Here is a 72089-nt window from a genome sequence, read left to right as displayed (position 1 = left end):
CTAAGCTTTTCACTTTGTATGATTTGAGTTGAGAAGGAGTTATTCCAGTTTCAGAAAGTTGAATTGAAACTTTGGATTCAATTCTGCAAGAACCTCAGAATCCAAACACATTGAGAATGCATGGCATTACATAAATTTTCTTTTATTTACACTTCTTCTCTACTTCTGCTTTCTTGGTTACAGTCTGATGGAAAAGCAGTGGAGAATTGTGGGGTTCAGCAACATCTTTTTCCATTTGGAAATTTCAGATACCAACCCATTCTATTAGCTCATCCAAAGCTTGACTTGTTCCTCCTCAGTGTTGCAAAGTTTTCAGTCTCCCAGTCTGTGAGGGGCCCACACTTCTGCCTTCTCAAGGTATGAAAGTTGCCATGGCCCACTAATCACTCTTGAAGTGAGTGTCATGGGGGTACTCTTGAAGGATATGTATTAATCTGAATTTAATCAACAATACTTTTAGTACCTATTGCTCTTCAAAAGCCTTATAGAAAAATATGATTTTATTTTATCCATTAACTTTATTTTGCTTTTTTAGTGGAAGTGAAGATTAATATATTTTATACTCTAACTAGAAGCAGAAGTCTTATCCTTGAGTTTTAATTAATCCTATAAAATATTATTAATATTATGAAAATAATTAACTTTATATCTTTAAAAATTTTCTTTAGAGACATATATTACTTCTATGTAGATCACATGTTATAATTCTTTGTCAGCATTGCTGCAGTTTATTCAAAGGGTTGATGTTAAGTCAGTTGATGACAGATATTATTATCCATAATTTTACAAGATTTTTATTAAAATTTTTAATAGATAACTGTTGCCAGTAGAGATAAAATAAATAGCTTAAATACTTGATGAGATCTCTAAAAGTGCTGTGAATCCATACTGTGGACCAGTCCTAACTATTGTTTTTCTATTACAGGAGCAATGACATTAATTGAAAAAAATTTTTTTCTACAAAATAATTTTTAAGGAATATGCATACTAGTAATCTCTGTATCCATCACTGGTAATTATAATAAGATGGCATTTCTTCCATGACTGTTTTACTCCTTAAGCGACTTACATATATTAGTAGTTAAACTTCATTTGTCACACAAAATGTTTTATTGACTTGTAATAAAAATTTGTTGGACTGTAGTCTGTCGTGTGGCTTTTTTTTGAAACTCATTAACATCCTATTGATTTTTTGGATTGTTGGTAACACAAGGGATAAATGCTTAAGGGGATGGATGCCCCATTCTCCATGGTGTGATTATTGCACGTTGTATGCCTGTATCCAGACATCTTATGTACACATAAATATATGCACCTACTACGTATTCATAAAAACTAAAAATTAAAAAAAATTAAAACAGTGTCTTTGCTCGATTGGAGAGAAGATATTATTTGAATTTTTATCATCACATTAATAACCTCTATCACACTTCATAAGATTAGTGTCCTCCAATATTACATGACTTATGAGCGTTACTACTTTTTATGTTATTTTTACACAAAATTGATGCTTTTTTCCTTCTAGTTAGAAGGCTTTTAAACATTCCAAATATTCCATGGTTTTTCTCTTCATGTCAGAACTAAGATATACCTTTCCCATATTTATCAACACGTCAGCAAAATATTTACTTAATCTTGACAACTGTTTTGATTCATTGAGAAAATGATTTAGAAGAGTACAAACTGTGCAAAATGATATAAAAATAATTTTAATTACTAAACTGAAGGTAAATGTTTAACCTTTACTATAAAGAAGTGTTTTCAAAATATATCTACACATTATACAGAATAATCTCAAAATATTGAAAACCAATACAGGTGTGTTGAGTCAGTGGCACAAATACTACTGGTTATTGACATATTTCCCAAAATAACAAATTATTGAAAGAGTTCAAGCAAAAATATATTTCCCCAGTACAGCCAGGAGTTGTATATCTGGACAATTTGGTGTATAATAAATGATTCAAAATAAAATTTGCTGATAACTAAAATGGACAGATAGTCTAGGATTAGGTAATCGTAGACAGTTTTTGGTCTATATGAATATTCCAGGAGACATTTAATTGTCATGTGGGATGCATGACAATTCATAAGCAAGACTTTCTCCAGTGTCATGGGGGCACTTAGAAGCCACATCCATACCCACTAAATGCACTGGCCCCTTTCAGTCACTGGGACATGAAAGAGTCAAGTGATTTTTCAAATTTTATTCTAGGGATAATATGACCACTTGGAGAATCAATAATTTCATAAAAATAAAAATCACAGAAGTAAAATATTTCAATGTAAAAAAAACTAGAAAGTGTTAACTAAGGGACGTACTGTTAGGTATGTTCTAGGACTAATATGATATTGAGGGAAACCAGTTCACTTTTCTCAGCTATGCTTCTACTACAGGTGGGTGGAACATCTACAAATATATCATACTAAAAAATTCATATCCAAGCTAGAAACTAGGAAAGTGTTGTCCTTATATCCTAAAAATGAAGGTGGAACTTAAATCTAGAAAAATAACCTAGAAAAATAAGCTGTAGCTTCCTATGCAGGAACACTCACACCAACACATACACAGTGACACACAGAGGCACACACAGGCAGACACACACAGTCATACACACAGACACACACGCAGACACACCCACAGGCACACACAAGCATACACACAAACACACACACAGACACACTGGCATGCACAGGCACACACACACACAGGCACACACACTGACACAGGCACACACAGGCATATACACAGACACACACATAGACACACAGGCATACACAGGCACACACAGGCATACACACAGACACACACAGACACACACTCACACAGGCATACACACAGACACACAGGCATACACACAGACACACATACACACAGGCACAGACAGGCACATGCAGAAAAACACATAGTAGGACACATGCATACACATGAGAATGCTCGGGCACACACACAGTCGTTATGGGTGGAAAGGGGGACAATGGATATTTATTAGAAAAGAAGATGGATGGAGAAGTAGGTAGTATATTTAAATTGATAATTTATGATGGGAAAATAGATGCCCAAAATTGAAGATAATTTTATCATACAAAATCTTGAGTAGAATCAGAAACAAGCTTATTAACACCTAGACACAGTATAGTGAATTTTCTTGGCATCAAATGCCACAGAATTTTCAATACCATCAGAGAGAAAATAAATATTCCCCAAATCATAAGATAATATATTACATCAGGCTCTCATTAGCAATGAGAGATGCCAGTAGACAGTATTTTTTATGTGTTGAAATTGGTAGAGGAGAATAATGATAAAACTAAAATTCTATATCCATATGAACCAGATTCATGACAAAAGGTGAAATAAAGGTACTTTAGAGAGAGACGGAATTTACTTTACACAGATCATTAATTTGGAAAAATCATAAATGCAAATATTATTCAAGAAACTTGAAACGGATCTCTTCAAATTGGGAAGAAATATGATGCAAGAAGCAAAGAAAGCATGAGAATGATTTTAGATTTAAGGACAAGATCAGGAGTTACTAAAAGATTTTAATTCTTTTTTTTTTTTAGAGTTGAAAGTGTTAATAAAATCCTTCTTATTAGCCATACAGAGCTGATTTTTCCAAGTATATAATGAGTTCTTCAAATATGTACTTTCAAGTCTGATTTTTTTCAGGGCAATTTTCTTCAGTTATAGTTTTTGCCTTTTGCTCCATTTCTTCAATGTGTCCTTCCACATGTATGTTAGGTCAGCAGAGATGTCTTGTACAGCTACTACTTTCTATCAAATTTTGATCGCTTGTGTTTTTATCTCTATTTTATTTCTCTTTTGGCACTATCCCTGGTGTTAATTCACTCTTGTGTTCCTTCTACTTTATTCTTTAAAAAAAAATTTATATTTATTTCATTAGCAACATTTCCTTAGTTCTGTCAACTCCTTTTTTCAAATTCTCCCTTTCTGTATTCCCTTATTTGTATTTGTGACTCCATTGCTGCTTTCAGAAAATGTATTGCTTTCATAAAATTCATTGCTTTCTAAATTTATTTTACCTCATTTTGAACTATTAGATTACAGATTGTATGTCCTCTGAGGCCATGTCTTTCTGGTACGGTATCATTTTGTAGGGCTGTTGTTACTCTGTTTACTCTTCATACCGTTTTTATAAAACCTTTATGGAATCTGACTGTAATATTTTCTATTGCCGATGTTTCAGTGATGTGGGTTTTTCTCTGTTCTTAGAGGGAGACTGGAACTTGATAACCTTCTAGACTCATCACTCTAGAACTCTCAAGTTCTGGAACTCCCACCTATTGTTATAATTGTTTTCAGAAATATGGCATCAAACTCTAAGATATTCAAACTCAGCTCTCTCTCCACCCTTTGTCTGAATCCTTTCTCTCTTTTGCTTTTCAGTGTTCCTGTCCTTCTTACCGTGGATCCTACTCAGAGAAACTTCCCCTCTGTGTGGGGCTTTTCCTTGGAGGGCTCTTTGGCTGATGAATTTAGAGAAGTCCTGGGACTCAGACTGCCCCAGCACTGATTATTTCTACAGCATCCTTCTCACACCTGCAAACGCAGCCTGCACCATTCACGGCCAGTTCTGTTGTCCTCTGCTATCCCTCTCTTTCAGTAGTAGAAATTTGTGTGTCGATGAATGTTATGTTCTCTGGTTTACAAGGACATTCAAAATTGCTTTACTTTCCCTCTCCATCTTTATTCACAGTTGTTAAAATGATCCTGGTGTGGTCTGAGGTTTGTGTCAACCCTCATGTGTTTTGAGAAACATAGGGCTACCTGGTCACCACATATTATTGTAGATATTGTTTATAGGCCATTGGGTATGATGTCCTGTAGATAGTAAAGATGGTTTTCCTAATATAATGTGTGTATGTGGGGGCAGGGTGTGGATCAGGAATGATTTTAAAACTACGCTGCTGCTGCTGCTGCCTTGTCCATCACCTCGCCTATTCATTTTTTACTAATTTTTTACAGATGTTTTCCTTGCCTTTATTTCCTTAAGGATTATTAAACTCATTTGTTTAGGGTACTTTTTTGTGTTTTGTGTCATTATTTCTGGTGTGATTTCTCCTGGTTTGGTTTTTGTACATAAATATAAATATATGCATATACATACAATGACAGATAAAATTTTAACATGCATATGTAACACAGGTATGATTTATATATATATATATATATATATATATATAATTTTGTTTAAAAAGTTTAGCTTGAAGTGTGAGTTTCATTTTTTTCTTTTGCTCATCCCTTCATTTCTGCAGGTTTTGCTGTTACCTCTACCCAAATTCTCAAGCTCCTGGATGAGGCTCCAGATGTTATGATGGCATCAGAGAGCTCTCAGCAGCCTGGGTTGGCCTGGTTTCCAATTTGGGGGCTGTCCATCTCATTTCGTTCTTACTACTGCCTTTCAGGGTAGCTGCTTCTCATGACAGGCTGTGCCGAACTGCAGCCATGGTCATGTTCAGCCCTCACTGAAAGGCAAGAGGATCTCCTCCAGCCTCCTCTGGTACACAGCATCCAGGTCTGGCACTCCTCCTCTTTTTTTTTTTCATAAATTATTCTCTCCCGAGAGCTGAGCTTTTATTTAATTCTCGTGTCAGTCCCACCGTCCCAGAGGCCTATTGTTACAGCCCCAGCCTTCTGCTCGAAACACCTGGTCATTTTTTTCTTCATAAGGTACATCAAGTTTTTGAACCCAGCTATATCTCATAGATAATTTATTGCTTATTAAAGAGTGAGGGTGAATGATAGGAATGGTCCGGGGGCATTCTTTCTGAGTGAAATCACTGAGCCATTTTTGTAAGGAAAAATATTTGGTGCTTTTTATAATTTTGTCACATCATTTTAGTTAAAACTAAATATGTTTTATTATACTATTTAGCAATCATTCACAGGATACCCAAAGATGAAAGGGAACAATAAATAATATTATGTGGGACCATGGGTGCCATCAAAGAACAAAAATCTTTTTTTTCTCAGACTTCTCAGGAATGAAGAAAATTCTCAATATGCAGAGTACAGACATTCAGAAATACCTTAAAAATATACCAAAACTAGGCCAGGCATGGTGGCTTATGCCTCTAATTCCAGCACTTTGGGAGGCTGAGGCAGGCAGATCACGAGGTCAAGAGTTCAAGACCAGCCTGACCAACATGGTGAAACACCGTTCTCTACTAAAAATACAAAAAATTAGCTGGGTGTGGTGGTGGGCACCTGTAATCCCAGCTACTCAAGAGGCTGAGAAAGGAGAATTGTTTGAACCGGGGAGGCAGAGGTTGCAGTGAGCCAAGATCGCGCCACTGCACTCCAACCTAGGCGACAGAGTGAGACTCCATCTCAAAAAAAGATATATATATATACACACATATATACATAAATATCATATATAGCCCCCACATAGATATCTATGTGTATCTATGATATATATGTGTGTGTATATATATATAGCATATCTACGTGTATCTATGATATATATGTGTATATATATATGCATATATCATATATATATATATATATATATATACACCAAAGCTTCCCAAGTACAAATGGACACCTAATACCCAGATACAAACTTTTCAGGCAAAAATCTATGGGGCAGTATCTGGATGAAATGCTTTGCCTTAAGGGACAATTCAAAGGTCTTTTCTTTTTAATCAAAGAAGTAAATAGGTATTTTCCCATTGAACAAAAGTAGCATTTACTACACCAAAAAAACCTCAAGTCCTTGATGGCTTTATATATTAAATGCAATTTAATTAGAATGGAGTTGCCCGAAGCAAGGTAGCCTGTTTCACCTGGTAAAATGTAGGTCAATTTGTATTCTGTGATGAAATTTAAGAGCGAACCAACACTTCTGAAAAAGATTTCCATTGAGGCAAACTTAAGAGAGGGCCACTGAGCCAGGGTAGCAATTACCAAGAGGCTCTTCTGGTCAGCAGGCGAAGGGCCACACCACGCAAGCTCTTCAGCCCAAGCACTCACACTTCTGCACTGAGGATCCCTATGCAGCCGATTCAGCCACTGTGCAACATTATCTAGTTTTTTATGTATTGTTGAAATGATCCAAGAAAATATTTACCCATCTGTAATTTTGATTGTCTATGTTCAAGTCAGTTTGCATTATATAATTCTAAAGAGATATCCATCTTGGTCAATTTAAATTTTTCATCTTAAATCACCTCCCCCAAAATTTAACAGTGCAATTATTAACAGTGCAATTGTTACCAGCGGTTCTAAGTCTTTACTTTTTCTTTACCAGCACTAACAAATTTGGTGGCTAGGACCCACGTATTATCAGTATAAAGTGGTGCAAGGTAGCAATGATTCACAAAGATGAATACTTTTTTTCTCCCATTATGAATTACTGATACACAACATACTGAGAGGAAAATGGAGAATACCATTAAAAACAGGTTACGTGTTTTATATGGAGATGTATGTGTTTCTGAAAATACGCTAAATTTATATACTTTAAACATTTTCTTACCCATTCCAAATATGTGAATCTATATATTTATACACAGTCCAGCATTTTTAAGTACTTAAAATGACAATCAATGGAGAGGTATTCCGATGGTGAATTATAATGTGTTCACAGAACTTAAGTTTTATAATTACATTATGAGATACTTTACAAAGATAGCCTAAAAGATTTAAAAGAAGGCTACGTAGGATTCATTCTGAAGCTACAGAACTTTGTTCCACTGCACATCTCCATTAATATTTAAGACATGTAAATTAGATATTTATTTACTTTCTCCTCTATACTGATATATAATTTTATTTTTTTGAGGTGGAGTCTTGCTCTGTTGCCCAGGCTGGAGTGCAGTGGCACGATCTTGGCTCACTGCTACCTCCACCTCCCCGGTTCAAGCAATTCTCCTGTCTTAGCCTCCTGAGTAGCTGGCTTTACAGGCATGCACCACCACACCCAGCTAATTTTTATATTTTTAGTAGAGATGGGATTTCGCCATCTTGGCCAGGCTGTTCTTGAACTCCTGACCTCGTGATCCACCCACTTCAGCCTCCCAAAGTGCTAGGATTACAAGCAGGAACAACTGGGCCCATCCTATACTGATATAGTTTAATAACAATTTCATGACTCTAAATTTGACTTGCCTTGCAAAACTCCTATGTGCATAGATACAGCAAAGTTGATAGGAAGCATTCAGGTAGTGTAATGATATCCCAGTAGATATTCAAAATAATTGGTGGAACAACATTAAGGACCAATGAATGTATCTGAGATCAAGGAGCAAATTATTTTTTAACGTTAGTTGTTAAAGAATAATGTTATCTATGTTTAAAGTACACCAAAATGACATAGTTTCATTAGAGACACTGTGAGATAATTGAAACTTAAGAGGGTGGTATCATTTTTTGAGAAAAAACATGTACTAAAATATAATGCTTCTTTTTTTACATGGAGCTCTGCCTGTCAGTCTTCAAAAATTGAAAAATTATATTGATCTATTTTAATCAGAAATGTTACAAACAATAATTATAGCTCAAATTTGAGAAATTCTTCCCTTCAATGGAACACTGTGAGAGAAAAAAAAATTTACTTCATAGAATGTTTTAAGGATAAATTTTAATGACATATTTAATTCCTACTGTACATTTAAAGATTATCTTGGCTATATCAGTTTCCCTCAGTCTATCAGAAGATAAATTATTCAAGTGGAGCATATTTATATATTTTAAAGATTCTGTGAACACTTGTACATCCAGTAATGTTATACTGGGTAAATCAGACAAACCCCTCCCCTGAGGATAAATAGTAAACTTGAGAAAATAAAAATAAAATGTTTGCAGAAGCATCAAAGGCATCAGGCAGCTCACTAATTAGTGAGCAATTATTTAATCCAGATGCAAGAGAAAGCAAAAACTCAGGTTAATAAACCGAGCAACTGAAAACACTGTGTCTCCACAGGGACACCTCAGAGGTTGTGTAGTGTCTCTCTCAGCATGATGTGCTAGAGATATACGGGTTGAATTCCAGGGGCTGCCAGAGGGAGGAGATGGGTTTGTATGTTTTGAAGGAAAATGCCAAAAGTTTAAGCAGTGTGACCTGGAAGAACTGAAGATAAAACCACCACTCACCTATACTATATCTCAGTTTAAAGTCATCTGAGAGAAAAAGAGAGAAAAATCACAGATTAAGATAATAGATTTAAAATAAAGTATCAAAATGTTCACATTGAATGTAAAGTGAACTCAAAACTCTAATGAAAAGACAATATTGTCAGACTGAATTATAAAGCAAAACAAAACAAAGTACTGTATTGTAATAAAACATGTCTAAATCATAAGGATGCAGGAAGCTTAAAAGTCAAAGGATGATAAAAGGTATATATCATTTGAGCTTCACCCAAATGTACCTATAATCATTTGAGAAAAAAACACGTATTTAACAGAAGGTATAACAGAGATTTAAAATGAAAAAAAACATATTCATCAGAATGGATTCACCAGAAACATTTTGCAATTCTAAATAAGTATGTACCCAAACACATGGCATCAAAATATAGAAAGCTCAGAATTGATCAAATATCAGCAGATAAAGAAAAATCCACTAATATATATATATATATATATATATATATATATATATATATATATATATATTTTTAGGCACTGTCTCACTCTGTCACCCAGGCTGGAGTGAAATGGCGCAATCTCAGCTCACTGCAATCTCTGCCTCCCAGGTTCATGCCATTCTCCTGCCTCAGCCTCCCCAGTAGCTGGGACTATAGGCGCGTGCCACCATGCCTGGCTAATTCTTGTATTTTTAGTAGAAATGGTGTTTCACCATGTTAGACAGGATGGTCTCGATTGCCTGACCTCGTGATCCACCCGCCTCGGCCTCCTGAAGTGCTGGGATAACAGGCGTGAGCCACCACACCCGGCCCAAATAACTCATTAAAAAAGTAATCACAAATATTGTTGAAATATGTAATATTTAAGCAGTATAGCAAAATTCAATCTAATTAACATATATAAAGTGCTAAGCTTACAAATGCGAATACACTTCCTGTTCAATCATGTGAAATTTTTGAAATATATTTAGTCATAAACAAGTCTTAAAACATTGGAAAGATTGAAACTATAAATAGTACTTTCTTTGGCCACAATTTGATTAAATTATAAATAAAAAAATTCAGGTGTTTCAAAATTAAAATATATACCTCCAAATAAGCCTTAAGTCAAAGAAAACTGAAAGGAATAAGAAAAGGCTCACACATCAAACAGTGTGGTGTGTGGACATTGTTTAGAGGGAAATTTGTAACCTTGGATGTATATATTAGAAAATAATACAGGCTGAGAAATCTCAACAGATTGTGTCGGGGGCAGGGGCAGGTGGCAATAACAAATTAAATCCAAAGAGCATTGAATAAGGTACAAATAGCCAATAGCTGAAATGACTACGGGTATATCACTTCCAGACCTTCAATCATCATAAAGTAAAAAACAATAGTATAAGATAATAATATGGACAAATTTATGCCTTTATGTCAATGAATTGAAATATGTATGAAATATGAAAATTTTTTCAAAAATGTAACTTTTCAAGTCATGTGATAAGTTAGCAAATTAATTTGCTTATATTTATTTATTGGAATTAGTAACCAAAAACCTTTGGAGGTGCACACACATACACATGCACGCATACACATACTCTCTAATGCTCTCTAGTTTCCACTGGCTTCTCTAAGAAATTATACCAAACATTCAAGGACAAAATATTTCCAGCTCTATCAATAGTGGGTTAAATGGAAACTGCCCAATATATATTATGTTCATTACGCTTCACAATCTTAATACAAACATTTTAGAAGTACATAAAAAAATGGAAGTTCATTCTTTCTTATAAACACAAATGCAAATATTCTAATGAAAATACTAGCAGAGGGGAGGCAGACCAAGATGGCAGAATAGACAGCTTCACTGATGGTTTCCACCGTGAGGACACCAAGTTAACAACTATTTATGCAGAAGAAATACCTTTATAAGAACTAAAAATCAGGTGAGCCCTCATAGTACCTGGCTTTAACTTCAGATCACTGAAAGAGGCACTGGAAAAATAGAGAAAACAGTCCTGAATCAACATTGCCACCCCTCACCCACCTCCCAGCCACAGTGGTGTACAGACAGTAAGTCTGGGACCTGGGGGAGGAAGAACACAGCAGTTGTGAGGCTTTGAAATCAGTGCTGTCCTGCTGGAGAAGAAAGGAAAATCAGACTAAACTCAGCTGATGCCCATCCATGGAGGGAGCATTTAAACCAGCCCTAACCAGAGGAGAATCACTGATGCCAGTGGTACAAACTTGAGTGCCCACAAACCTCACTACCAAGAGCTACAGAACTTTGTGTCTCCCCAGATAAACCTGAAAGGCACTCTAGGCTACAAGGACTGCAACTCTTAGATGAGTACTGGTGCCAAAATAGGCCCAGAGACAGTGAACTGGGGAGACATGTGACATACTGAGACACCAGCTGGGGCAGCCAAGGGGGTTCTGGCATTGCCCCTTCCCTAGCCCCTGGCTGCACAGCTCATGGCTCCAAAAGAAACCCCTGCCCTCTGCTTGAAGAGAGAAGAGGGAAAAGTGGAGAGGACTTTATCTTGCATTGAGGATACCAGCTCAGTCACAGCAGAGTAGGACACATGAGGCCCCCATTCCAGGTCCTAGTTCCCAGATGACATTTTTAGACACAACCTGGGACAGAAGGGAACCCATTGCCTTGAAGAAAACAGCCAAGTCCTGGCAGGATTTATCACCTGCTAACTAAAGAACCCTTGGGCCCAGAATAACCAACAGTGATACCCAGGTACTACGTTAAGGGCCTTGGGTGAGCCTCTGAGACTTGCTGGCTTCAGGTGAGACTCCGCACTTTATGAGCTGTGGTGGTTATGGGACAAAACTCCTGCTTGAGAAAAGCAGAGCAGGAAAAAGTAAAGGGGACTTTTTATTACACCTTTAATACCAGCATGGCCACAGGGAGATAGAGTACCAAGTGGGTTCTTGGAGTCCCCATTTTCAAGACTCGACTCTTGGAAGGCATTTCTGGACTTTCCTGGGCCAGAGGGGAGCCCATTGCCCTGAAGCGGAGTCCCAAGTGAGGCAGCAATCACCACAGGCTGACTTAATAAACCTTGGGCCTTAAGGGAACATCAGCAATAGTCTGGCAGTGCTCCTCATGGCCTACAGAGTGAGGATCCTCTGCCTTTGGAAAGGGGAGGGAAGAATGGGAAAGACAGCATCTTGTGGTTTGAGTGCTGGCTCAGCCACAATACAATAGAACACCAGGTAGACTTCTAAAGTTTTTGACTCCAGTCCCTGAATCCTGGATGGCACTTCTAAACTGATCCAGGGCCTGGGGGACCTTGCTGCAATGAAGGGAAGGGCACAGGCCTCTCTGGCTTTGACACCACCTTACTGTAGAGCCCTAGGGCATTCAGTGAACATAGGTAGTAGCCAGGGAGTAGCTATATCAGGCCTTGGGTGAGATCCAGTGCTGTGCTAGCTTTAAGTCTGACCCAATGTAGTCACATTGGTGGTGGCCACAAGAGTGCTTGTGTCACTCCACCCCTGGCTTTAGATGGTTCAGAACATAGAGAAAGACTGTGTATGTTTGAGAGAATGTAAGGGAAGAGAACAATAGCCTCTGCCTGGTAATCCAGAGAATTCTCCTGGATCTTGTTCAAGAACATCAAGGCAGTACTTCCACAAGTCTGCAAGAACCACAGCATTACTGGGCTTGGGGTGCTTCCCAAACCAGATGCAGCTTAGATCACAACACTCAAGTGCTTTCAAATATCTGGAAAACCTTCCCAAGAAGTGAAGACTACAATAAATACCTAACTCTTCAATGCCCAGACACTGAAGAACATCTACTAGCATCAATACCATCCAAGGAAACATGGCAACAAATGAACTAAATAAGGCACCAGGGACCAATCCTAGGAAAACAAAGACATGTGGCCTTTCATACAGAGAATTCAAAACAACTGCGGTGAGGAAACTCAAAGAAATTCAAAACAACATGGAGAAGGAATTCAGAAGTCTATCAGATAAATCTAACAAAGAGATTAAAATAATTAAAAAGAATTAAACAGACATTCTGGAACTAGTGAGCTTGAAGACAGGTGATTTGGAAATACATAGTAAGAAGAGAAAAAGGAAAAGAATAAAAAACAATGAAGCATGCCTACAGGATCTAGAAAATAGCCTCAAAAGGGAAAATCTGAAACTTATTGCCCTTAATGGGGAGGTAGAGAAAGAGATAGGGATAAAAACCTTATTCAAAGGGATAATAACAAAGAATGTTCCAAACCTAAAGAAAGGTATCAATAGCCAAGCACCAGAGGGTTCCAGAACACCAAGCAGATTTAACCCAAAGAAGATTACCTCAAGGCATTCAATAAGCCAACTCCCAAAAGTCAAGAATTAAGAAAGGATCCTAAAAGCAGCAAGAGAAAAAAAAAATAAAAGTAAGTAACATAAAATGGAGCTTCAATACATTTGGCAGCAGAATTCTCAGTGGAAACCTTACAGGCTAGGAGAAAGTGGCATGATATATTTAATGTATTGAAGGAAAAAAAAAAAAAAAAGCTCTTACCCTAGATAGTGTATCCAGTAAAAATATATACCCTTCAAACGTGAAGAAGAAATAGAGACTTTCCCAGACAAACAAAAGCTAAGGATTTCATCAATTCCAGACCTGTCCTACAAGAAATGCTGAAGAGTCCCTCAATCAGAATGGAAAGGCTGCTAAGGAGAAACATGTAACCACCTGAAGGTATGAAATTCACTGGTAGTAGTAAGTAGACAGAAAAACACAGAATATAATAACACTGTAACTGTAGTATGTTATCAGGGGAAATTCACCCCTGATATTTCACATAGGTTCTTTTCTATTTTCCCTAAGTGTCAGCCAGTCTGAGAAATAAAGGGAAAGAGTACAAAGAGAGAAATTTTAAAGCTGGGTGTCCGGGGGAGACATCACATGTCAGCAGGTTCCGTGATGCCCCCCGAGCCATAAAACCAGCAAGTTTTTATTAGCAATTTTCAAAGGGGAGGGAGTGCACAAATAGAGTGTGGGTCACAGAGATCACATGCTTCAAGGGCAACAAAAGATCACAAGGCAGAAGGTCAAGGCGAAACTAGAATCACTAATGAACTTCCATATCCCTCTGTGCACTCATTGTCAGGGTTCAAGAGCAGAGAACAGGCCTGACTAGAATTTGCCAGGCTGGAATTTCCTAATCCTAGCAAGCCTGTGGGTGCTGCAGGAGACTAGGGTGTGTTTCATCCCTATCTACATCTGCATAAGGCAGACACTCCCAGGGTGGCCATTTGAGAGGCCCTGCCCTGGGAATGCATTCTTTTCCCAGGACTGTTAATTATTAATATTCCTTACTAGGGAAAGAATTCAGTGATATTTATCCCACCCATTTTCTGTAATAAGAGAAATATGGCTCTGTCCTGCCCGGCCCACAGGCAGCCAGACTTTAACGTTATCTCTCTTGTTCCCTGAACATTGCTGTTATCTTGTTCTTCTTTCAAGATGCCCAGATTTCATATTGTTTAAACAATTTGTGTAGTTAATGCAATCATCACAGGGTCCTGAGGTGATGGTCATCCTCAGCTTATGAAGATGACGGGATTAAGAGATTAAAGACAGGCATAGGAGATCACAAGATTATTGACTGGGGAAGTGATAAATGTCCATGAAATCTCCACAATTTATGATCAGAGATTGCAGTAAAGACAGGCATAAGAAATTATAAAAGTTTTAATTTGGGGAACTAATAAATGTCCATGAAATCTTCACAATTTATGTTCTTCTGCCATGGCTTCAGCCGGTCCCTCCATTCAGGGTCCCTGACTTCCCACAATAGTATGTAAACTACTCTTGTCCTAAGTAGGAAGACTAAATGATCAATCAATCAAAAATAATAATTACAAAAACTTTTTAAGACATGGTCAGTACAACAAAATATAAATAGAAACAAAAAGTTTAAATGTCTGGGGACAAAGTTAAGGCCTAGAGTTTTTATTAGTGTTCTTTTTGCTTGTTTGTTTATGCAAACAATTTTAAGTTGTTATCAGGTTAAAATAATGGGTTATAAGATAGTATTTGCAAGCCTCATGTTAACCTCAAACTCAAAATTATACAATGAATTCACAAAAAATAAAAAGCAGGAAACTAAGTCATATCACCAGACAAAATCATGTTTACTAGAGGAAGACAGGAAGGAAAGAAGGAAAGAAGAGAAGACCAGAAAACAAATGACAAAAATTTGGAAGAAGTGAGTCCTTTCTTATTAATAACAACATTGAATGTAAATAATCTAAATTTTTAAATGAAAAGGCATAGACTAGCTGAATGGATGAAAAAACAAGCCCCATTGATCTGTTGCCTAGAAGAAACATACTTCACCTATAAAGACACACATAGACTGAAAACATAGGAATAGAAAAATATTTCATGCCAAGGGAAATCAAAAAGAGCAGGAGTCACTATATTTCTATCAGGCAAACAGATTTAAAGACCAAAACTATAAGAAGAGACAAAGAAGGTCACTATATAATGATAAAGGAGTCAATTCAGTAACAGAATATAACAATTTAAAATATATATGCACTCAACACTGAACCACCCAGATATATAAAGCCAAAATTACAAAAGTTATTCGAGCTAAAGAGAGATATATTCCTCAATACAATGATGGCTGAAGACTTCAACGTCTCACTTTCAGCATTGAACAGATCTTCCAGAGAGAAAATCAACAAAGAAACATTGACTTAATCTGCACTGTAGATTAAATGGATCTAATAGATATTTACAGAAGATTTTATCCAAAAGCTGTAGAATATGCATTCTTTTCCTCAGCACATAGATTATTTTAAAGGACAGACCATGTGTTAGGTAACAAAATGTCTTAAAACACTCAAAAAATTGAAATAATATAGAGCATCTTCTCTGATTATAACGGATTAAACTAGAAATTAATAAGAGAGGAATTTTGGAAACTATACAAATACATGAAAATTAAACTATATGCTCCTAAATGACCAGTCAATGAAGAAATTAAAAAGAAAATCAAAAACTTTCTTAAAACAAATGAAAATGGAAACACAACATACCAAAACCTATGGGATACAGAAAAAGCAGTACTGATAAGAAAGTTTATAGCTAAAAGTGCCTGCATGAAAAAAGAGGAAAAACTGCAAATGAACAGTCTAACAATGCATCTTAAAGAATGAGAAAAGCAAGAGCAAACCAAATCCAAAATTAGTAGAAGAAAAGAAATAATAAAGATCAAAGAAGAAACAAATAAAACTGAAACTGAAAAAAATACAAAAGAAGAGTAAAACAAAAAGATAGGTTTTTGAAAAGTTAAACAGAATTTTCAAACCTTTAACTAGGCTAACTACAAAACAAAAAACAAACAACAACAACAAAAGAAAACAGAGATAGAGAGAGATGATCCAAATAAATAAAATCAGAAATGAAAAAGGAGATGCTACCACTGATACTGCAGAAATTCAAAGGATCACTAGTGGCTACTATAAGCAACTACATGCCAACTAATTGGAAAATCTAGAAGAAATGAACAAATTCCTAGATATATACAATCTACCAAGGTTGAAGTAGGAAGAAATTTAAAACCTGAACAGACCAAATACAAGTAACAAGATTGAAGCCATAATACATAATAACAAGTCTTTCAGTTAAAAAAAAAAAAAAAAAAAAACCCAGGACCTGATGTCTTCACTATTGAATTCTACCAAACATTGTAAGAACTAATACAAATATTAATTAAACTTTTTTTGGGGGGGTTTTTTTACTATACTTTAGGTTTTAGGGTACATGTGCACAATGTGCAGCTTTGTTACATATGTATCCATGTGCCATGTTGATTTCCTGCACCCATTAACTCGTCATTTAGCATTAGGTATATCTCCTAATGCTATCCCTCCCCCCTCCCCCAACCCCACAACAGTCCCCGGAGTGTGATGTTCCCCTTCCTGTGTCCATGAGTTCTCATTGTTCAATTCCCACCTATGAGTGAGAACATGCGGTGTTTGGTTTTTTGTCCTTGCAATAGTTTACTGAGAATGATGTTTTCCAATTTCATCCATGTCCCTACAAAGGACATGAACTCATCATTTTTTATGGCTGCATAGTATTCCATGGTGAATATGTGCCACATTTTCTTAATCCATTCTATCGTTGTTGGACATTTGGGTTGGTTCCAACTCTTTGCTATTGTGAATAGTGCTGCAATAAACATACGTGTGCATGTGTCTTTATAGCAGCATGATTTATAGTCCTTTGGGTATATACCTAGTAATGGGATGGCTGGGTCAAATGGTATTTCTAGTTCTAGATCCCTGAGGAATCACCACACTGACTTCCACCATGGTTGAACTAGTTTACAGTCCCACCAATCGTGTAAAAGTTTTCCTATTTCTCCACAACCTCTCCAGCACCAGTTGTTTCCTGAGTTTTTAATGATGGCCATGTGTGAGATGGTATCTCACTGTGGTTTTGATTTGCATTTCTCTGATGGCCAGTGATGATGAGCATTTCTTCATGTGTTTTTTGACTGCATAAATGTCTTCTTTTGAGAAGTGTCTGCTCATGTCTTTTGCCCACTTTTTGATGGGGTTGTTTGTTTTTTTCTTGTAAATTTGTTTGAGTTCATTGTAGATTCTGGATATTAGCCCTTTGTCAGATGAGTAGATTGCAAAAATTTTCTCCCATTCTGTAGGTTTCCTGTTCACTCTGATCGTAGTTTCTTTTGCTGTGCAGAAGCTCTTTAGTTTAATGAGATCCCATTTGTCAATTTTGGCTTTTGTTGCCATTGCTTTTGGTGTTTTAGACATGAAGTCCTTGCCCACGCCTATGTCCTGAATGGTATTGCCTAGGCTTTCTTGTAGGATTTTAATGGTTTTAGGTCTAACATTTAAGTCTTTAATCCATCTTGAATTAATTTTTGTATAAGGTGTAAGGAAGGGATCCAGTTTCAGCTTTCTACATGTGGCTAGCCAGTTTTCCCAGCACCATTTGTTAAATAGGGAATCCTTTCCCCATTTCTTGTTTTTGTCAGATTTGTCAAAGATCAGATAGTTGTAGATATGCGGCATCATTTCTGAGGGCTCTGTTCTGTTCCATTGATCTATGTCTCTGTTGTGGTACCAGTACCATGCTGTTTTGGTTACTGTAGCATTGTAGTATAGTTTGAAGTCAGGTAGCGTGATGCCTCCAGCTTTGTTCTTTTGGCTTAGGATTGACTTGGCAATGTGGGCTCTTTTTTGGTTCCATATGAACTTTAAAGTAGTTTTTTCCAATTCTGCCAAGAAAGTCATTGGTAGCTTGATGGGGATGGCATTGAATCTATAAATTACCTTGGGCAGTATGGCCATTTTCACGATATTGATTCTTCCAACCCATGAGCATGGAATGTTCTTCCATTTGTTTGTATCCTCTTTTATTTCATTGAGCAGTGGTTTGTAGTTCTCCTTGAAGAGGTCCTTCACATCCCTTGTAAGTTGGATTCCTAGGTATTTTATTCTCTTTGAAGCAATTGTGAATGGGAGTTCACTCATGATTTGGCTCTCTGTTTGTCTGTGATTGGTGTACAAGAATGCTTGTGATTTTTGTACATTGATTTTGTATCCTGAGACTTTGCTGAAGTTGCTAATCAGCTTAAGGAGATTTTGGGCTGAGACAATGGGGTTTTTTAGATATACAATCATGTCATCTGCAAACAGGGACAATCTGACTTCCTCTTTTCCTAATTGAATACCCTTTATTTCCTTCTCCTGCCTGATTGCTCTGGCCAGAACTTCCAGCACTATGTTGAATAGGAGTGGTGAGAGAGGGCATCCCTGTCTTGTGCCAGTTTTCAGAGGGAATGCTTCCAGTTTTTGCCCATTCAGTATGATATTGGCTGTGGGTTTGTCATAGATAGCTCTTAATATTTTGAGATACGTCCCATCAATACCTAATTTATTGAGAGTTTTTAGCATGAAGCGTTGTTGAATTTTGTCAAAGGCCTTTTCTGCATCTAATGAGATAATCATGTGGTTTTTGTCTTTGGTTCTGTTTATATGCTGGATTACATTTATTGATTTGCATATGTTGAACCAGCCTTGCATCCCAGGGATGAAGCCCACTTGATTATGGTGGATAAGCTTTTTGATGTGCTGCTGGATTCAGTTTGCCAGTATTTTATTGAGGATTTTTGCATCAATGTTCATCGAGGATATTGGTCTGAAATTCTCTTTTTTGGTTATGTCTCTGCCAGGCTTTGGTATCAGGACGATGCTGGCTTCATAAAATGTGTTATGGAGGATTCCCTTTTTCTATCAATAGGAATAGTTTCAGAAGGAATGATATCAGTTCCTCCTTGTACTTCTGGTAGAATTTGGCTGTGAATCCATCAGGTCCTGGACTCTTTTTGGTTGGTAAGCTATTGGTTATTGCCACAATTTCAGCCACTGCAAAAACATGCTACATTGTAAAGACCAGCAAGGCTAGGAAGAAATTGCATCAACTAATGAGCAAAATAACCAGCTAACGTCATAATTACAGGATCAGATTCACACTTAACAATATTAACCTTAAATGTAAATGGGCTAAATGCTCCAATTAAAAGACACAGATTGGCAAATTGCATCAAGAGTCAAGACCCATCAGTGTGCTGTATTCAGGAAACCCATCTCACATGCAGAGACACATATAGGCTCAAAATAAAGGGATGGAGGAAGATCTACCAGGCAAATGGAAAACAAAAAAAGGCAGGGGTTGCAATCCTAGTCTCTGATAAAACAGACTTTAAACCAACAAATATCAAAAGAGACAAAGAATGCCATTATATAATGGTAAAGGGATCAATTCAACAAGAAGAGCTAACTATCCTAAATATATATGCACCCAAAACAGGAGCACCCAGATTCATAAAGCAAGTACATAGAGACCTAGAATGAGACTTATACTCCCACACAATAATAATGGGAGACTTTAACACCCCACTGTCAACATTAGACAGATCAACGAGACAGAAAGTTAACAAGGATACCCAGGAATTGAACTCAGCTCTGCACCAAGTGTACCTAATAAACATCTACAGAACTCTCCACCCCAAATCAACAGAATATACATTCTTTTCAGCACCACACCATACCTATTCCAAAACTGACCACATAGTTGGAAGTAAAACACTTCTCAGCAAATGTAAAAGAACATAAATTATAACAAACTGTCTCTCAGACCGCAATCAAACTAGAACTCAGGATTAAGAAACTCACTCAAAACCACTCAACTACATGGAAAATGAACTACCTGCTCCTGAATGATTACTGGGTACATAACGAAATGAAGGCAGAAATAAAGAAGTTCTTTGAAACCAACCAGAACAAAGACACAACATACCAGAATCTCTGGGACACATTTAAACAGTGTGTAGAGGGAAATTTATAGCACTAAATGATCATAAGAGAAAACAGGAAAGATCTAAAATTGACATCCTAACATCACAATTAAAAGAACTAGAGAAGCAAGAGCAAACATATTCAAAAGCTAGCAGAAGGCTAGAAATAACTAAGATCAGAGCAGAACTGAAGGAAATAGAGACACAAAAAACCCTTCAAAAAAATCAATGAATCCAGGAGCTGGTTTTTTGAAAAGATCCACAAAATTGATAGACCACTAGCAAGACTAATAAAGAAGAAAAGAGAGAAGAATCAAATAGATGCAATAAAAAATGATAAAGGGGATATCACCACCAATCCCACAGGAATACAAACTACCATCAGAGAATACTATAAACACCTCTATGCAAATAAACTAGAAAATCTAGAAGAAATGGATAAATTCCTCGACACATACATCCTCCCAAGACTAAACCTGGAAGAAGTTGAATCTCTGAATAGCTAATAACAGGCTCTGAAATTGAGGCAATAATTAATAGCTTACCAACCAAAAAAAGTCCAGGACCAGATGGACTCACAGTCGAATTCAACAGAGGTACAAGACGGAGCTGGTACCATTCCTTCTGAAAGTATTCCAATAAATAGAAAAAGAGGGAATCCTCCCTAATTCATTTTATGAGGCCAGCATCATCCTGATACAAAAGCCTGGCAGAGACACAACAGAAAAAGAGAATTTTAGAATAATATCCCTGATGAACATTGATGCAAAAATCCTCAACAAATTACTGGCAAACCAAATCCAGCAGCACATCAAAAAGCTTATCCACCATGATCAAGTGGGTTTCATCCCTGGGATGCAAGGCTAGTTCAACATAGGCAAATCAATAAATGTAACCCAGCATATAAACAGAACCAACAACAAAAATAATATGATTATCTCAATAGATGCAGAAAAAGCCTTTGACAAAATTCAACAATGCTTCATGCTAAAAACTCTCAATAAATTAGGTATTGATGGGATGTATCTCAAAATAATAAGAGCTATCTATGACAAACCCACAGCCAATATCATACTAAATGGGCAAAAACTAGAAGCATTCCCTTTGAAAACTGGCACAAGACAGGGATGCTCTCTCTCACCACTCCTATTCAACATAGTGTTGGAAGTTCTGGCCAGGGCAATCAGGCAGGAGAAGGAAATAAAGGGTATTCGATTAGGAAAAGAGGAAGTCAAATTGTCTCTGTTTGCAGATGACATGATTGTATATCCAGAAAACCCCATCATCTCAGCCCAAAATCTCCTTAAGCTGATAGGCAACTTCAGCAAAGTCTCAGGATACAAAATCAATGTGCAAAAATCACAAGCATTTTTATACACCAATAACAGACAAACAGAGAGCCAAATCATGAGTGAACTCCCATTCACAATTGCTTCAAAGAGAATAAAGTACCTAGGAATCCAACTTACAAGGGACATGAAGGACCTCTTCAAGGAGAACTACAAACCACTGCTCAATGAAATAAAAGAGGATACAAACAAATGGAAGAACATTCCATGCTCATGGGTTGGAAGAATCAATATCGTGAAAATGGCCATACTGCCCAAGGTAATTTATAGATTCAATGCCATCCCCATCAAGCTACCAATGACTTTCTTGGCAGAATTGGAAAAAACTACTTTAAGTTCATATGGAACCAATAAAGAGCCCGCATTGCCAAGTCAATCCTAAGCCAAAAGAACAAAGCTGGAGGCATCACGCTACCTGACTTCAAACTATTCTACAATGCTACAGTAACCAAAACAGCATGGTACTGGTACCAAAACAGAGACATAGACCAATGGAACAGATCAGAGCCCTCAGAAATAATACCACATATCTACAACCATCTGATCTTTGACAAACCTGGCAAAAACAAGAAATGGGGAAAGGATTCCCTATTTAATAAATGGTGCTGGCAAAACTGGCTAGCCATACGTAGAAAGCTGAAACTGGATCCCTTCCTTTCACCTTATACAAAAATTAATTCAAGATGGATTAAAGACTTACATGTTAGACCTAAAACCATAAAAACCCTAGAAGAAAACCTAGGCAATACCATTCAGGACATAGGCATGGGCAAGGACTTCATGTCTAAAACACCAAAAGCAATGGCAACAAAAGCCAAAATTGACAAATGGGATCTAATCAAACTCAAGAACTTCTGCACAGCAAAAGAAACTACCATCAGAGTGAACAGGCAACCTATAAATTGGGAGAAAATTTTTACAACCTACTCATCTGACAAAGGGCTAATATCCAGAATCTACAATGAACTCAAACAAATTTACAAGAAAAAAACAAACAACCCCATCAAAAAGTGGGTGAAGGATATGAACAGACACTTCTCAAAGAAGACATTTATGCAGCCAAAAGACACATGAAAAAATGCTCGTCATCACTGGCCATCAGAGAAATGCAAATCAAAACCACAATGAGATACCATCTCACACGACTTAGAATGGCAATCATTAAAAAGTCAGGAAACAACGGGTGCTGGAGAGGATGTGAAGAAATAGGAACACTTTTACACTGTTGGTGGGACTGTAAACTAGTTCAACCATTGTGGAAGTCAGTGTGGCAATTCCTCAGGGATCTAGAACTAGAAATACCATTTGACCTAGCCATCCTATTACTGGGTATATACCCAAAGGATTATAAATCATGCTGCTATAAAGACACGTGCACATGTGTGTTTATTGCGGCACTATTCACAATAGCAAAGACTTGGAACCAAGCCAAATGTCCAACAACGATAGACTGGATTAAGAAAATGTGGCACATATACACCATGGAATGCTACACAGCCATAAAACATGATGAGTTCATATCCTTTGTAGGGACATGGATGAAGCTGGAAACCATCATTCTCAGCAAACTATTGCAAGGACAAAAAACCAAACACCACATGCTCTCACTCATGGGTGGGAATTGAACAATAAGAACGCATGGACCACAGGAAGGGGGACATCACACACCTGGGCCTATTGTGGGGTGGGGGGAGGGGGAGGGTTAGCATTGGGAGGTATACCTAATGTTAAATGACGAGTCAATGGGTGCAGCACACCAACATGACACATGTATACATATGTAACTAACCTGCACGTTGTGCACAAGTACCCTAAAACTTAAAGTATAATAAAAAAAAGAAAATTTACATTTATATATAAATATAGATTTGTGTAAAAAATGTCACTGCAGAACAGTAAAAAAAAGGACATTTTTCATTAAATGATGCTGTCATGTTGGATATCTATATATATAGATGATTATAAAATGCTCTTTCTCACACACCATACGGAAATAGCAATTCCACATTGGTTATAGCAATATAGTAAAGAAAAAATAATAAAGCTTAACAAGTAATGTAGAATAGTTTTTGATCAATCAGTAGGTAAATATTTTGAAAGAACTTAAAAAGAAATAAACACAAATTAAAAGATTATTACATTTAGCTACATTATTAAGAAACTCTTTGCCAGTCCAAGATGTTGGATTAGAGGGAGCATTAGCAGGCCTCTCCCACTTGTGAAGAAAATGTAGATTTTAGATATTTAACTGTGAACTTTTATTCCAAGAAGCAATGCAGGAACATAACAGGAAAACTGAAATCCACAGACACTTTGAAAGAAGTTCCAGGCTTGGCCTATACCTTGAGCCGGGAGAAAAACTGTTAAGTCCCCAGAGTTTGAGAGAGGGAGAGACTGCCTCCAGGATATACACCCTCAAAGGAGAACCTGAAAAACCAGGCCACGGGGGAAAGCCCTACCCAGCACTAGAACTGATTTAGAGAGTGGTGAGGAATCTAAAAGTGGAAGTGGCAGCAGGAAGAGCCTTGCATGCATTTCCAGTGTCCACCACAGACCAAGAGAAGCCATTCCTTATTATGCCTCACAGGGACCTCACAAATGTCTCCCAACTAACTCAGGCAGCAATCACAGGTTGAAAAAGTCCCCAACTGAATTCCACAATATAGCCTTGAATGGAGAAGAACTCCCTTGGCCAGAACCAAGGAATGAGTGGGAAGTATGCTGCAGCCAGGAGCTGAGTGTCCTAGCTGTGTGGGTAGATTGGGAGGGGCATGACCTGAAACCTGCGGTTGCTACCTCTGTGAGGAAAGTTTATGGCCTGGGCAGTTGTGAATTATGAGTGTAGACAGCCTGCAACTTAGATTTCTGCTGCAGGTGGAAAACTACTGGTGTGAGATCTGCCTTGTCCAGTATCTGGGAGCTGGGTGAGGCTTACTACCACCTGCTACTACAAACTGCCTGCATGAACTCTTCTGTTCAGCAGAAACAGCTATATTCCTCTATCAAACATTACAACAGCGGTCAGATAACTGCCTTGTGACTCCCATAGGAGTTGCTGATTGCCCCACAGGCAGAGAGTCAGGGCACAAACCTGCCTGATGCAGCCCCCATCTGGCTTTGCCCCTCTAGCCACCATGGTAGCTTAACACAAAGGATAGAATCTTTCGGGAGCTTTATAGCCCTGCTCATCACCTGAGAAACCAGAGTACCTCCCCAGGGTAACATAAGGCAAGCAGAAATCCCACAACTACCATTGTAGCTTGTGTTCTTTTGTAAGTGCCACCTCCTGGCTGGAGGCCAACCAGCCAACCAAATGGACTGTGTAGTCCATTATAGTATCTTCAAGTAGAATAACACTGTGCCCAGAAAGAAGAAAACTCATGTGCAACTTCTGCTATCGCCATTGCCTGCATCATCCTGGCTAACCAGAAGGTCCTGAGTCTGTCCACATGACCAGTTCATCACCACCACAACCCACAACTGAGAAAGCCAGCACACTAAGGCTACCTATAACCAAGGAGTCTCATAGTCTCTCTCACTCCCCTGCCAGCACCATTAGGGCTGGTGATGGTACCACTTGCTGGGGGATATTAAGGACATGTACATCACCAGATCCCTTGTAGACATTCCCCAAGACTAGCCTGGAGTATGGCAACTTCACTGGGTAGCTAGTCTCAGGAGAGCAATGGCATTCACTGTAGTAGGGCTCTCAGGGATTCCCACTCCTAGAGGAATGGGGAGGGTACCACATCAAGGGAACATCCCTCAACAAAATAATCCAAACAGCAGGACTTGAGTCCCATATCTTTCTCCTGGTGGGAAGTTTCTTTCAGGAGAGGCATAGCTGCAGTGCTAGGCTCAGTGGGGAATGTCTGCAGCCCAGGTGCTCTACCCCAACACTCAGGCAGTCCTGGTGCTTGTAAAGGGTCTTGGAGAAGGAAACTTTATTCTCCCTTATCCACCACTGTGGACACAGCTGTGGTTTTTTCCAAGAGCCCAGCATGGGTGCACTTAGAGAGAGCCTTTCTGGAACACTTCAGGGTGACATCATCCCCACAGAAGGAGCAACCTCCAAATGCAGGTTGCTTTGCATGAGAGGTAGAGTCACAATTCCTCTCTACTTGGAACATCAACATTCCTGTAGATAAAAATATGTGACTGTCTAATCTGAATAGCTGGAACACTGGGTGAGGAGTGTGTCTAGGTGGTGGATAGCTTTTCTGCTGCCCTGGTAGGGAAGCTGAGGTGAATCCAGTCCTTCCCTCTTAAAAGACCTCAGTGCATTTTCCTGAGAGCTTCCCCAGCCACCTCTGTCAAGGCTGGGACCTCTGCCCACCATTGGGTATTGCATTTACGAATCTGCTTTAGCCACAGCCAGTTTTTACCCATGGACATACCCCTTATTGGCCTGAAATATTCAACCCGGTAAATAAAATACTGGGGAACAAATAAATAAATGAATAAGTGCACAAAATAGGGGAATGAGTTAAGCTTCAAGAGATTTCTGCCACTGCAACCCTATAGAAAATAGTGAACTTGTTCATACACTGAGCACATTGTTACTACAATCATCGTCCATCATACGAAAACTCTCTATAACCAAGGAACTCATATGCAGTCTTCACCCCTGAAGGAACCAAGAGCCAAATTAGGCTACAATAAACTATAAATATGAAAGTCACATTCCTGGGGAGGGGGGATAAGAAAATTTTTAAAACCCACAATTAAATAAAAAATACCTTCAGACTAATTATAACAAATAGTCTACACAAGTAAGAAGAAATCAGGAAAAATAATTTTAGTAACATGACAAGACAGGGTTCTATAACAACCCCAAAAGATTACACCAGCCCTCCAGCAATAAATACAAACTAAAATGAAATATTTGAAATACCAGATAAAGAATTTTTAAGGTTGATTGTTAAGCTACTCAAGGGGATACCAGAATAAAGTGAAAACCTACATATTTTTTAAAAAAATTCAAGATATGAATGAAAAATTTGCAAAAGAGATAGATATCTTAAAGCAAAACAAATCAGAAATTCCAGAAATGAAAGACATAGGAAATTACAAAATGCAGTGGAAAGCTTCAACAATAAACTAAAACAAGTAGAAGAAAGAATTTCTGAGCTAGAAGACAAGACTTTTGAATTAACCCAATCAGAAAAAATTAAAAGATAAAGAATCAAAAGAAAGGAGCAAAGTTTCCAAGAAATGTGAGATTATATAAAATGGTTAAGCTTAAAATTAATTGGTGTTACTGAGGGAGAAGAAAAAGCAAAAAGTTTGTAAAACTTATTTGAGAGAATAATTGAGGAAAACTTCCCTGACCTTGATAGAGATTTAGATATTCAAATATAAGAAACTCAAAGAACTCCTGTGAGACTCATTAGAAAAAGATCATCACCAAGACATATAGTCAACAGGCTATCAAAAGTCAACATGAAGAAATAAATCTAAAAGCCTTGAGACAAAAGCATCAGGTAACATATCAGAGACTAACAGCAGACCTCTCAGCAGAAACCTTACAAGCCAGAAAGGATAGGGGTCCTATTGTTAGCCTCCTTAAACAGAATAACTGTCAGCCAGGAATTTTGTAGGCAGCCAAACCAACTTTCATAAACAAAGAAGATATAAAGTCATTTTCAGACAAAGAAATGCTGAGGAAATTTATTACCAGGTCATTCCTACAAGGAATGATAAAAGGAGTTCTAAATCTTGAAACAAAAGCTTGATATACACGAAAATGGAATCTCTTGAAAGCATAAAACTCACAAAGCCTATAAAATAATGACACAATAAAAAAAACAAAGTATCTAGGTAACATTTAACATGATAAATGGAACAATATCTCACGTCAATATTAATGTTAAATATAAATGACCTAAATGCTCCACTTAAAAGGTGTAGACTGACAGAATGGATAAAGAATCACAAACTAAATATCTGCTGGCTTCAAGAGACTCAACTAATGTAAGAATTCCTATAAACTCAAAGTAAAAGCGTGGAAAAAGCAGGAAAATAGCTACTCCTGCTCACAAATGGAAACCAAAAGTGAGCAGGAGAAGCTATTCTTTTATCAGATAAAACAAACTTTAAAGCAACAACAGTAAAAAAAGACAAAGAAGGTCATTATATAATGATAAAAGGATCCATCCAACAAGAAGACATCACAATCCTAAATAGCACCAGACAGATCATCAAGACAGAAAGTTAGCAAAGAAATAATGGGCTTCAACTACATTCCAGAACAAATGGACCTAACAGATATTTACAGAACATTCTACCCAAGAACTGCAGAATATACATTCTTCTCATCAGAACGTAGAACATTCTCCAAGACAGACTATATGATAGGTCACAAAACAAATCTTAATAAACTTTTAAAAATTAAACTCATATCAAGTGTCTTCTCACACAAGAGTGGAATAAAACTAGAAATCAATCCCAAAAGGAACGCTCAAAACTATACAAATACAGGAAAATTAAATAATCTTCTCCTTGAAGATTTTTGGTTTCATGATGAAATCAAGGTGGAAATTCAAAAGTTCTTTGAAATGAATGATAATAGTGACACAAGTAATCAAAACCTCTGGGATACAGCAAAAGCAGTGCTAAGAGGAAATTTTATAGCACTAAGTGCGTACATCAAAAAGTCTGAAAGATCACAAATTGACAACCTACTGTCAAACTTCAAGGAACTAAAGAAGTAAGAACACACTAAACCCAAATCTAGCAGAAGGAAAGAAATAAGAAATATCAGAGCAGAATTAAGTGAAATTGAAACAAAAAAATACAAAAGATCAATGAAACAAAAAACTGGTTCTTTGAAAAGACAAAAAAGATTGATAAACCATTAGCCAGATTAACCAAGGAAACAAGAGAGAATATACAAATAAACTCAATTATAGATGAAACTACAGACTTTACAACCAACACCACAGAAATACAAAAGATCATTTGAGACTCCTAGTTTGAAACACAAACGAAAAAACCTAGAGGAAATAGATAAATTCCTAGAAACATACAACTCTCCTAGATTAAATCAGGAAGATATAGAAACCCTGAACAAACCAACAAAAAGCAGCAACATTGAATCAGTAATAAAAATAAATAAATAAATTTTCAACAACAACAACAAAAAATCCCAGGATCAGATGGATTCACAGCTGAACTCTGTCAGACATGGAAAGAAGAATTGGCGTCAATCCTAATGAAATTATTCCAAAAGATTAAGAAAGAGGGACTCTGTAAATCATTCTATGAAGCCAGTACCATCTTGATACCAAAACCAGGAAATGATGTAACAAAAATGAAACTACAGCCCAATATCCCTGATGAACAAAGATGCAAAAATTCTCAGCAAAATACTAGCTAATCGAATCCAACAGTATATCAGAAAGATAATATATCATGATGAAGTGGGTTTTATTCCAGGGGTGCAGGAATGGCTTGACATATGCAAGTGAATTAATGTGATACATCACATAAACAGAATTAACAACAAAAACCATATGATCATCTCAATGGTTGCAAAAAAGCATGTGATAATATCCAGCATCTCCTTATGATAAAAACGCTCAACAAACTAGACATAGAAGGGGTTTACTTCAAATTAATAAAAGCCATATATGACAAACCCACAGCCAACATCATACAGAATGGGGAAAAGTTTAAAGCATTTCCCCAGAGAATTGGAACAAAACAAGGATGCCCACTTTCATCATTTCTGTTTAACATAGTACTGGAAGTCCTAGCTAGAGCAATCAGGTAAGAGAAAGAAAAACAAAAGGCATTCATATTAGATAAGTGGAAGTCAAACTATTACTGTTTGTTGATGATGTGATCATATGCCTAGAAAACCCTAAAGATTCATCCAAAAGACTCCTAGATTTGAACAATAATTCATTAAATGCTCAAGTTTCAAATTCAATGTACACAAATCAGTAGCATTGCTATACACCAATGACCAAGTTGAGAATCAAATCAAGAATCCACTCCCTTTTACAACAGCTGTGAAAAATAAAATAAAATAAAATACCCAGAAATATATGTAACCAAGGAGGTGAAAGTCCTTTACAAGAACTACAAATCACTGCTGAAAGAAATCACAGATGACACAAACAGAAAAACATCCCATAGTAATGGCTTGGAGGAACCAACGTTGTAAAAATGATCATACTGCCCAAAGCAGTCTATAGGTTCAATACAATTTCCATTAAAAGATCAAAATTATTTTTCACAGAATTAGAAAAAAATCTAAAATTCATATGGAACCAAACAAGAGCCTGAATAGCCAAAGCAATCCTAAACAGAATGAACATATCTGGAGGCATCACATTACAAGTCTTCAAGTTATACTACAAGGCCATTGTTATCAAAACAGCATGGTACTGGTATAAAAGTAGGTGCAAAGAGCAACAGAATAGAGCACACAGAAATAAAGCCAAATATGTAAATACTTCCAACTAACTGATATTTGACAAAGGATACAAAAACATACAATGGGGAAGGGACACCCTATTTAATAAATGGTGCTGGAAAAACTTACTAGCCACATGCAGAAGAATGAAACTGGATCCCTGTCTCTCATCCTATACAAAAATCAACTCAAGATGGATGAAAGACTTTAAGACCTGAAACCATAACAATTCTAGAAGATAACCTTGAAAATAACTTTTCTGGACATTGGCCTAGGCAAAGAATTTGTGACTAAAACTCAAAAAACAAATGCAACAAGAACAAAAATAAATAAATGGAACCTGATTAAAATAAAAAGCTTCTTTAGTACAAAAGAAATAATCATCAGAGTAAACAGATAACCCACAGAATGGGAGAAAATATTTACAAATTATGCATCTGACAAAGAATGACTATCCAGAATCTACAAGAAACACAACGAAATCAGCCAGAAAATAATAATCCCATCAAAAAGTGGGCAAATGACATAAAGAGACATTATTCAAAAGAAGATATACAAATGTCACCAAATATATGATAGAAATGCTCAACATCACTAATCATTCGGGAAACGCAAATTAAAACCACAATGAGACGTCACCCTACTCTTGCAAGAATGGCTCATTATTAAAAAGTCAAAAAACAATCGATGTTGGCACGGATATTGTGAAAGAGGAATGCTTTTACACTACTGGTGGTAATGTAAATCAGTACAACCTTTATGGAAAACAGTATGAAGATTCCTTAAAGAACTAAAAGTAGATCTACCATTCAATCCAGCCATCTCACTACTAGGTCTTTATTCAAAGGAAAAGAAGTCGTTATACAAAATGATACTTGAACATGGATGTTTATTGCAGCCTAATTCACAGTTGCAAAGATGTGACGAACCTAAGTGCCCATTGACTAATAAGTGAATAAAGACAATGTAGTACATTTATACTGTGGAATACTACTCAACCATAAAAAGTAATAAAATAATGTCTTTTGCATCAACTTGGATGGAGCTGGATGCCATTACTCTAAGTAACTCAGGAATGGAAAACCAAGTACAATACGTTCTCATTTATAAGCGGGAGCTACACTATGAATATGCAAAGGCATACAGAATGACAAAATGGACTTTGGAGATTGATATGGTTTGGATCTGTTTCCTCACACAAATCTCATGTCAAATTGTAATCCCAGTGTTGGAGGTGGGGCCTGATGAGAGGTGATTGGATCATGGGGGCGGAGTTCTCATGAATGGTTTTAACACCATCTCCTCAGTGCTGTTCTCATGATAGTGAATGAGTTATCACAGGATCTGGTTGTTTTAAAAGTTTGTGGTACTTCCCCTGTCTCTCTTTTCCTTTTGTTCCAGCCGTGTGAAGACGCCTGCTCCTGCTTTGCCTTATGCCATGAGTAAATTCTTCCTAAGGCCTCCCTGGAAGCAGATGCCGCCATGCTTCCTGCACAGCCTACAGATCTCTGAGCCAATTAAACCTTTTTTTTTTTTTTATAAATTACCCAGTCTCAGGTATTTCTTTATAACAGTTTTAGAATGGACTAATATAGAGTCTCAAAAGGGGAAGGATGGGAGACATATGTGGGATTAAAACTACATATTAGGCACAACGTATACTACTCAGGTGACAGACGCAATAACATCTCAGAATTCACCATTATATAATTCATCCATGTAACCAAAAGCTACTTGTACCCCAAAAGCTATCTTTTTTTATTAAAAAAGGAAACTCTTTGCCAAATGACACAATTCAGAAAGTGAAGATGAATTTATAGAGTGGAAGAAGATATTTGAAATGCAGAACAAAAATTGTCAAGTGGCCCATACTGGAAGGCATAAAAACTGACCAAAAATAAGAAATCAGGCAACCTAATTAAAAAAAAAATATGAGAGACTTCAGCAGTCACGTCACAAAAGAGAATATACATAAAAGCCAATAAAATACATGAAATGATACTCAATTTCATTTCTAGCCCGTGATGGACAAAGTAAAGCTGTGATGAGATATCACTGGTAGACATCCACCCACCAGAATGTCCAACATTAACATGATTGATAAGAGAATGGTTTTGCAATGGTGTGGAAGGAGAGAAACTATCCCCCTGCTAGTGGGGCTATAATTTGGTACTATATTAGAAAACCATTTGGCAGTATCTAATATGTTATACAGATGTATTTTCCACAACTCAACAAATCCACAGGCATACATCCAACAGAACTCAAGGCCAGTATGCACCAAGAAATATATTCGAGAACGTTCATGACAGCCCAAATGTTTATTAACAGTAATATGTATAAATAACATGTAATATTTTCATTCAGTGCATGCAAATAAAATACACAATGACAACAAGAAACTTCACAGGTTTTTGAAGCCAGTCACTTGTGTTGTACAATTCAATTTCTATAAAGTCCCACAAGTGGGAAAAACTGAAATACATTGCTTATGGATTCATGTTTTGGTGATAAAATTATATTTAAAAGCAAGGAAATGTTATCATAGTATTTATACTAAGGGTAAATTTTTAGCGAGATTGGAAGGGATTGCAATTATGTAGGGGAATACTGAGACGTTTTTCTGGCTGGCTGTGCTTTCATTTGACCTAGGTGAAGATTACACCAATGTTCCACTTATAATGATTAATTATGTCACCCATTTATATTTAACTGACTTTTCAGCATGCCAGTTATATGTCACAATTTAAAAAGTTTAAAATATAAGAACAAGACATAAATATTCCACAGGGCACCCAAGGTAGAGGATTACTCTTGCATTGTGAATTTTCTAGGCCATTAGGTTTGCTGGCATTTGTGTCTCTCATAACAGTCATGCTATTCCTCTCCTGTTATGTAGCAGTCTCTATTTTTTATTTGTTTTTATGTTTGGTGGGTGGATTTGGGAGGGTCACTGATCTAGTTCCATGATTGAGCACTTATTGCTGAAATCAACTTAAGGAAATACCCTTAGTTAGAATCTGAACTAATCCATCAGGACTAAGCCATTCTACCCACAGAATTGCTACGACTAAAAATCTAAATCAGGAGTTGGAATCTGATCCAATTAAACCTAACCATGAAGTGAAATTTGTTGAGTCTTTTGTGAAATAGAACTTTTTAATCATTTGAAAGAATTACCTAAGGTCATGAATTAGAAGCTTGGAACTGTTAGAACACATTTTCCCAACACATGTGAGGATCTAGCCTTGAGAGATAGAGAGAGAAAAAAAAAAAACCCTTTCAATTGGAGAGACAAAGAAACTGGGTATTTGCCAAGCTACAGCTATGAAATCAAAGTAAACTCAATGCTTGCCCTACCTATGGACTTCACAGTTTTATGAATAATTACATTAATTTTATATCTTTGAAACCTGTTTACATTATTGCATTTACTTAAAATACTTGTAACATTAAAAAGCCCTAATTAGCAAATGGGATCCACAAAATGGCATATAATTAAGATACTATCATCTGATATAATTGAAAGAATAAACAGAAGGTTGTTTTGAGTTAAATATGTATCTGTGGCAAAGAACACTGCTCTGACATTTAAAGCTATTTTAGACCCACCTGTGAAAAGAGTTGGAACAGAGTATGAAATGTGAACTGGGGTGAGAGCAAACCTCTCTTGGCTTTAGTTTTTTCATCTAGGAAATGACGTTAAGACTAGAAAACTGTATCGTTAGGTTTTCAAATGGTGACATTATGGTTCAGCAGTTAAGAGCATGAACAAAGAAGTTGAATAAAGTTGAATTTTAGGCCATGCACGGTGGCTCACGCCTGTAATCCCAGCACTTTGGGAAGCTGAGGTGAGTGGATCACCTGAGGTCAGGAATTCGAGAGCAGCCTGGCTAACGCAGTGAAACCCCATCTCTACTAAAAATACAAAAATGAGCTGGGCATGGTGACAGGCGCCTATAGTTCCAGCTACTCAGGAAGGTGAGGGAGAGAATTGCTTGAACCCAGGAGTCGGAGGTTGCAGTGAGCTGGGATCATTGTATAGCTGGAGCTGTACAATGTGGACAATGTCAATATTCTAGATCATAGGGTTTTAATGAAAATTAAAGGAGATACTTTATGCAAAGCATTTTGTAAACTATTGAGTGTTTACTATGTTCAAGAAAAATTCACTATTTTTCATAGCAATACTGCCTCAGGTACAGAACTAGAGAATTTGGCTTATGTATATTTCCAAGTCCTTTCCGCCTCAAATTTTGTAGTCATCAATTTATGAAATCAATCATTTGAAAAGAAGAGAGAATTCAAGGAAAATCTCAGTACTCTATGTTAGTAAGTCAAATAGATATATTTATATCTATGAAGACAGTAAATTAAGAAATTCTCCTGTTGTCTGCATTCTCATTAGATTGAATGATATAAAATCGCCATCTCTATTGTTTAAATGTGGACAAATAGATTCCTGGCCTAAGCATTTAGATATGGAAAGGGGGTTGCTAACTTAAGGCTGACGGAGAAGAGATCACTGGGAGCAGATCATGCTGTAGTTAAGCTTCTCATTCTACAAACTGGGTTGGTGAAACCAAAAGGCTGCTACCTCAAGGCCTCATCCAAGGTTCCCCCAGTGCAATGAACTGTGCTATGAATTCACGACAACAAAAAATCCATTGTAACACCATGTTTTAAATTATACAATAATAGGAGCCATTTTCTTGTAAAATTTTTTTGTGAGGGAGGATTCCTTAATAAACATAAAGCTTTTACTTAAGTATAATAAAGATATATGATGAGAAAATAATTATTATGATCATAATCATATTATAATGATTATAATAATCAATAATGAGTAGTATAATAAAGAAATAATGATGAGACGAATATTCTCCTGAACTATTGAATAAGTTAAATTTTTTCCTAATATGCTTAATAATTTTGTGCTGAATCTGATTTCTCTATCTACCTGTCCTGGGCTATTTTATTCAATTCCCTGGTTTTCAGATTATCAGTTAAAATATAAATGTAATGAAGTGATGATAGGTTTTGACTTCCATAACATGTGCCCTAAATTGAATCTGGTTAACAAAATATGGACTTAACTCAAGAAGGCATATGTTATTCTAAATAAGTATAGCTTTAAGAAGGCTGAACATAAAATCTCCAAAATCTCAATATAACATGACATTTGGGTAACAGCAGTCCATGAAATTTGTTTCAATGCTCATGCATTCCCCTGTGTTATTTGCTACTACCTTTAGTTTTGCTTTGATCTAAAAATTGTAGAAAAACAAAATGCTAAAAATAAATATAGTTATAAAAGAATGTAAACACTGGTCACTGAAAAATATATATATGATTCCTTTTAAAAGTATGACTATTGGAGGATAAAAATCTATCCTCAAAATGTATCTTAATCCTAAATCTACTCATTTATCTAAAAGGAATAGGATATTTTATGTATTTCATCATCCTCATAATAGAATTATTTTATGTTTAAATCAACATTTGATTAGCTATAAAATACTGAAGAGTCAATGAAAGCTTAAATTCCATGGAAAATGTTTAAAGGAATGAGTGGAGCTGAGCTTTAACTTTTCAACCAATTAATCTAGAGTCTCTTATACACAGGAGGGGGAAGAAAAAAATCTTTGGCGAATTTAAGATACAGAACACAGAAAATTTAATGATCCGTGGTTCAAAAGATGGGATCATTTCTCTGTAGGAAAAGAATGGTCCCTTGGGAAACAGAACAGGCAGGCCTCACTGGGTGAGTTTCTCAAAGCACTCTATTCATTTAAGAAGTCTTAGTTGAATACTATCCACTGACTAGAGTGAATTTTTCTGTTTCCATCTGTAGTTCATACAATCTCAGAAAATATAATGCATTTCAGAAGAAGCTGAGAAAGTAACTTCTAAATTCCTCCCCACATTCATGATTACTACTGGGTTATCAGTCTAAATTGATTCTTAAAAATTCATTGATAGATTTAATATAAAATGAGTTCCAAGTGGAAGTTATAGAGGCATGAAGCCACTTAGGTAAACACAGCAATCTATATTTTCTAGGATTTTACCTGAAATCCTGTAACAAATAAGGCAATGGAGTGAGTTCTACATGTTTAAAGACTATTAATATCCTGTAATATAAATTGTTTTTCAATTTGCATTTTAATCATCTTTTCTATGCAGAAGTTTGTATGTGGTTGATATGGTTTGGCTCTGTGTCCCCACCCAAAACTCATATTGTAGTTCCCATAATTCCCACATGTTGTGAAGGAACCTGGTGAGAGATGATAGAATCACGGAGGCAGGTCTTTCCCATGCTATTCTTGTGATAGTGAATGGGTTTCTCGACTTCTGATGGTTTTAAAAATGGGAGTTTCCCTGCATGAGCTCTCTCTTTGCCTGCTGCCATCCACATAAGATGTGATTTACTCCTCCTTGCCTTCTGCCATGATTGTGATGCCTCCCCAGCCACGTGGTGGAACTGTGAGTCCAGTTAAACCTCTTTCTTTTGTAAATTGCCCAGTCTTGTGTATGTCTTTATCAGCAGCATGAAAACAGACTAATACAGGGCTTGTGTGTGGTTTTCTGAAATTTTTAATAGAGTCAAATCTTGTCATTATTTCTTTTTTGATTTCAGCCTCTGGGATCATGCTTAGAAAGTCATCCACAAACACATTGCCTCCTAGCACTTTACTTTGTATGAACTATCTTACCCTCCTGGATTTACTTTGAATGATGGTATGAGACAAATACCTAATCGTGTTTTTTAAAAAATCATTAGTCCATTGTACATAATTGCTTATTAAATTATTATTTCTCAACTGATTTTCTATAATAAATTTTTGTCAGAGACTCAATCCATTCATTGATGACATGTTTATTTTCAGTGCTATAGTGATCAGGCACAGTTCTAAGTTCAGGGAACACAATGGTAAGCAAACAGACATATGTGCCCTCATAAACTTCATCACATCAAGAAGGAAGATATATTAGCCCAGATTCACATATGAGGAATATTGAAGAGGAGCTTTTTAAATGAGCCTGACCTAAATAGAATGTCAAGAAAGTCTTCGAAGAAATGACGTTTAGGTGCAATCTAGGTGATGACTAGGAATTAAATAAACAAAGAGGAATATTGCTGGTGAAAGGTTCCAACCACAGTGAATCATACAGAAATGCCCTGAGTTTGGAGGGAAATAACCTGATGAGGCTTGGGAAAGAAAACAGGTGAGGCCAGCGTGAGACGGGGAGGGGCAAGGAGGTGGGGGTTAAGCCTGGAGAACTGGATCATGACCACTTCTTGGTCCTGCAATCAATTGGAATCCACTGAGAAGTATTAAAGAAAGGTTAAATGATCAGCAATTTGTGGAGGAAAGGTGTTCCTAGAAGGACCATGAAGGGCAGACGAAGATGAGGTGAGCAGTGGCTATGGGAAGGCTAGAAATGTAAATGTGTAAAGGATGATGACATTGAAATAAATACTGGTAGATGTATTAAAGAATTATTTAAAATATAAAGCATGATGATAGATTGGATATAGGAGGTAATGGAGAGTTAGGTATGCAGGTATAAGCACTAGGTTTGAGATTTATATCCATCAATAATAATGATGTCATTCATGAGGAAATATGCTGTAGGAAGGTGGAGGATCCAGACTGTGAATCCAGACTTAGTGTACTGATTTTTATGAGAGTTTGAGTCATCTAAAACAGGGTTTGGCAAGATTTGTAAAGGCCGGGTAGTAAATACTTGGGGCTGTGCATGCCACGAATGGTCACTATTGCATATTTTTCTATTTATTTATTTACTTATTTATTATGCATATGGAAACTCTTTACAACACAAAAATTATTCTTAGCTACTGGGAAGAGAACGGGGGCAGGATTTGGACTGTGTCCTAAGAAGTCAGTAAGAGTGTCAGGAGTGAGGAGAAGGACCTCTGAGCCAGAAAAATGAATGTTTAGGTTCAGGTATCATCAGTGCTTAGGGAGTAAGTGAGGCTGCGGATATAGATGAATTGGCCTAGGGAGAAAAAGAATGAAAAGAGAAGAGAGACAGTGACTGAGCCTTGAGAAACTCTAATACACAGTGATCTACTAGAGGAAGAGAAGCCTAGAAATAGTACTAAAAGAGCTAGAAGAGAAGGGGTATAAACACAGGAAGAATATGGTATCATGGAAATTAAGGGAAGTTCATGGAGATCATTTTTCAGATGTGAAAAACTCTAAGAACTTAGATGCTGATGAATGATTCAATTGAAAAATAAGTTTACTAGAGACTAGAGAGAGAATTGGTCATTGATAATGAGTGGTTTCTCATAAAGCAGAAGAGAGCATAATTGGACTTTATTTGGAGGTGATGTACCTCCCCTGTTATAGAACAGCCACGAAGAGAAGTTTGCAGATGCAGGTGCATTTGGAGATGCAGCAGTAGACAGTCTCCACCTGCAGGCTCAGACTCTCCCCATGAGTCAGGAGAATAGGCTGTGGTCCCTCCATGAGCATGAGGGGGTCATGTAAGGGGTGGGTGTAGTAGGTGTGAAGAGAGGAGAGAGGCAGAGAAAACTAGTAGGCTTGCTGAGTAGTGTTGAGAGCCTATGTGAGGTTGATTATCATAAATTTTTGGGAGTATTTGTCTCTATTTTTATATGATTTTCTAGGACAGTGCTTCATGCTTTGATATTGTCCAAATATCAAGTAAAAAGCAACTAGGAAAGTAACAGATGCATTTATCCTTTGACCCAGCATGCTCCCAAATAAAAACTGGCAAAATGTAAAATGACACGAGTAAAGCTATTAGTTTGGCATTCTTTTTAATGCCAGAATACTAAAACAGCACCATTTGACACAGGTGGAATAAATTTTAATATACTCATACAATAGAAAGTTATACAGGTTATCAAAATGGAATTAGGGAGAGCTCTATAATGTATTTTAAAAATAAAAATAAAACATGCAAACCAACACCTACAGAGAGAGGCAAACCAATCAATGCCTTTGGAGAGAGACACATAACCTTGCTGGATGGTTTCACATTGGCTCCTGACAAAATCCTCCAATGGGTCCTCACTGCCTCCTGGGAATCCTACTGCATTATCCAAATCAATTCGCCCTCTTAGAGTTTGAAACTATTTCATGTTTTCTCCATGCTCTCAGAACTCCAAAACTCCACCCCCATATTCCAACTGATGATTTTGCCTTTTATTTCACTCAGATTTAAAAATTCTGAAGAAAGCGTCTTTATAGTCCTAACACCAAATGTAACACAACTAATACTCTATTAAAAAGGAAAACTCTCTGAGCACCCATCTGAGGACAGTTTCCCGACACTGAGCTAAGTCACATCTTTTAAGCTACTCAATGATTTTCTCCCTTGGAATTTCCCCCTCCCTACCCATTCTCTTGAATAATTTATTCACTTGACAAATATTTGTAAAACATTTACTGTGATCCAGGAAACGTTCTAAAGTAATTTACAATTATTAACTCAGGTTGATAATCAGATTTTTCTGCCTACTGCATTCTTACTATTGAAAACATGGTACATCTTCAAGAAGCATTCACAAGCAAACATTCTGCTTCAGCAATGGGAGATTCTTCTGTTCAGCTCCACCAAAATGTCTCTGAAAAGATAGTATATACTTAGCATGCTCGCCTTCTCTGCCCCTATTTTTTCTCTTGAACCCACACCAATCAGGATTTCATTCTTACCACTCAAACAAACACCTCTTATCAGAATCATTAATGATCACCACATTGCAAGCTCCAGTGATCAAATCAGCTTTCATCCAGCTGGATCTAAGACAGGCAGGATTTGACACAGCTAACCCCTCTTCCTTTCAAACTCCTGTCCTCACCTGACTCAGAAATCACTCTCCTTTGATTTGCCTCTTATTTCACCTGGCTTCCCTTTGTCAGATATCTCTCATTTTCCCTCCCTCTCAACTAGTGGTCTTAATCTTGGCTGCAAATTATAATCACCTGGGGAATCAAAACTATAATAATTCTCAATGCCCAGGCCATACCCAAGACCCATCCTTGAGAAGGAGATCAAAGCACCCATAGTTTTACAAACTCCCCCAGATGATTCCAATGTGCAGCTGAAGTTAGGAATCACTGTTAGGCAAAGGAATTGATGTCTGAGAGCCATCAGAAGTGGTATCCACTGGCCACAGCCTCTCTGATCTCATCTCCTGTCCTTCTTCCCACTGGCTACCCATCTTTAGCCACTGGGCTTCAAGCCATGCCTCAGACAGCAAGCATCATCTTGCCCCAGGGTTCTTGCATTTACCATAGACTGTCAGCAAGACCCTCACTTCCTCAGGACCTCTATTCAAATGTCACTTTAGCAGAGGACTTCTGACTTTCTGTACAAAGCAGCCCTCTCCTCACCTGCTGCCCCAGGGGTCTCCCCACCCCTGGGGCTGACTTTGTTTTATCAACAGCCTTTGTCTTCACTTGAGGCATTATGTAACATATGCTTCTTGGGGGTCTCCCTCACCGTGTTGTAAATTCTTAGGGAAAAATACTTTGTTGTACTCACTGTTTAATCCTTAATCAACAGTTGAATCCACCAGAGTGGAGTAGACACTCTAGAAAGTTTATATAATAAACAGCTGCCTTTCTTTCTTTACCTAAGTTTACTTTATCTTCTGTTTATATCATCATAAGCTCCATGTAAACTTCTAATATTTTTCTCTCACTTTGTTTAATATCATAGAATTATTTTTTAATACAGTCCTGCTGTCTTTCCACGAATTTTCTTCCTTAAAAATCTTGTTATTTTGTTTTCCATTATTAGTCTTTATACTTACTGCTTACTGCTATGAAATAACACTGATTTTAAGAAGTATCTGGTAAAAAAAAAATACTTCTATACCTACTTCTTCACCAATATCAACCATCAGAATTTTTGCTTTAACTATACGTGAGTAATTTCATATTATGAATAATTGTAATGAGTATATTCTGTTGTGTAAATTATTTAATTCCTCAATATTTTTCTAATAGGTTCAACCCAAAGAAGCTGAATTTAAGATATATGATTATGCCAATAATTTTCATTGCACAATCAAGTAGTGGGATTGTAGCCATCATTTTAAAAGATAACCCTACATCTTTTAGATGTTCATAATTTGAGGTGAATCTTCCAGCCATCAGAATTACTTTTTATTTTTACTAAATGCACTCATTTGTTCTAAGTTATATTCAGTTATCATTCTTTCTTGTTTTTTGCATGAATATATGAGTCTTTTTTCTGTAAGCCTATGTGAATAGTAAATCTCAGTCTCTGCTCCCTTACGCTGGCCACTGCAGGGTAAGCCATTACGACTTGTGTTCTTTCTGATCTTGGAGGATTTTCCTTCCATCATGTGTGTGTCTAGAGAGTGGGAAACAGAGAAAAAGAGCTAGAGACAAAGGATTTATATATATGCATATATATACACATACACACATATATAGTTACACGTTATATACTATATATACTGTATGTAAACATATATAGTTATATACGTGTATATAACTGTATATAGTTATAGTTATATATAGTTATATGTATATAGTTATACACATGTATATGTGTATATCTATATAGTTATATACATATATGTATATATAGTTGTATATTATATATACACACATATGTATATAACTATATACATATACACATATAATTATATATGTATAAATAATGTATAGTTATGTACATATATAAATATACATGTATATGTATATAGTTATACACATGTGTATGTACATGTTATATGTAATTATGTACATATATGTATAAATGTTATATAATAGTTACTCATAAGTATATATATGTATGTATACATATATACATATGTAGATGTATATGTATGTATATAACTATGTATGTATATAACTATATGTAACATGTTACATAGATGTATATATAACTAATATATGCGTGTATATAACATATACATATGTGTATATAACTATTTATAACATATATGTGTACAACTATATATGACATATACATAGATGTATATAATTATATACATACACATGCATAGTTATATATGTGTATAACTATATATAGCTCTCTCTCTCTCTATATATATATATATATATATACACATTTTAATATACATTTCCTTATAGCCTAAGCCAACATTTGGTAATGACTTGAATATTTAAATTGTGGGCTAAAACAAATAAGCAAGATATATCCACCCAAATGAAAATTACTCAGCAATTTAAATAATGAGCTACGTCTATATTTTATTTGTTAAGATGATGTGTCCACAACATGTAGTTACATTAAAACAGCAGTATACAAAATGACTTGGGTAACATAATCCCATTTTAAAGGATCTCGTGTTTATGAACATCTCATAGCAAACAATTTGAAACCTACACATTATTACGTCAATATGTTTTTAGGGAGCTTGTTAAGTAATATTGCCTACTTCTAACTAGGTTCTTGTAATATTTGAATTATTTTCCAATAAATATGAATTATTTTTCAAATTAGAGGTGAAAAAAAGCATTTTGTTAAAAGTAGGATGAAATGGATATTTAAATTATTTATGTACAAGTAAAATTCCAAGTCAGTTTCTGGGCAAAGTACATGTAGTATCCAATGATTCAAAGTATGTTTTCTTTAAGTGTAAAACACAAATCCCAAACTGTAGTTGGCCTCACAGTTAACCTCAAAAATCCCCAAAGAATTTTTTTTTCCAAATAAAAGGTAGAAAAAGTTTCTTTGTACTGTATAATTTTCTGGAGGTTGTAGCAAAGCATTATGACAAAAAAGAAGAGGTTTATCTATTGAAAACAAGGAAACAAATTGGTCATTGCTGGTACATGATATGATTGCAAAACCAAATGAAAAATAGAATGAAAAGTAATACAACAGGTAAGAATCCGTAAAGGTAGTTAATTGTAGGACAAATATACAAAAGTCTACCATTTCTTTATACCAGCAAGTATCTTTTAAAGTTTATAAAATTCATCTCTAGTTTGTTCTAAATTGTTAAGCTGAAATACAGTATTTTCCCTAATTGGTTAACCAATTTTCTTAGTAAAATCATTATAAAAGTCCACATTTTCCCACTAAATAATATACAGCTATCAAATGTAAGAAAATGTCTTTAGAATAATAAATTCGCTATGGAGTGACTTCTGCAAGTACCAGTTGCATCAAGAATGGTGTGCCAGCACTTCATCATTGCAGGGAGGTTGACGGTACCGGCTTCCTCCCAAATACTGTCTTCAAGTTTAGACACTCAATTTACATGGAACCACTACTTAAGTGCAAAGGCCAATGTGCAAGCAAACCCACATGAAATCACACTGTTTATATTAGCAATTTTAAGTAGCATCTAAAAATTACATTCTCCAATTTAAATATTTAAGAATATACCATCAACAAATATTTTTAAAAAGAAATTAATAAGGAAATGATGTGTATTAAGCCATTCTTGCATTGCTATAAAGAAATGCCTGGGACTGGGTAATTTATAAAGAAAACAGGTTTAATTGGCTCACAGTTCTGCAGGCTCTACAGGAAGCGTAACACTGGCACTGTTTCTTGGGCAACCCTCAGGAAGCTTACAATCACGGCGGAAGGTGAAGCAGGAGCAGGCACGCTACACGGCAAAAGCAGGAGCAAAAGAGAGAGGCGGGGAGGTGCTACATACTTTTAAAGGACCAGATCTCATGAGAACTCATTAACTATGGCAAGGACAGCGCCAAGAGAAATGGTCTAAACCATTCGTGAGAAATCCGCCCCCATGATGCAATCACCTTCCACCAGGCCCCAGCTCCAACACTGGGGATTACAATTCAACATAAGATTTGGGCATGAATACACATCCAAACAATAGCATGATTCATATAGCTTGAAATAAAATGAAGAAAGTAAGAAGGGCTACAGTGTTGTGTATCGTAACCTGTTTTATATAAACATATATTCTAACTGGCATATATTACAACAAGACGCAGAAGAAAGAAACATTATTGTTCAAGAAATCATGACAAAGAAAAATTGTTCAGAGTATTCTGTGAGTTTTATATTATTGTTTCCCCCTTCCAGAACGTCATAAAAAATATTTATTATTACTATCCCAAATGAAGCTATACGCAATGCTGTCCAAAGTCATCAAGGCTGAATAATGCTGGGGTGTCTAATGAATACTGTAAGTGTTTTAAATAGGTCAATTTAACTTGTCCAATGACATGAGAGTGCTATTTTCCACCAAAGACCTTGTAATTAAGTTAAGGGCTGTGTTTCAGTTCATTATCACAATATGCATCACAGAACTACAATGAGCTAAAGGAGACCCATCACCATGTGTTGCTGTGGCTAATGAGACTTCTTCTTGTTTGAAATTTATCTGCTTTATATTCATTTAAATAGTCAGACAGCACTGTGGGAAATATGTTGCTTGGTTTCTGCTGCTGTATGTTTTCAGCAAATCTCTGGAATAATGTAAATATGTAATGGACAGCCCAATACAATTGTTGGTAATTCTAAGGGTCAGGAATCCACATAATGATCTTCTCATAATAAAAAGATAAAAATCATGCCAGCAAGACTTCTCATCTGTGACTCTAGAAACCGATATCTGGCAACGTTTCTAAAACATCACAAAGTTTGTTATGTATCTACTTTGAAATAAATGTGGGTACAGTGAAATGCTGTATGGATTTCAGATAAAATATGGGCTTTTGCATTGAGCTTTCGTTCCAGTTTAATTGTGAAGAAAAATTTTCTTGTGAGTTTTATTTTACATGTTCCTAATTTTATATTAAAAATGTGAACAAATGTAAAGAAATTAATCTTTAATAATTATGCTGTATTTCAATCTATGGGCAAAGTTGTATATAAATTTGTTCATATTGTACAGAAAAAATTCTAGTCTGTTTTTCAAAACTAACCTTTTAACATGTGTATTAGTACAACATTAAACATAATTTGAATACATATTTGTCAGGAATAACATTTTTATTTATGAGAGTTAGAATGTACTTAAAAGTAGACAGAAAGAACCCAATTAATGCTACTTAAACATATCCCCAACTAAAATTGTCTTGTACGTTTCACAGCCATTTTTCTCTGTATAATATATATAACTGAATGTGACTATTGTGCAAAAATATCTGCATACACTTTACAATAATGATGTACTATGAGAAAGTTGAAACCTCTCTTCCAAAGGCTGTTTTATAGCAGTGCATCATAACCTATTAACTGATTCCAAATGTGAGATCTATAGGAAGCTTTGGATTGTTACACATAAAAATGCCAGGTCATTTTCTTAAGATAAATTCATTGTAATGGAGAAAGGAAAAATATAAAATAAAAATCGTTGTTAGTTCCTAAGCAAAAAAAAAAAAGCTATTATTATGATGTTATAAATATTTCTAATAATCCCAATTACTCAATTGCCTGGACATAGCAAGATTTACTAAGCTTCTAGTAGCTACAAGAGTACATTAAAACAAATTCCTAGAAGCAGCTTATAATGTTAATTTTGTTCACAGTGCCACATAACTCGTGGAAAAATTGACCAATATTCAAGGCCATTAGCAGCGTCTGAGAATCCATTGTCCTTTCTCTGTCAATGCTGACTCTGTCCTTTTTCAGGTGTATTTGCTAATTTGATTTAGTTGTACCTCAACAGCATTTCACTGCTGCTTTAAGTTGCTTTCTTCAATTACTAAGGTATTTGAATATTTATTTTCATAAGTTTTCTCAGCCAAGTGTGCTTTTTTAGTGCAATACTTGTTCACCATTTTGCCTGTTTTTTTGGGGGCGGGTTATAGTCTCTAAATGAGTTGTAAGAATGTTTCCATTAAGGATGCCATTCTTGTTAAATGTGCTGTATCTTGTACAAGTTGTCACCTAACTTTATATTGTGCTAATGGTGATTTTCTACCTCCTAGATATGGTTTCACTTTTGATATTCTTAGAAAAGCCTTCTTGCTTTAAGATAATAAAAGTATCAGAATTTCACTTTGCTGTTTATGATTTTATTATTTCCTTTTAATTCATTTTCTATATTTGAAAGGTGAAGTTATTTAACTATTTTTGCTTCTCCTTTTTCAAGCAGCCTTTTAAAATAGGACAGCTGTTTGGATATTGAATATACTGTTTTGAGTTTCTCCCTGTTCATAAACATCTTCTTCATGATATAAAAAAATCACATACACTGGATCAATTTTATGTATTTAAGGGTACTTTAAACATAACAAAATACTCACTGTGTTCTTTATCACTGGCATTGTGATGAAAACAAGTAAATGGATAAAAAAACAGAGTTGGCATCTTGACTTACCTTGTTAATGACGCTCTATCTGCGCAGATCTCAGGAGCCATTATGATTAACTGACAATGAAAAGGTAATTTCTAACTGATTTGCCCAGGGTGGGAGCTAGAAGGTTGATTTTATTAATCAAAGAGGCATATTTTATCCAATATTTGTCTGTACTTACAGAAATGTGCAGAGTTCTTTCACTTCCAATTTTACAAAAACAAGTACAGATGGAACACCTATTCTGCAACGAAAACTACAGACAATTGGTGATAAAGACTCATACAATGGACTGTAAAGGATTTCAGGTCTATTCAAATATATGTCTTCTGTTCCTTCTCATTAAGGAACTAATGATATTTCTTCATCACAGTGGCTAGAATGTTACTCAGCCTGAATTTCTTTCCTTTTAGCTTCTCACAATGAAACTCAGATATAAATTTCTTCTTTTAGGATCTTGATTTTCAATGTCAGATAATTCTTAGTTTTCTTCATGGTGAGGAGAATGTTTAGGTAATTACGTACCACTCTGTCTTCAAGACTGGAGTGCAAGGGACTGCCTTTACTTGGCAACTGTTTTGTTTTGTTTTGTTTTGTTTTGTTTTGTTTTGTTTTCTGTAGAACCAGCAGTTCACAGTGTGGCAATGTGTGGGGCGGGTGGACGGCTAGTCCTCTTTTATAGGATTAGTCACTCCTGTCTGTGGTCTCAGGAGTCTAGTTTCCTGGTGGCGTTGCATCGGCAGGCTTGGTATACATATGGCATCAGGAAATCTACTAGGCAACAACTTCCCTAACATTTTATATGACAACATTAGTTTTTTTTTTTCTCACAAACATACCAGTTTTATTATTTAAATCTGAGTAGTTGGCTTATAAAAGTATAGCTCTGCCAGAACCCAGCACTGCCCTAAACCATCTTGAATGAACAATGAATCCTCAGGGGTCAGTGTTGGTCTGTGTTCTCTGACAGTTCACATTATTAAAGAAAATGTTTTTGTTCCTTTCTGTCAAATTAAAATGCTTCCTAATATGTCAAGCAATTGCTTGTTTCGGGTATCTGTCAGATTTGCCATTGCTGCTAGATTAAGGTCAAAGGTGACAACTGAGCAAACATTGATAATATTTCCCAATAAGCAAGGGGATGGTCCTGACAGCCTACTTTAGGTTGGAATCTTATTTCTTACCTTATTCAATTTCAGCCACTTAAATATTGTACAAAGTTGGAACATAGCTGCTAAATGTATAAAAAGGCAAGTTCGATATTTAACAAAGATTAGGTTATTTAAAAACATTCTATCTACCATGATTATAGTCCAGAGAACCATTACGAATTCAAGCCAAGTGTCTACAAATATTTAATCCATGTGCATCTAGCAGAGAAGAAGCGGTTTCCAAAGTATGTTTGTTATAAGCACACATCTGTTGGTTACACATGACTAGTTTATCCTATCTTGGGTCTGATTATGTAAAAATACTTGCACCATCTGTTATTATCCTAGAATGTTTGTGTGGGTAAGTTCATTAAAATTTTAAGATACTGTCCTCGCCTTACAAAAATAAAATAATTTTGTAGAATTAAGGGCAATGCTATCTTAAAAAATAATTGCATGTACTTTGTAATGAAGATAACATTTGTGGATTACTCACTGAAGCTCACATTCAGAGTTATTCAATGGAGACTTGTTCAAAGTCACCTCTAAGATGCTACAATTGATTTTCATGCAAATGCCATGTTATAAGATTTAATAGCAAAAGGGAAATGTTTCACAAATTAAAGGCAGAAATTCATTTCCAAGTAGTTCAACACATTTGTTGATTAAATTACTTTCAATAGCGTGACTTTATTTTCAAGGTCAAAGAATTCGTAGCAGAGTAAAAAGAGACTCTTCCTCAAAAATGATAACTATTAAATGTGTGCATTTATTACTAGGAAAACTCTAAAGCACTTGAGGCCACCACATAATTTATTTTTATTTTCATCATATGATATTGTCAAAAGACACAATTATAACAGATTTGGTTAAATGACCTAGGTGGCTTTGATTTTTTATTCATTAATCAGGTAGCATCTCATCTAAAAATAGAGAGGTGCTATAGTGGGCATGACAGACAGGTAGCTTTCATAAGGTAGCTTGAGCAAGAACCAGGAAACAGCATAAAACAAAAAGTGGGTTAATATCAGATCACTTCAGGTCATTTTCTTTGTACGAGCTCTAGCAGAGGGGATTCCTTATCATGCCAGTTTAAAAGTGGCCTGTTTGGGGATTTGACTATCATCAATCTTGATTTCTCAGAAGGTCAAATAAACAACTCGGTTTTGCTTCGGTGATGTGGATCTTTAGCATTAGTGACTCCATTTTGGTTTGGCACGTTGGGGCCTCGTGCAGGAGCTCAGTCCAAATTAACAGCCTTCTGTATTTTCTATTTAACAATCTCATTTATACTCATAAGCACATATCTAAAGATAACCTTAGAAGGAATTGTTGATTTTCTTAACTTTGTTTTTAAGAAATAAAGATACTTAATCTGAAACTCTACTTCTATATTGGTTGGATATATTTGTTGTTTTTGTACCTGAAATAAAATGTGTATATTCAACTCTAAATGCAATCACAGTTTGGATCTATAAAGTTGCTCATGCATAATAGTTTCTCTTCTAAAACGTCCTGAAGGCTGCCGAGTTCCAGTGACCCATGTAGATAGCAGTTTCCACATTGGATTCTTTCTCTTTGTGCAAATACCAGGAGAATCTCTGGATTACAAAGGACTGGGTAAGCAGAGCTTCATCAAAAGTAATATTCTACTTGGCAGTACCTATGTGAAGTAACTCTAGTCAGAGCAGAGAGAGTTCAATTTTTTTGTATTCTTAAAAACAGCAACAGAATGTTATTTTTTTCTTTTTCACCTTTTGACATCTTCCCAAATTGTATGGAGATTCAGAAGGCTAATGCGATTGGATGATTTTCTACCACTTGATACATCGGTTATGGTAATTAGTGTCCAATAATTAGAATTAATGAATGGGCACTTGCATACTGTTTTTTTTTATTTAAAATTACTTTAAAAGTTCAGTTTTTTTCAGTTTTATCCTACATTGTAAACATTTGAGAGGAAAAGTTACTGACAATTTTGCATTATTATATCATCTCAAATATTAAAACTATTTACAAACATTCATAGATCGTAACACATTGAACTATTTAGGCAAAGAAAAACTCTTAATCTGATAGAGAAATTATTTATTGCTTTAAAAATTGATTGAAAATAATTTTATGTTAATAACACAATTTCTGTATTATAATGGTAACCATTATATTAAAAAATCATCTTCTTTTTCAAAATTAGTGATGTTCAGAATGTCACTGTATGTACGTACTACTCAGTAACATATCAGAGACTGTAAGAAAACAAAGTTTCTTTTGAACTACTTTTTCTGATCTCTTGCACTTTTTTAATGTAGATGAAATTCACATAGCATACAGTTAACCATCATAAAGTGTACAATTCAGTGGCAGTTACTGCACTCAAATGCTGTGCAGCCTCCACCTGTCTCTAATGTCAAATATTTTCATCACTCACAAGAACATCCCATACACATTTCTGCCTCACCCTATCTTCTGGCAACTTCTAACATGCTGCCTCATTTCTAAAGGGTTTGCCCATCCTGGATATTTATATTCATGTAAAAGGAATCATTCACTATCTGACCCTTTGTGTCTGGCTTATTTTACTTAGCATATGCTTTTGAGGTTCATCCAAATTGTAGCATATGTCAGTACTTCATTATTTTTGAAAGATGAAAATATTCCATTGTATTTATATACCACGATATGTCTATCCACTCATCTGTTGATGGACATCTGGGACATCCACCTTTTGGCTGTTATAAATAATGCTGCTATAAAATTTGTGTATAACTTTCATACAGATATAAGTTTTCATCTCTCTCAAGTATATGTCTAGGAGTGGAATAGCTGAGTTGTACAGCAGTTCTATATTTAACTTTTTGAGGAATTGCCCAAATGTCTTTCATAATGGCTATTTCATTTTACATTCTCAACAGCAAGCAGTATGTGAGAGTTCCTGTTTCTCCATGTCCTCCCAAACACTTATCATTTTACCTTATTTTGATTTTAACACACTCTACTATGGAGTGGTATCTCATTGAGGTTTTGACTTGCTTTTCCTTCATCAACAATGATATTGAATAGGGCTTTTTTTTTTTTTTTTTTTTTTGACCCAGGGTCTCACTCTGTCACCTAGGCTAGCTCACTGCAACCTCTGCCTTGCAGGCTCAAGTGATTCTCCCACCTTACCCTCCCAAGTAACTGGAACCACATGCATGCACCACCATGCCTGGCTAATTGAACATCTTTTCATATGCTTTTTGGCCATTTGGATATTTTCTTTAGAGAGCTGTCTATTCAAGTCATTTGTTCATATTTTAAAAGTTGGATTGCTTGTCTTTTTGTTATTGAAAGAGTTCTTTATATATTCTGGATACTAAACCCACATAAGGAATACAATTTACAAGTATTTTTCCTCACTGTCTGTAGAAAGTCTTTTCACTTTCCTGATAATGTCCTTTGATGCTCAACAGCTTTTAATTTTTATGAAGCACAATTATCTATTATGTTTTCTTTTATTGCTCATGACTTGGGGTCAAATTTTGGAATCTATTGCTAAGTAGAGACCATAAAGATTTATCCCTGTGTTCTCTTCTAAAGGTTTTATAGTGTTAGTTTTTATATTTAGGTTGTTGATCCATTTTGAAATAATTTTTATAGATGAAGTGAGGTTAGTGGTTCACTTTCAGTATTTTACATTCTTTACCTCATTGTATAGTCTTTGCACTCTGTTGGCCATAGATTTTTGGATTTATTTTTTGACTCAATTCTTTCTCACTAGTCTATGTGTCTATTCAGTACCACTTGATATTGATTATTGTAGTTTTGTAGCACCTTTGAAAGTCAGAAAATGTGAGTCCTTCAACTTTGTTTATCTTTTTCAGTATTGTTCTTGCTATTTGAGACCCCTTGTAATTCCACAAGGGTAGACTAAATGAACCACTTATTATTACAAAAGGGAAAAGTGGCAGACATCATGTGGCCTTCAAACTGAGCATGTGAGGAGAGGCTGCATGTTGCTTCTTATCATCATTTGATGATGATATCTTCAAATTTTGAATTTGATTTTTTTTGTTATTTTGGCTACAGTATATTTAACATTGATTTTGTCGTATTCAGATTTGAGCACACATTCTTAGTTATCTGCTTCTTTTTGTTTTCAAAGTATATTCTCTTGATTATAGCATTTTTGCTAAGGGGGTATTTATTATAATTATTTTTAAAGCTTAAAAACTCTAAAGTAAAAATTAGGCTAAACCTGTAGCTGTTGAAGAATAGGTGCTATGACACTATCTTAGCCAGAAATTAGCACTTCCCTGGCTAATTCTGAACGCCACAGCAAATGTATAGGAATACCACTTACCTGAGCCTTGCCACGAGCCCCTTGATTGTAGATGGAACTCCTTCCCCCAAGCACCTGCACTGCTGGAACTGTGGGACAGCAAAGAGCAGAAGTAAACTGAAAATATCCTTTACGTATTCAGATCTCCTTTGCTTGGATTCACACTAGTCAAGACCATCTATATTTCAAATATGGGATGAAGACACATACAAATGACTCTGTGTAAAGGTCAGATAAAAGAAATTAAAAAGTCATATATAAATAAAGAGATTGCAGTCATGGAGAGCTGTATTACTTTAAGAAACCAGACTAGGTTCTTCTTTTATAACAATTTCTTCAGCAAAATAAGAAATTTTTAGAAATTTTGCCATAATGGAGAACAGCTGACTATTATAAAAAAGGAAACAGTCTAAGAACAGAAAAATTACACAATGGTTTTATATAAAACTATGTAGGACCAATGGACATTAAGCTGGATGCTAAGAAACAGATGAGAGAAAAAATTTTAAAAGTTAAATAGGTTAGAATAAAAAGTATAATAAATTAATGAGAGCATAGTTAAAACAAGAACATCTATTCTGCATAAACTAGAAATATAAATTGAAGACTAAAACTACTAACAACTTTACAGAGCAGAAGGAAACAGTAAATTTGCAGTTTGAAAGAGATGAGCAATCAATATTAAGTATTCTAACATGAACACAAAACTTGGTGAAAATTTGCAATTTCAAGAATAAAATGAAAAATTTTTAAAGTATATAATCAGAAAACATAGTGTCTTATTTTGTTTGCCATCATATTGCCAGAACAACACAGCATCAAACAATAGTTGGTGCCTAATAAATATTTTGAATATTTCTTAATTGAATGAATGAATGAATGAAGTTAAAGTCAGAAGGACATCACACCTAACACAAATCACACTAAGATCCAAATACGGAGATATGTGAATTCTTGTGGCCCTATAATTACATAACCAGGTAGATATTACTTGAGGGGAAAACGTGCCCAAATATCAAAGATATAAACTCAGGACAACTAGCTAATGAATCTTCCCGATAAAAAAGTCCCTCAGAAAAACCTCCTGAAAAATAAGTTACAAGAAGAGACACAACACCACATAAGGAGAAAACCAAGGTGAAGAGTAATGAGTGACAAAGTAATAAAGCTTTAGAATGAAAGATGTTACAATTAAACAACCTAAGACTTGAATCAAGCATTTTAGTTGAAGGAAAATGTTTGTATAATGGAACCCTGTTATAAAGGACAAAAAATAACATTTGGGAATGTGTCTTATTTTGTTTGCAATTTTCCATATTAATATTAATACTAAAATAAACTTAGCATTGTAAAAATAGTGGTAAGTAGTAAACATCGGTCTAAGGGTTTGACACCATTAGTGCCTCTCTCGTTTTCTTTCATTCGGAACAGTTTCCTTGTCTTCCCTTGTTTTTAATAACTGGAGCATCTTTGAAGAACACAAGCTGGTTCCCATGTATAATGTGCCTCAATTCAGGTGTAGCTGGTGTTTTATGCGGAGAAATTAGGTAGTTTAGTTGAAAAAAAATGGTTGTGTAATGGAACCCTGTTATAAAGCACAAAAAAATAATAAATAATTGGAAACACATTTTCCATATTAATATTAATACTTAAGTTTCAACGCAGGTTTGCGTTTCCGATAGGAATACCACAGGCGAGATGTGTTCTGCTCTGCACGTCTTATCCAGACGCACCTTTCTCCTCCTGGTTAAGGTAGTGTCAGTCAGATTTCCTCACTGTAAAGTTATTAATAAGCAAGTCATAATTAATCAGTATTAATTATCTGTGAGTCAGTACTTTGAAGCTATGTCAACATCGTGTTCCTCATCCAACGTTCACCCAGGTGCTGCGTGCAGGTCAAGAGACTTGGGAAGCGGATTCTGAGATGGGGACATGCACATACCAAGATGCAGGAGGAGGACGGGCAGAGGGAGAGGTTGAGCCGTGAGGCGTTCCCAAAGGGAGGCTCAGCCTGTCCCCCGGAGGTCGCAGCCCGGATGCTTGCCTCCTTCCAGTTGTCCTGAACGGGGTGAAGGGGCTAGGCCTTTCTCCAGCCCCCACTGACCTGTCACTGGAGGTGGGCTGCCTCTGGAGACAGGGTGTCACCTTGGCCGTGGCGGTTCTTGTCGCCAAGAATAATCCTCTAGAGAGGAAATCCCCGAGTTCATAGCTGTCGACACTCCCAGTCCCTAGACCCGAGAGGTCTGGGTCCTGGAGGGGAGGTAAGATCTGGGTGGCACACCCCAGCACTATTACATAGGGTAGAACATGCCTGAAAGCCAGAAAGATATGCACAAGGGAAAGGCCGCCACAGTGGCACTGCAGGCAGAGAGCACTGTGGACACAGACGCATCAGGGACAAGTCCTATTTGTCAATGTCAGCCCAGTCTTGAGTTCTGGACTTCTCTTCATGGTAACTTACCACAAAAGCAAAACTTCACTTTAAACACTTGCTAACAAAGTGCTGACCCCTGAATTTGTTATGTTTGTTGTGAACTAATTTATCTGTGGTAAGGGGGCAAGATGAGGATAGAAAAATCACAAATGAGAATATTTTGTAATACTCAGAGGAACACATAGGAAGAAAAACTGGTGCTCAGGGGGTCTAATAATCGCAATTTTCTTGCCAATTGCCTTCAGGGGTAAAAACGTCATCTTCCTGGGTAATAAATTTTTAAAAATAAATATTTAAGACCTCGTCAGAAAGATGTATCACTGAGTAACATTAATATCTCTGCTGACTCTGGGGCAATTTGTTGCTATTTGGGGGCCTTTGACTATAAAATGCTTAGATAAATAAGTGCTTATGAAGTCTGCAAATTCCAATCAGAAAATTAGGCAGAGTTAACATGACATCTTTTTAAAAAGTCTTATTATGGTTTCTGTACATGAATATTTGGTTATCTGTGTTTAAATTAAATGGGACTCCAATGTTTAAGCCATTGATCATCCCATTTCATATTACATTTTGGAGAGGACAATATATTTTAATATGTCCGCAGAATCAAAATGAACTACAAGTTGAATATGTTTATGAGCATTTACCAATGCCTAATTCAATAGTTCTCAAAGTTTATGCTTTTCTGAGTGCTTCAAATTGTTAGATTGTATGTTATTATTTTACTGTACCAGAAGTGAAAATAAGCACATTTTCTAAATATTTAATTTTAAATTACTGAAAATTAATAATCATTACATGTTACCATAAAAAGCACATTTTAAAAAATAAGCATACTTTCTAAAACAAAAGTATATATAACTTCTGCACTGAGAAGAAAATTCAGCCTCATACAGGCATAGAATGGAAAGAGACAAATTTTCAATTAAGCCATTTCTTTTAAGACAATTGTACATTTACATGCAGATGCTAGAAGTAAATATAGAGAGACCCTGTTTTTCTTTCGCCCATTTCCCCCCAGTGGTAACATCTTGCAAAACCATAGTACAATATCACAGCCAAGACATTGACAATGAGGTCAAGATGCAGAATATTTTACAACCGCAAATATTCTCCCTTTCTATAAAATGCCATTTTAAGAATATTATGTAAGTGGACTGTAACATTTTGGGATCAGCTATTTTCACTCAGCATGGTTTTCTGGAGACTCATCAGGTTGTGTATGAACTAATGATTTGTCCCTTTTTATTGCTATTAGTCAATGTTATGGGTGTACCACTGTGTGCTTTGAAGAATATTTGGACTGCTTCCAGAGTTTTGCTATGATGAATAAAACTGCTATAAACATTAGTGTACAGGCTTTCTGTGAACTGACGAGTCATATGATAATCACATATGAAAATCATAGTTTTTTAGAACTGCCAAATTTTTTTCCAGAGTGGCTGTTTTATTTTCCATTTCCAACAGCAATTTATGAGTAATATAGTTGTATTAGTCCGTTCTCACAGTGCTATACAGAATTACCTGAGACTGGGTAATTTATGAAGAAAACAGGTTTAATCGACTCACAGCTCCACAGGAAGCATGGCTGAGAGGCCTCAGGAAACACAGTCATGGCGGAAGGCAAAGGAGAAGCAAACATGTCTTACTATGGCAAAGCAGGAGAGAGAGAGAGATGAGGACGAAGTGCCACACATTTTTAAACCCTCAGATCTCGTGAGAACTCACTCACTATCACAAGAACAGCAAGGGGGAAATCTGTCCCCATGATCCATTCACCTCCCACCAGGCCCCTCCTCCAATTCAACATGAGATTTGGGGAGGAACGCAAATCCAAACAATGTCACTCGTTTTCCTTAATCTCCATTAGCATTTGCTGTAGTCACAGTTTTTATTTTAACCAGGCTAAAAGTTATGTAACAATATCTCATTGTGGTTTTAACTGGCATTTTTCTAATGGCTAATAATATTCGACATAATTTCATGTGCTTAGTCATCTCTATATTCTTTTCACTGAAATACTTATTCATGTATTTTGCCCATCTCCTAATTGGATTGTTTTATTGTTTACTCTTGAGTTTAGATAATTTATTTTATATATTCTAGATACTAGTTCTCTGTTGGACATGTGGTCCACAAATATTTCTCTGTCTGTAGCTTGTTCTTTCATCCTTTAAACATGATCTTTTACACTGCACAACTTTTTAATTTTGATGAAATTCTATTTGTTAGTTTTCCTTTTATGGATCATGTTTTTGGTGTTAAATCTAAGAATTCTATGCCAAGTAGTAGATCCTGAAGGCTTTCTCTCATGATTTTTCCCCTAAATGTTTTATAGTTTTACATTTTACACTTAAGTCTGTGATTCATTTTGAGTTAATCTTTGTATAATAATTTTGTAAAGTATTAATTTTTATATAATTTCTGATGTGACCTAGGTGGAGCTGCTGCTAATTCTTCATTTATTCATTTATTTGCCTCTGGATATACAATTACCCCAGCTCCATTTGTTGAAAAAGCTAAGGTGCTTCCTTTGAATTGCTTTTGAGTTTTGGCCAAACTTGGTTTGGGTATGTTTGCTTGGACCTACTTCTGGCTTCTCTATTCTGTTCCCTTGATCTGTGTATGTCTCCTTCCACAAATAAACACAATCTTTATTACTGTACATTTTCATATTGGGTAGACTGATTCCTCCCACTTTATTTTACTTTTTCATTTTTTTAGCTATCCTAGTACCTTTTTCAAAATTGTTTTAGCTATCCTAGTTTCTTTGCCTCTTCATATATATTTCATAATAGCTTGTTTTATAAAAAATATTTCTGGTATTTGGACAGGAACTCTGTTAAATCTGTATATCTTTTTTTAACGAGTTGACATCTTTACTATGCTAAATCTTCCATTACATAGTCATGGAATAGTCTACATTTATTTAAATCTTGAATTTCTTTTATCAGTGTTTTATAGTTTTCAGCATATAATTTGTATATAAGTATTGTTGGATTTGCACCTTATATTAGGCTGTTGCAAAATTGCATTATTATAAAGAAAGAACAGAGACTGGGTAATTTATAATAAAAGAGGTTTAATAGCTCACAGTTCTGCAGGCTGTACAGGAAGCATAGCAGCATCAGCTTCTGGGGAGGCCCGAGGAAGCTCACAATCATGGCAGAAGGTGAACCAGGAACAGGCATGTTACATGGCCAAAACAGGAGCAAAAGAGAGAAAGTACACATGGGTGTGGTTAGTGCCATATACTTGAAAACAACCAGATGTCATGTGAACAGAGTGAGGGACTCACTTATCACTAAGTGGAAAGCCCAAGCCACTCATGAGGGATCCACCCCCATTATCCAAACACCTCCCACCAGGCCCACTTCCAACACTGAGGATTACATTTCAACATGAGATTTGGGCAGGGACAAATAGCCAAACTCTATCACACCTGTTTCATGTTTTAAACTATGTTGAATGATATTATTATAATTTCAGGGTCCACATGTTCACAGCTACTACATAGACACGTCGTTGAACTTGGATTTTGTGGCTTTGCTGAACTCAATAGTTCTAGGATTTATTGTACAGATTCCTTGGTATTTTCTCTGTAGTTGACCATGTCATTTGTAGAGACAGTTTCTTTCTGTTGAATCTGTGTGACTTTTTTCTTGACCTAATGCCTGGGTTAGAACTCTAGTCTTGACTCTCTCCATGAGGTCTCCCTTGACACCACCCAGCAGGAGGCTGAAAGGTACCTTATTGCAGCCTCTTTAGGGTGGGGGACTATTCCCACTAAGCCTTTGTGGCCCAGGTAGGAGGTAGGAGTGGAGCCACTGTGTGTTCTGTGATGTTTGACTGGAGTAGCCATTATCATCTAAAAGCACTCTGTCTTGCTAGGCTGCTCCTTTCTTCATCCACCGGCTAAAGACAACCAGCTTTGTTGAGGAGTTGGGGGTTTTCTCTCTGTGCCAGTTACCAGCTTGTTCAGCATAGAGGCAACAAGAAAATCCACAGAACACGGGCTGATGTCATTCCGTGTGTCCTGAGGTCCCTAGCCAGTCTCAGCCTTTCAGAATCTTCCACAGGTCTCTGTGGATTGGTATGCCATGGCTTGTTTTACATATGTATACCCCAGGGCTTCTGTGGGAACATAGTGGGAAGGAATAACAAAACATGTGTCTACTTCATCTCCCAGGAGGGGAGGTCTCAGAGTTGAGGATATTTTGAAGATACTATCAGATATATATTTCCTCATTCCTTGTTTTCAAAAATGAGACCAAGTAAAATACTCATTTAGCAAATAATGTGGTGAGATGATTTTGTGCAAGTGAGAATTGATTAATGTTCTTCATCATCCATACCTATTATATTCTGAGAACAAAGCATTTCAGAAAGTGTTTATTTAAAGATGAAAAATCGGCCAGGCGTGGTGGCTCATATCTTAAAACCCAGCACTTTGGGAAGCTGAGGCGGGTGGATCACCAGGTCAGGAGATCGAGACCATCCTGACTAACACGGTGAAACCCCCTCTCTACTAAAAATACAAAAAATTAGCCGGGCGTGGTGGCGGGCGCATGTAGTCCCAGCTACTCGGGGGGCTGAGGCAGGAGAATGGCGTGAATCCAGGAGGCGGAGCTTGCAGTTAGCGGAGATGGCGCCACTGCACTCCAGCCTGGGCCACAGAGCGAGGCTCCATCTCAAACAAAACAAAACAACAACAACAACAAAAGATTAAAAATCCATGAAATGTGTTTTTTACGTAAATATTATTCTTTGTAATATTACATAAGAAAATGTTTGATAATTTACATTTATAAAATTTAGAGGTGAAAGGCAGTTGGATTTAAAAACATATAATAATCAAAACAGAATTTGGTCACTTTAGGGTTTGTGTAAATCAGGAATAGGCTTCTGGGTTAATCTTTCAGTCAACATAACAACATATATCTTGATTCTTACTCAGTGTTGCTATTGAATCCTTACAATATAAACCTGATGTTATCAGGGAACTATATTACCTTTTTTAAAAAATCATTGTAATTGTAGCTAATGTTATAATTTTTCAACACAGATACTTGTCTTTTAATGAAATTATGATTTGAGTAAGTGTGAAAAGATAAGGAAATGCGTCTTAATACAAAATGGCATGTTAATGTCAGTGAATAAACATCAATACTTAACCAAGTTTTCTAAAGCATTAATATAAACAGAGATGCAGTAGCTTATATGTGATTACAATTTGAATTAATTTTGACATATATTCTTCTGATGGCACTTTAAGTTTTATTTCTGAAGTGACTAAGTATATTAGAACCATTTCCCAAATCTTTGAATTCTGTGCCTTCTTTTTCACTTCTTATCTACATTAGAAATGGAAAAGCCAATTTCCTTCCAGGATTTTCTCCTTTCTCAAGTTTACCCAAGAGAGAAGAGGAATGATATAATGATCAATAGACACTACTGTTCCTATACTGTAATTATAAAAGTCTCTGATATTTATGTTCACATAAAGAGGGCAACCTTTGAAATGTGCCCTGAGGAAACATTAAAAATAGAGAGAGTGTGGGACAGGACAAGAGAGCTGCAGAGAAAAAGAGAAAGGGAAAGAGAAACCAGCAGGGGAAAGACAAGAGCAGGAGAGGGGAAGAGGCAGGAAGGGGTGTTCTCCCTCACAAGCCTGGGAATCGAACCAGGAACCCAGTGCCTGGAAGCTAAGGGATGAGAAGGAAAAGGGGAAGAGATATTCGTGTAGAGGATGAAAAGATAAGAATGACAATGACCACCAACACCGAATCCTTCTTTATATACTAGAATAACAGGCATGCAGCAAAATTTTCTCTTTAGGGTGCATTTCTTCCTGGAATCACATCCTGGGGTGTGTCTGCCAAAGTTACAGTTCTTCCCGTTATTTCCCAGCAAAAGAACTGGTATTTCAAATTCAAGACCTCCTGGTAGGGCATTGCTAAGGGGATTGATGTTTCTGGCTGGGCTTTTCCTGATCCGACCCCCAATCTTCCCATGTCCCCACATCATGCATTGAGAGCGGACTTCTCAACCCAAGGTGCCATGTCAAGAGAACCTAGCTGGTTCACCAACTTGGTCACAAAAACATTACACCTTCATTTTCACTAACGACTTTATGGGGTAACATCAGTAAAGGCTGAGTCAGGAGCTTGAACTTCCCCAAAAGAGGCCCCCAGCCCATCCTTGTTGCCCCCAGACCCCAACTCCATGTCAGTGAAGACCCTATTGGTACTGGGCCTCCACCACCCCCACACAGCAGTCTCAAGGAGCACACAACCACAACTGCTATGGAAAATGAGGATAAGAAGTCAGGATTTTCCAGAGTTGGGGAGAATCTTTTTTTCCTAACTGCAATATAGACAAGATTTTAAAAACCAAAATAATAACTAGTGGCCTATATTTCTCGTACTCTGAAATATAATAGCAACATTGTGGGAATAAAGCAGGAAAATATAGGACTATGTCATGTATTTTATCACAGCTTAGAAACCTCAGTTCTAAGTCACTCAAAGAACAGGCAGCCACCTGAAAATTTAGGAGTACTGCCTGTTTCGCATCTTGCTGAAAATGTCCTGTCCAGGCCACAGGACCAGAAAGAAAGAGATTGGTGGTGATTTAGTCCACCCTGAGATATATAGTCTAGAAGACTGGGAGAAGCACATACACATTATATGTATATTTTCACACACTGAAGTTTGTTGAAAAATTAGAGAATCCCTCATAGTTTGAGTATATTAGCTTTATTTCTTATCGATGAAACAGGTAGTGAACAAGGGAAGATTTTATCATAAGGTTGGGCAGAGCTGTATTCTACACCTGAGATGAAAGTGGAACTGTCCAGGCTTGATGGCTCACACCTCTAATCCAAGAACTTTGGGAGGCCAAGGTGGGTGGATCATTTGAGGTCAGGAGTTCGAGAACAGGCTGGCCAACATGATGAAACCGCATATCTACTAAAAATACAAAAATTAGCCGGGTGTGGTGGTGCACACCTGCAATCCCAGCTACTCCGGAGGCTGAAGCCCAAGAATAGCTTGAACCAGGGTGACAGAGGTTGCAATGAACCGAGATCACACCACTGCACTCCAGCCTGGGCAAAACAGCAAGACTCAGTTTAAAAAAAAAGAAAAAAGAAAATGGGACTAATTTGTTACAGGCTGAAATAATGGGACAGAGAGCAGATGTCTTCAAGTGTGCAGTCTCCATTCTCTTTGTGTTCTGTGGAGAGATGTGCTTGGCCACAGCCCATCAGGACTCACTGTGGATTTGTACCTCATCAGAGGGATACTTTGCCCCTGTGGCTTCTCTTTTGGAGGGGCACACCTGATAGTCACCTGCAGAGATACATTAGTCATTCTAGGGTCAGATGCAAAGCCATATGACTTTAGGTGTCACCTAGTAGCACAGGAAGTTACAGGAACAGGGTCTGTCTCATCAAGCTCATTTCTATGCAACCCCAGATGAGTCTTTTGATGTAATTGACCAGATACCACTTTTTACCATCAATCCATATCGTCATCAAACATGATTCTTTCTACTGGAACCACAGATTTGTTGACCTCTCTTTATCTAAAGTAAAGGAGGGAGGGCTAGTTGCCTCAACCCACCTTTGTTTTCTGCATAAACCAAGTGGGCTCTAACTGAATTTGTGTCCACTAATGCAAACAGCACTTTTCCAATTGTCAAGCAGGCTAGACCTAGGCCAGCTCCTGCCTGAGCAATGGTTAAAAGATAGGTTCTACCCAGAGGGGAAGAAGCTCTGGATGATGAGTGGAGGTGGGGCCAAGATAAGTTCAGCCCTGCTGGGAAGCCACATCACCTCCTTTCCCTTGCCCTCAGGATCCTATGGTCCACGCAGAGAAATCTGAGCCCCAGGTACCCACATCAATCTCCACAGTAACCGAGGTCAGTGCTCTATCATTTAGGGTCACAATAGTAGCAGAGGGTAGGGTATTGGCTGAAGCATTCATTTTCACCCTACCTAAAAGGCACTTCACAACTTTGAAGGCCAGGATTCTGCTAATGGAACAGGATTTTCCACCATGGAAAAGTCCCAAGAATTCATGCAAATACAAGGCAATTGAACTTTGAGGGACACAATCAGCTATGCCACAGGGATTATGTTCTCCCATCTCACCCTTGGAACCAAGGGCATGAGAGTTCTGCCAGGTCAGAGAGTGGGCTGGACCCCAGTACTGAAATCAAGGCAGACAGAATCTCAAGGAATGGAGAGTAGTCTGACCTTTTGGCTTCCTTTCATACATTTTATGGCTTAGCAGGAATGCATACATTTTAAGAGTATGGGGAAGATGCCTGCTTGCCTGCTACAAGAAAAGAAGTACTGGCTAATCTCTAGATGAGACTCATCCTTCTTTTGCTGATCCTCTTTTGCCCTTCCTTACAGCTCTCTTGATTCTGTCTTTTCACCCACCTCTGAGGAACTTGACCTAGTGAGCATGGCTAGTGATTCATTCTTGTAACAAGCCAGGCTGACGGAGCTCGAGGCACTACTAGACAGGTGTACTGCCATATCCCCGGGCTCTGCTAAGCCTGCTTTCCCATCTGGGCTTTCCATGTTTATTCCATTTCTTTCCTTCTGAGCAAATCCTCCATTTAAGAACCAGAGGTGCACTCTTGAATCTGAGAATTTGACCAGGCTCTTCTCTTGTCTTGATTTACCTCCTCCTTTTTGCCCTGTCCCATTTTTCCAGATGCTTGGAATGTTTAGACTTCCACACTCACACACAAAGCTGCTTCTTTGCAATCTCATTATAATTGCTTTACTGGAGCAGCCATGCCTGCCCCGTCATGATTTCCAGTTAAATTATTCATTTTTAGTAGGCTGCCCTTTGTTAACTCTGCACTAACCACCACTGACTGTCTACACTCTTTCCTAGGAGAAATTTTATAAACAAACAACTCAAGCCTTGATGTGACAGCACAGGACTGTGAGGGAGGTCAGTGCCCTCTCCAGATCCCCCCAAAGTCCAGATGGTAACAAAAAGGCTGCTGCTTCAACCCTTTGCCTGGCATCCAAGAGTTTGGGAGTCTTTTGAGGCTTCTTCCATCTTCTTAGTAGGAAAATCAAAAAAGGGGGTTTCAGAAACATGAGAAGGAATTAATATATAAGAACAGGAAGGCAATTCTGTGTCCCCCTTCTCAGTAAATATACTGCTTTGGGATTTCTAAGGTCTATTCCCTCAGGGATATAAGGGCTCCACAGAGAGACGTTGGAGCCAGATTGTCACCAATGACCCATCCATTCTCAGATTTAATGACCTCTAATACGTCCTAGGGGTGCTGTACCCCCACTCCTGTGATAACCCCTTCCTCAGGACTGTGTTATCCACCCTACATGTCTCATGGCTCTCTCCAGCAGCTGGCTCAGGAAAGCTCTCATGGCATCATTTGGTGCTGCTTAGACTCCTGATTCTAAGGTAAGAGGAGGCAGGAATCTTTGTCATGCCAGCTGCTTGTGAAGAGGTGAGTATGGTCTAGGGGAAAGTAGAGGAGTCTTGGTGCTGTGCTACAGCAGATAAACCACGTCGACATGGGATAAGCCTGGGAGTGACTATCATGGATGAAATAAGCATGTGAGTCTCCAGTGCTGAGCACTTTGGGCCCAGCACCACCTGTTTAAGATGCCTCCTTCAGCTGGGCTCCCTCACAAGCAGAGCCTTGACACAGGCATTCAGATCCATCCAATAGCTTACTTGGGAGGCATGGTAGATTGCCAGCCACATGGCTACCAATAATTATTTGAATCCCTGTGTAGATATGCCAGTCTTATCACCAAAAGATGGAGCCTGTTTCTGCTCTCTTTGAATCTGGGCTGGCTCCGTGACCTGTTTTGGCCAATAACAAATAGCAGAGGTGGTGTTCTAAAAGCTTCTGGCCCAAGCTTTAAGAGCAGGTCCAGAAGGATTTCTCACAGCATTTTTTTTAAACATTTTGGGGTGGTTTTTTTTTGGTTGACATATAAAAATTGTATATATTTGTCATGTACAACATGTTTTTAAATATGTATACATTTTTAAAGCAATATAATTAACATATACATTACCTTACATAGTTATCATTTTTTCTGGTGAGAACACTTAAAATCTATTCTCAGCATTTTTCGAAAATAAAATATGTTAGTAACTACAGTCACCATGATGTATAATGGATCTTTTGAAAGTATTTCTCCTGTCTAAATGAAATTGTGTATCTTTTGGTGAACACTCCCCAGCCTCCCCTGTCACACCCCTGCTAACCATCCTTCTCCTCTCCACGTATACGAGTTTAAACTTTGTAAGATTTCACATATAAGTGAGACTATATGTGAATTACAGTATTTGTCTTTCTGTGCCTGGCTTAATTCGCTTAACATAATGGCCTGCAGGTTCATCCACGTTGTTTCAAATGACAGAATTTCTTTCTTCTTTGTACTCTTTGGTCACTTACCTTCTCTTTGCATCCATTTGGACTCAGCTGACAGGTAAAGAAGCTTGGGTTAGACCACAATATGCTAAGAGATCACAAGGAAAAGGCCCGGCCATTCCAGCTACCCAGTATTCCAGCCCTAGTTGAGCACTCTGATGGAGACAGTTGTGTGATTGAGCCTAGTTGACACCACATGTCCAGAAACACTGCCTAGCAGAGCCCAGCAAACCCACAGATATAAGAAATTGCTTAAGGCCATTAAGTATTGGGGTCATGTGTTGCATAGTAAGAGTTAACTGATCCAGGAGGTGATATAAGGAAGCACTAGTTGGGGGCCTGGGTGTGGGAAAGTAGAACTGGGGAAGGAAAGAGGCCAATGAAGTGGGCGTTGGTGAGCACTCTTTCTGCTGTGTGTAACTGAAGCTTGGTCTTCTGGAGAACTCTGGCAGACAGAGCTGAACATGCCTCAGTATTATCTAACCTGGGAAATAGTAAGTGAAGTAATTCTTCCACCAACTGCCATTGGTCACTGGGTGGGGATGCCACTGGGGAGATTACCTCTCTAGGATGTTGGCTTGCCTCAGAAAGAAAAAAGTACTAATGGTCATATGTGGCATAGTATGACTGGCATGAACAGGAACTGCAACTGCTAAGGAGATGTGGGTAGGAAGCGTCAACTTCTTATCACCAGTAGATTTTAGGAATATTGTCCCATGGAAATATATGAAGAAGGGTTGCTCTCATCTCAGCTTGTTCATGGCTAAAGAAGCTAGAAAGTGTCTTGAGACCATCTTGCTTGCTCCACCAGGGACTCTGCTCCAGGAACACAAAGTTGGGCTGAGAAGGATACAGTCCCATGAGAACTGAGAGATTTTGATGTGAAAGCAGGACTTTTTCTACATCTAGATGGGCAGTGAACAGCACCAGAAAAATTCCTCACAGTACTTCTTTGTGCCTCTGGGCCACTTAGTTCTTATATCCACAGATGGCTGAAAGCTGAAATTTAATAGCACAATACCATGAGTAGCACAGGAGAAACCAAACCCTTCCCAGGAGAATCAGAGATGAGTACTCAGCTGAAGGAGATATCCCAGATAACCAGACAGCAAAGCAGCTACTCAGTGGCATAAGGAGGATGAAGGGGTCTGTTAGAAACAAGTTGGGTATTGTACGGCAAGACAACAAACCGAGGTGCAAGCCGGAAAGAAACATGAGGAGCTGAATTAAGGAGAAATAGTAGTAAACTAAAAACATAATTTTAGAAAGTCAAATCCAAATTAGAAGCAGTTTACAACATAGAGTATCTCTAATCAGCCTTGTGACAGAAGACATGTGAGTCAAGGTTCACAATGATAATTTTTTTAATGCAAAGGTGATAGAGCAAATAGAAAATATGAAACCTATGCAGTAGTAGCACTTCACAAAAAAGAAACATGAATAAATCAATTAGAAACAATAGTTAAACTTAAAAGAAAACATTTTTATGTCTGAAACAGATAGATCTGAATCTGTAGATTGAAAAGGGCTCCCATATGCTGTGCATCCGCTTGCTCCCTGCCTGACAAGCTGCCCTGCCCCAATTTCTTGTCAGGTTAGATGCACAGAAGCTAAATTTCTGAAAAAATGTGGAGAACAAGGAGCTAAAGTGTGGTGGCGTGGGGTGAATGCCTTCAAACAAGCAGTAGACATGAAGTCCTTGCCCATGCCTATGTCCTCAATGGTATTGCCTGGATTTTCTTCTAGGGTTTTTATGGTTTTAGATCTAACATTTAAGTCTTTAATTCACCTTGAATTAATTTTTGTATAAGGTGTAAGGAAGGGATCCAGTTTCAGCTTTCTATGTATGGCTAGACAGTTTTCCCAGCACCGTTTATTAAATAGGGAATCATTTCCCCATTTTTTGTTTTTGTCAGGTTTGTCAAAGATCAGATGGTTGTAGATATGCAGCATTATTTCTGAGGGCTCTGTTCTGTTCCATTGGTCTACATCTCTGTTTTGGTACCAGTACCATGCTGTTTTGGTTACTGTAGCCTTGTAGTATAGTTAGAAGTCAGGTAGTGTGATGCCTCCAGCTTTGTTCTTTTGGCTTAGGATTGACTTGGCAATACGGGCTCTTTCTTTGGTTCCATATGAACTTTAAAGTAGTTTTTCCCAAATCTGTGAAGAAAGTCATTGGTAGCTTGATGGGGGTGGCAGTGAATCGATAAACTACCTTGGGCAGTATGGCCATTTTCATGATATTGATTCTTCCTACCCATGAGCATGGAATGTTCTTCCATTTGTTTGTTTCCTCTTTTATTTCATTGAGCAGTGGTTTGTAGTTCTCCTTGAAGAGGTCCTTCACGTCCCTTGTAAGTTGGATTCCTAGGTATTTTATTCTATTTGAAGCAATTGTGAATGGGAGTTCACTCATGATTTGGGACTGTAAACTAGTTCAACCATTGTGGAAGTCAGTGTGGCGATTCCTCAGGGATCTAGCACTAGAAATACCATTTGACCCAGCCATCTCATTACTGGGTATATACCCAAAGGATTATAAATCATGCTACTATGAAAACACATGCACACGTATGTTTATTGCGGCACTATTCACAATAGCAAAGACTTGGAACCAACCCAAATGTCCATAGAGGATAGACTGGATTAAGAAAATGTGGCACATACACACCATGGAATACTACGCAGCCATAAAAAATAATGAGTTCATGTCCTTTGTAGGGACATGGATGAAGCTGGAATCCATCATTCTCAGCAAACTATCGCAAGGACAAAAAACCAAACACTGCATGTTCTCACTCATAGGTGGGAATTGAACAATGAGAACACATGGACACAGGAAGGGGAACATCACACACCAGGGCCTGTTGTGGGGTCGGAGGAGGAGGGAGGGATAGCATTTGGAGATATACCTAATGTTAAATGATGAATTACTGGGTGCAGCACACCAATATGGCGCATGTATACATATGTAACTAACCTGCACGTTGTGCACATGTACTCTAAAACTTAAAGTATAATTAAAAAAAATACGAAAAAAAAAGGCAGTAGAGAGAAGTGGTTGAAAACACAGGCTGTGGCTTCCAGGGTTTGAACTAAAGTTCCTCCACTTATTATATGTGAAGGCCTTGGGCAGGTTCCTTTTCTTCTTTGTCCCTCTGTTTCCCTATTTGTACTTAATATGATGTCAATCTTCTTAAATGCGCTAAGACTTTATTTGTGGCCTAACATGATCTATCCTAGAGAATGTTCCATGTGCACTTCAGAAGCATGTTTATGTTGTTGCTATTGGATAGAAAGTTCTACATATGTCTGTTAAGTCCATTGATCTAAAGTGTTGTTCAAGTCCAATGTTTCTTTATTGATATTCATTCTACCTAGATGATCTGTCCACTACTGAAAGAGGGATATTGCACTACTATTATTGTATTGCAGTTTACCACCCTCTTCAGATCTTTTAATATTTTCTTTATATATTTAAGTACTTAGATATTATGTGCATATATATGCATACATATAATAGCAATTCCTTTAAGGCAGACCTAATGATAATTAACTCCCTTAGCTTTTATTTGTCTGGGAAAGTTTTTATTTCTCTTTCATTTCAAAAAGACAGCTTTGCTGGATAAAATATTACTGGTTGGCAGGTTTTGTTCCTTCACCACACCACATTAAATATATGATCCCACTCTCTCCTGCCCTGCAGGATTTCCATTGAGAAATCTGCTGATAGTTTTATTGGGACCCTCTTTTTATGTTGTGTATTTATTGTCTTTTACTGCTTTCAGAATTTTTTCTTTGTCTTTGATAGTTTATTATATGTCTTGATAACCTTCTCTTTGGGTTGAATTTGATTGGAAACCTCTGTGCTTTCTCCAGATTAGAAAAGTTGTGAGCCATTGTTTCTTTAAATATGTTTTCTGGCCCATTTTCTCTTTCTTCTGCTTCTTGAAGATCCATTATGTGTTAGTTAGGTCTCTTGATGTTTTCCCATAATTCTCATAGCCTTTTTCATTCTTTTTTCTTTTTGCTCCTCTGCCAGAATAATTTTAAATGTACTAATTTTTTCTTCAGCTTTGTCAAGGCTGCTGTTGAAGCTTTCTATTATACATTTTTCAGTTCAGTCATTGTATTCTTCATCTTTAGGAGTTCTATTTATTGTTTCTATTGTTTGTCAAACTCATTTTATAAATGCATTGTTTTCAAAATTTTATTTAATCTATTAACCGATACGTTCTTGTAGTTCACTGAACTTATTTATAAGGATTATTCAAATTATGTTTCTGTTGTTTCATAGATCTCCCTTTCTTTTGAGTTCATTGTTGGATCTTTGTTAGTTTCTCCTAGAGGTGTCACGATTTTCTGAGTCTTTATAACACCTGTGTTGTTGCTCTGACATCTACACATTTGAGGAGGCTCCTTTTGCAGCTTTTACAACTGTTCTTTGGCAGGGATAGTCCTTCACTATTTTGTCTAGCCTGTGATTCTGCAGAAGCCAGCTGGTAGGCCCTGGGCAGGAAGAGGTTGCTTTTAGTTTCTGTAGATGACTGGGCTGCTGTCTTTGCTTTGGGTTTGGGTGGGAGACATGGCTGAGATCTGCTATTCAGCAAAACTACTGGCTGAGCTCTGCAATCAGGCTGAGTTGCTGGATGGGCCCTACAATCACCTCTGATTAAGCTGGCCATAGGGTGTATTCCTTGGCCAGGTGGCACTACTCTTTGAGTTCAGCAGCTGGACAGGATTGCAAGAGGGGCCCTGAGGTTAGGTGGAGTTGCTGATCAGAATGGATGGGACCAGTTGCTATGCACATTAGAAATGCATGTTTGAGTTTTGCCTCTCTGTCTGGGCTGGACCATGGAGTGGGCTTTGAGGCTTACCTGAGACTTGTTTAAACTTCCAGGTGTGGCAGATCTAGCTCCTAATCTTTGCCAAAAATTACTACACTGGCCATCTCCCTCCCTGGCTGGGGCCCCAAGACAGGGTCAGAGCTGGTCCTGGAGACTAGCTATCTAAGATTGTAAGCCAGGTAGTACATCCCTCTACTTCTGAGAGTGACCAGCTCAGCTTTGCATGTGGGCCATGCTGTTAGCTGATACCCCGATCAGGAATCCCTGCTGCCAGCTACAAAGACTTACCACCAAGATCTTCATGGTGGTTGCTGCAGACTCTACCTTCTCACTTTGTTTCTACTTGACCCCAGGTGGCCTATCTGTGCCATTCCTCACTGTGTTTCTCTTCAGATGAGACTGAAGTGGGCTTCCTGGGAAGCATCTCAGAATGCTAGAGAGTCTGAATTTCCACTTCTAGTTCTCTTTTTCCTCCATAGTAATCATGATCCTAGGAAATTCTCTCTGTGGTGCTGTGCCTTCTTGTGGGAGAGAGAGGTGTAATGTGATCAAAGTGGGATTATTTCTCTTACCCTTTCCATGCATTTTTTTATACATACTCAACTCTGTGGACCATGCAGATGACTCAGGCTTATTCCCAATTTCACCAGGATGTTCTTATCTGTGTGTCATTGCTAGTTGAAATTTATGCAATGAGTAGTAAAGCTTCCTCTTTTACCATCTTGCTGATATCCTGGTTCCTAATTTGCAATGGTGATATACTGCTATGCACCTTATAGAATTCTATGTATTAATACTTGTAAAAATAATTATAATACTGCTGGTGCATAGTAAGTAGTAAATAAATGTTAGTTCTTATGATTTTGGGGCACTGATATTCTGTTTCAGATGGAAAAACATATAGTTATTAGTCTACTAATTTTAGTATTCTGTTACCATCAATGTTAAAATTAGTAAATATTACAGATGGGCTCTGGCCTAAAATATTCTCTATACATTTTGGTACTATTTTGGAGACTACCTTTACAGTAATGATAATGATTATTATACTTTTCATGAATATTCTAATGGAACATTTGAAAAAAGTAAATTTAAAATATATTGTCTGATACTATATTCTGTTAATCAAAACCTTCCAAGTCAAGTTTTCAGCAAAACCATTAAGTAGAAAATACTTGTCTTTACAATGTTCTTATACTACTCCCTCCTTTAAATATTTTTCCCAGAACATCATTTGAATAAATAATCTTCTCTTAACAATAAAGAGGCTCTTGTTCTGCCATGTAACAGTTAACCAGTTAAGCCAAGTCCTTTCCACATAATTTCCAGGTGAGAAAGTCACCCATATATACTAAAGAATGGCACCAAGAAAATAAACATTTCTAGCCTGGAATGTCTAGGATAGGACACAGGTAAATGAACACTCATAGGTTAATAACCTTATCGCTCAGTATAGCCGAAAGTGCATCTCAATCTTCAAATCTCTCCCTTCGGTATGTTTCAGGACCAAATGTCTTTTCATTAATATATTAGCTTCTGTTTATATTTTTATCACAGCTCACTTGTTACAATCTGTTTGCCAGCACTTTTATCAATGTCTTGGTTAACATAAACCTTTATTATTACTCATAAAATTACCAAGACTAAATATTTATTTAGCTATCTTACTGTGGCTATGAATTTTACAAGGTGACTATCTGTTGCATAAAATAATATTTATCTTACTATGCTCTAAATTTACTGCCCTCTTAATTTCCTTCAGTGTCTCCATGAGAAACTTTATACCCAGGCATTTGGAAAGCCACACTCATTTATCCTGTTGCTCATAACTCATTTAAAAACCATAATACCATTTATGCTTTCACCAATTGCTGAGAGCTGCCCTAGACCTTAGCAGGTTTAAATGCCAAATTTTAAAACCACAATTAAAATATTTCATCCATTCATGAGGCTTATCTCTTTCTTCTTCATAAGTACTTGCAATATCATGGATCTTTTTTGTCATATTCTGCACATTTTGTTTAAGCATGCTAACCCATGAGATTATTCCAATAATTGTTCATTTAGGTATTAAATTATACTTAAAATAACCAAAGTAAACATATTTACACTGGATTTTGAACAATTGTATCTGTACAACTTATATAAGATTTCCTCAACTTGTCTTCATTACAAAAAATCTTAATAGAAAATCCTAGTTAAATCCTAATATTTAAACTATAATTACTTCTTGGTGGTATTTTTTTCTCAATGATTTCTACATTTTTATCTGTCTTCTTTAATCATTCCTTTAATTTTTACTGTGAATTTAAAATATTTATAAAAGAATAATATAATTGTGAATAATAAAAGTGAGTTTTGTGAAAATT

The 72089-nt window shown here is 36.9% G+C and overlaps 1 long non-coding RNA gene across 1 annotated transcript; it reads right to left on the bottom strand.

Moving 5' to 3' along the window:
* Positions 1 to 46734: 46734 nt before the first annotated feature.
* LOC134731375 (uncharacterized) lies at positions 46735 to 56088 on the bottom strand. Its single transcript, XR_010113598.1, has 3 exons — positions 55958 to 56088; positions 52018 to 52085; positions 46735 to 46771 (listed from the first exon to the last, which is right to left on the bottom strand). It is a non-coding gene; the product is annotated as an uncharacterized lncRNA (long non-coding RNA).
* Positions 56089 to 72089: the final 16001 nt, after the last annotated feature.

The sequence above is a fragment of the Symphalangus syndactylus genome, chromosome 9 (genome assembly GCF_028878055.3).
Source record: "Symphalangus syndactylus isolate Jambi chromosome 9, NHGRI_mSymSyn1-v2.1_pri, whole genome shotgun sequence".
NCBI lineage: Eukaryota > Metazoa > Chordata > Mammalia > Primates > Hylobatidae > Symphalangus > Symphalangus syndactylus.
Note: the sequence above shows the minus strand (reverse complement) of the source record. Positions and strands in the feature narration are given on the sequence as shown.